This window comes from Takifugu flavidus, chromosome 14 (genome assembly GCF_003711565.1).
Source record: "Takifugu flavidus isolate HTHZ2018 chromosome 14, ASM371156v2, whole genome shotgun sequence".
In the NCBI taxonomy this organism is placed as follows: domain Eukaryota; kingdom Metazoa; phylum Chordata; class Actinopteri; order Tetraodontiformes; family Tetraodontidae; genus Takifugu; species Takifugu flavidus.
In genome coordinates this window covers 6,530,078-6,592,564 of record NC_079533.1, presented here as the reverse complement: position 1 = coordinate 6,592,564, position 62,487 = coordinate 6,530,078, and the positions used below count along the sequence as shown (strand labels likewise).

General features: G+C 49.7%; 9 protein-coding genes across 29 annotated transcripts; 4 read left to right on the top strand and 5 right to left on the bottom strand.

Moving 5' to 3' along the window:
* Positions 1-1,941: 1,941 nt before the first annotated feature.
* Positions 1,942-4,199, bottom strand: sod1 (superoxide dismutase 1, soluble). The gene is made up of 5 exons (XM_057054200.1): positions 4,041-4,199; positions 3,186-3,282; positions 3,038-3,107; positions 2,373-2,490; positions 1,942-2,293 (listed from the first exon to the last, which is right to left on the bottom strand). Exons 1-5 carry the CDS (start codon positions 4,110-4,112, stop codon positions 2,186-2,188), a joined length of 465 nt encoding a protein of 154 aa, XP_056910180.1. The 5' UTR covers positions 4,113-4,199; the 3' UTR covers positions 1,942-2,185.
* A 381-nt stretch (positions 4,200-4,580) lies between these two features.
* scaf4a (SR-related CTD-associated factor 4a) lies at positions 4,581-13,167 on the bottom strand. Of its 3 annotated transcripts, none has more exons than XM_057054197.1 (19): positions 13,003-13,167; positions 11,967-12,050; positions 11,772-11,816; positions 11,516-11,677; positions 11,263-11,395; positions 11,010-11,146; positions 10,770-10,943; positions 10,613-10,698; positions 10,449-10,524; positions 10,213-10,377; positions 10,063-10,136; positions 9,768-9,958; positions 9,588-9,688; positions 9,369-9,482; positions 9,127-9,283; positions 8,923-9,041; positions 8,671-8,824; positions 8,353-8,502; positions 4,581-7,880 (listed from the first exon to the last, which is right to left on the bottom strand). In XM_057054197.1, the coding sequence occupies exons 1-19, from the start codon at positions 13,030-13,032 to the stop codon at positions 6,541-6,543; spliced, it is 3,492 nt and encodes a 1,163-aa protein (XP_056910177.1). In that variant the 5' UTR covers positions 13,033-13,167; the 3' UTR covers positions 4,581-6,540. The 3 variants fall into 3 exon arrangements, with proteins under 3 accessions (XP_056910177.1, XP_056910178.1, XP_056910179.1); XM_057054198.1 differs by having other exon boundaries at positions 10,613-10,695; XM_057054199.1 differs by having other exon boundaries at positions 10,770-10,934.
* A 1,015-nt stretch (positions 13,168-14,182) lies between these two features.
* On the top strand, positions 14,183-21,624 carry hunk (hormonally up-regulated Neu-associated kinase). Its single transcript, XM_057054969.1, has 9 exons — positions 14,183-14,745; positions 16,810-17,102; positions 17,444-17,499; positions 17,679-17,814; positions 17,900-18,027; positions 18,457-18,583; positions 18,699-18,867; positions 19,026-19,188; positions 19,541-21,624. The coding sequence occupies exons 1-9, from the start codon at positions 14,515-14,517 to the stop codon at positions 20,290-20,292; spliced, it is 2,055 nt and encodes a 684-aa protein (XP_056910949.1). The 5' UTR covers positions 14,183-14,514; the 3' UTR covers positions 20,293-21,624.
* A 3,428-nt stretch (positions 21,625-25,052) lies between these two features.
* On the bottom strand, positions 25,053-28,249 carry mis18a (MIS18 kinetochore protein A). Its single transcript, XM_057055501.1, has 5 exons — positions 27,918-28,249; positions 27,646-27,712; positions 27,394-27,516; positions 27,034-27,136; positions 25,053-25,685 (listed from the first exon to the last, which is right to left on the bottom strand). The coding sequence occupies exons 1-5, from the start codon at positions 28,147-28,149 to the stop codon at positions 25,599-25,601; spliced, it is 612 nt and encodes a 203-aa protein (XP_056911481.1). The 5' UTR covers positions 28,150-28,249; the 3' UTR covers positions 25,053-25,598.
* A 548-nt stretch (positions 28,250-28,797) lies between these two features.
* haus1 (HAUS augmin-like complex, subunit 1) lies at positions 28,798-31,183 on the top strand. The gene is made up of 9 exons (XM_057055500.1): positions 28,798-28,963; positions 29,058-29,232; positions 29,453-29,588; positions 29,660-29,794; positions 29,878-30,001; positions 30,577-30,642; positions 30,726-30,797; positions 30,919-30,966; positions 31,039-31,183. The coding sequence occupies exons 1-9, from the start codon at positions 28,943-28,945 to the stop codon at positions 31,081-31,083; spliced, it is 822 nt and encodes a 273-aa protein (XP_056911480.1). The 5' UTR covers positions 28,798-28,942; the 3' UTR covers positions 31,084-31,183.
* A 428-nt stretch (positions 31,184-31,611) lies between these two features.
* Positions 31,612-37,770, top strand: eva1c (eva-1 homolog C (C. elegans)). Its single transcript, XM_057055498.1, is given in 9 exon segments — positions 31,612-31,990; positions 32,628-32,827; positions 32,897-33,020; positions 33,100-33,252; positions 33,427-33,570; positions 33,860-33,919; positions 34,266-34,367; positions 34,434-34,627; positions 34,630-37,770. Coding segments are annotated over 9 exon segments (1,263 nt in total). The 5' UTR covers positions 31,612-31,884; the 3' UTR covers positions 34,810-37,770.
* Positions 35,309-37,204, bottom strand: cfap298 (cilia and flagella associated protein 298). The gene is made up of 7 exons (XM_057055499.1): positions 36,930-37,204; positions 36,667-36,834; positions 36,487-36,554; positions 36,097-36,250; positions 35,853-35,989; positions 35,675-35,770; positions 35,309-35,606 (listed from the first exon to the last, which is right to left on the bottom strand). Exons 1-7 carry the CDS (start codon positions 37,066-37,068, stop codon positions 35,496-35,498), a joined length of 873 nt encoding a protein of 290 aa, XP_056911479.1. The 5' UTR covers positions 37,069-37,204; the 3' UTR covers positions 35,309-35,495.
* A 2-nt stretch (positions 37,771-37,772) lies between the features above and the next one.
* Positions 37,773-54,692, bottom strand: synj1 (synaptojanin 1). 19 transcript variants are annotated; one of them, XM_057055495.1, is made up of 33 exons: positions 54,552-54,692; positions 53,590-53,744; positions 53,358-53,444; positions 52,845-53,112; positions 52,450-52,675; positions 51,960-52,043; positions 51,664-51,741; positions 50,010-50,071; positions 49,392-49,488; positions 49,086-49,261; positions 48,919-49,000; positions 48,669-48,821; positions 47,786-47,951; positions 47,331-47,354; positions 46,801-46,992; positions 46,606-46,690; positions 46,341-46,481; positions 46,065-46,257; positions 45,825-45,983; positions 45,566-45,722; positions 45,365-45,479; positions 45,031-45,243; positions 44,873-44,951; positions 44,588-44,753; positions 43,916-44,095; positions 43,361-43,489; positions 43,191-43,229; positions 42,444-42,485; positions 41,946-41,998; positions 41,669-41,858; positions 41,337-41,587; positions 41,094-41,117; positions 40,143-40,430 (listed from the first exon to the last, which is right to left on the bottom strand). In XM_057055495.1, exons 2-32 carry the CDS (start codon positions 53,711-53,713, stop codon positions 41,097-41,099), a joined length of 4,032 nt encoding a protein of 1,343 aa, XP_056911475.1. In that variant the 5' UTR covers positions 53,714-53,744; positions 54,552-54,692; the 3' UTR covers positions 40,143-40,430; positions 41,094-41,096. The 19 variants fall into 19 exon arrangements, with proteins under 19 accessions (XP_056911456.1, XP_056911462.1, XP_056911461.1 ...); XM_057055476.1 differs by lacking the exon at positions 41,094-41,117 and having other exon boundaries at positions 37,773-40,430; XM_057055482.1 differs by lacking the exon at positions 41,094-41,117 and having other exon boundaries at positions 37,773-40,430; positions 41,669-41,843.
* Positions 54,693-54,908: 216 nt separating this feature from the next.
* Positions 54,909-59,220, top strand: slc46a3 (solute carrier family 46 member 3). Its single transcript, XM_057055497.1, has 6 exons — positions 54,909-55,051; positions 55,522-55,728; positions 56,150-57,032; positions 57,488-57,571; positions 57,757-57,913; positions 58,522-59,220. Exons 2-6 carry the CDS (start codon positions 55,543-55,545, stop codon positions 58,619-58,621), a joined length of 1,410 nt encoding a protein of 469 aa, XP_056911477.1. The 5' UTR covers positions 54,909-55,051; positions 55,522-55,542; the 3' UTR covers positions 58,622-59,220.
* Positions 59,221-62,487: the final 3,267 nt, after the last annotated feature.

Here is a 62,487-nt window from a genome sequence, read left to right as displayed (position 1 = left end):
CCTATTGGACCATTTCCATCCATATTATGTAGGACTGTCACTCACGCTGATATTCATAATTAATTAGTCTGCTCTTTCTTTCAGATTGGGTCGTCTAAAAAACGTCTGGAGACAAATTGCCATTTTATGCCCAGAAAAGGTGGAAAAATCCAGACTTTTTATGCACAATGTTGAAGGAAAGAGCAGAAAGGACATAGCCCAGTTAGAATTTACCCCACGGCACTAAAGTGGAGGCATTCAAGGACTTCTCATGGTCACATGATGTGCCCGCCACCAAGCTCGGGGAGGCAAAGGTCAGGTCACAGGGATCTTGTAATTAGCCTGTCTGCCACCGCGCCGTGTCTCATAAGAGAGGCACCATTTGTGGCATCTCACCCCTGACCTGTGGCTCCTAGATTCTAAAATACCCTCACAACAGCGGTGGACCACGTACCAAGAGGGGCGCTGTCCCCACAGAGGCCCGAGGGGTCCCAGGGGAGCGAGCAGCAGGAGCGGGACGGTCTCGGTGCACAGTGAACGTCCACGCTAATGCATGCAAGTAGAACGAGCTGTCATTAACGAGCTGATTTGGTATCAGGCTGAGAAGAATGAAACTGTATCAGCTGTTGCACAAGTCAGAGCCTGTTGGGGAGTTTGAGCCAAAGAGCTTCAGCGTACATCAGACTGCTGCGGGGGGGGGGGGGGGGGGCAGCTACCTGCAGAAATGTGACCACACCTGTTCTTCTTAGCAGTCCTGAGCACAGAGGTGTGTGTGTGTGTGTGTGTGTGTGTGTTTCCAAGAACTGTTAAACACACACTCCTCCCAACTTGTATAATTTAAAAAGAAGAACCTCCACTAACGAGTCATGTTTGGGGGAACGTGGGTGGAACGGTTAGGAGCGGAACTTCCTCTTCCTTTATGTCACAACACTGACACCATCACTGTGCTGAGGAGACCCGGGAAACAGAACGGCCCAGGCTGGTGCTGGTACTGGTGTCATGTGAATCCTGCAGCCTTGGTTAATGAAAGAAGAGACAAGAGGTCACCTTTCACCTTTGAGAGGTTGCCGGGATACGGTGCCACTCGCGCGCCTGTGCACGGACGCTGTAGCCCGTCACCGCGGTCCCCGTCCTGTCAACCCTCATTTATACAGGAAAAAGTAACATTTGAGGTCAATAAAACACAGATTTATGAGAGAAACAGTTATTCAGAGAATATAGGAGCACATGAAAACATCTGCACGTTTTCCTGTCAACAGCTGGACACTTTTATATTCAAAGATGAAATTGTGATGGGATCCAAGAGGCTGGGCTCTGCTGGCAGCCTTTATTATTCATCAGCTCCCTCCGAGGCTATTTATACCGGCTCTTACGGTCAGTCCGCCCTCACGCTCCGATGGCTGCGTCCGTCTACAACAGTACAGACATTTCACGTGCACGCCGGCGGTTTGGAGCCTTAGAGAACAAGTCCTGCATAACCTTAAACAAAGAAGAATATTTCATAAGGTTTGTTGCGATGTGTAAGCTCTTTACCTGTGACGGTTCTTTTCTCCAACACTGGGAGTCAGGTGTGGGGCAACAGCGCCGCCCAGAGGCCGGTCGGCTCTACTGCAGGGCCACAGCCGTGAGAAGAAAAGTCTCCTTAAAGTGATTAACTTTAAATATTAGCGTGTCGGGCCACTCCAGCGCCCTGCTATAGTACAAATAGGAGGCGCTACTCTAAAATTCAGCAGTCAGTATTTATGTAAATTTACTCAAATACATTTTAAGGTTTAGCTTTAAATGATCCAATGAAACAACCTTGGATAAACTTGCCTCTGTACTGTTGGAACCCTTGTTCCAGGGTTCATGGGTTCAGGGTCCATGTTCTTGCCACTTTAGAGAGTTCTTTAGATATAATTCAGCTGATTGATGCATCAGTGCGTGTATGTATTAGAAAAAAGATCAATAATGGATTCAGACTTATTTGGCTGAGAACGTAACATTTATTAAGATTGTCTACATGGATGTTACTTGCGCGTTTCCAATTACTTGGGACCAAATCTAAACAGCAGCCACGGAAACCTTGGAAACACTGTCACAAACAGCAGAACCCTCCTGCACGCCCGACTGGGTCCAGGAGTGAAGCCACAAGGTTGAACAACTACTAGACTGGTCTCGTTAAGTGCTTACAAGAATAGTTGACACAGCTTTATTTACGGGCTGATTACTGAGTGATGCCGATGACCCCGCAGGCCAAACGTCCCCCGGCGTTCCCCGTTTTCAGGCTCTCCTCGTTGCCTCCTTTTCCCAGGTCGTCGGCCTTCTCGTGGATCTTAGAAACACACAAATTCACGCCGTTCACTTCAGGCCTAAATATAAAATAAATCATAAAGGAGGAAACGTTGGCTCACCACCATGGTCCTGCCAATTATAGAATAGGGGCCAGTGAGGGTCAACATGGAGTCTTTTATGTCAATCTTGGCGATGTTGTCTGCTCCTGCAGTCACATTCCCCAGGTCTCCAACATGCCTTGTTAGATTTAGAACAAACTTAGGAAGGTGTAACTCTTGAAAGTGCATTTTTCCACACTTGAAGCCAGAACTTAGAGATTTTTAAGGTACAACTAAACCCACAAATACTTTTAAAAATGACAATTGGAGGCATTTTAGTGACAGAGGGGATACAGAAGTCCTACCCAAAGCTACGATTTATATTGTTTATTGTATTGAGAGCACCACAGTGGGATGTGTAGAAGTGTGCGAGCACGCACGTGCAGAGCAGCAGGGGCACGGCTGCATGTGACACTTCTCACTCCAGCATTCAGAGCCTCCTCTGGTGCTACCTCAGAGGGCTGCAGCCCTACAGCCTCACCTTCCACGTGGATAATGAGGCTGCATCATCGTTCAGAGTGTTTCCATCTGCCACCACCAATGCCCCCACCCTCCCCCTTCAAGAGCCCAACAGCACTATTGATTATATTTTTGTTCCAGTTTAGGACTCAACTATAAAGGGGAGACACATTTGGGGCGCCCTGCATCACGCCAGGACGTTTCCTCCCAGTCCTAGTTGGACCTACCTGTCGGCATCAGTGGGCCCAGCGTGGGTCTTGTTGTGGGGGTTGTAGTGAGGACCTGCACTGATGCAACCTGAGAAAGGATTACAGAACAAATGACCATTAAAACGCTCAAAAAAGGTTCATTTAAGTGCGCAATTGGGGTTCTCACCATTCGTATTGTCTCCAAAAGCGTGGACGTGGAAGCCGTGTTCTCCGGGGGTCAGCCCTTTAATCTCCCCGGTCAGCTTCACAGGAGCAGACGCGTTCTAGGAGATGAGCAAACTAGCAGGATTAAACAGGCATTTCTGGCTCACCTAACAGCCTAAATAATGGTAAAATAATGGTTAGAAACTAAAGGTTCGAGTTGACAAGTCCCCATTCTTGAATGCAGATAGAAAATGACTAATGTTGACAGGTGTTCCATTTCTTTAATATGTCGCTTTACTGGGAAAAATTACTTTAAGACGCGATTTAAGGCGACAGATGAGGGAAGCGACCAGCGATGACTCAGCAAAAATAAGGGAATAAAACGCAACTCGGTCCGGGTTAATGCAGTTCTTTCATTCACAAGTTCGTTCCAACGACAGATATTTGGACACATACACCCGTCTGAAACATGCGTTTATTACCCAAATTACACGGACAACCTTGACATTATATACTTTATGTACACAACTGAACATGCGCAACAGGCGCGGCAGCCACCCGGTTATAGATTAACATGTTAGCATTGATCGTGCAAAGGTTATTAGTTTGAAAGTGCTTGTAGTTTTGTCAATGTCTAATGGACGTGCACGAACCCACTTTAGGATATGTTGGTAAAGGCTAATTGCCTGCAGGTGATTACACGGCGTTAACGAGCCTCCGGGGAACCGGACCAACCATATTTTGATGCTCGGCTTGGTTCCAAACAACTCAGCTAGCAACTTTAGCACCGACACGCAGAAGCTTGCACGAGGTTATCGGACAAGCGTCCGTAAATGTTAAAGAAGGAAAGCGTCTCCTGCGACGCCTGACAGCTCACCTCCTGCTCAAAATACACGGTTCCGCTGGTGTCGCCCGCGCCTTTTAACACGCACACAGCCTTCATCGCCATCGTCGCAGTTGTGCCCTGGAAAACCACTTACGCGCCAAGCATCGCGCTGGTGAGACAACCAAACCTAGGTAGGTGGGCGGGCTTAGTGGCGGGCCAGCCAATCAGAAAGAGAGAGAAACCGCGAGCTCGATTTTAAGTGGTCAGGAGCGATGACAGGTTAATTAACGTGGTCCGAGGCGGACCGGAAAGTCGTACTTATTATGCTTAAATGAATCGATAAATGAATAATTTATAGTTACTTATTCGGAGTTGTGATTTTAGTGTAGCAATAGATGATTTCACACAATCGATTTCTTACCAAATATTGGACTATATTGCGTAAATTGTGGAAACAATGACGTATCCAAGCATGGGCAACATGAACAGTGTTATGATAGAAACACAACTTTCATATCTTAATGAAAAACCTTTTGTTCGATCTTAAGTTTGGTTATTCAGTAAACATAAAATTAGCAGTCCAAAGAAAGCTTTGGTAAAAAAAATAGTTTATTAAAAACAATTTTCCTAATGCTGCCATATTGATTTCACGCCCATGTCTTTTGTATGTTTAACAAATCATAGAAACGTCTGTCGATATTCAAACCATTAGATTTAAAAATGTTAAAGCCAAGAGCCCCCTCCATTTGCTTCAAGTTGATTGGTTGCTTTGATATTGACAGATTAGAAACCATAAATCATCTCACTTTTAACCGTCAGTAATACAAGCGTATTATTTACAGCAGTGTAGCCAAACAACTTTATCACCTCAAATCTGCAACTGTGCTCAGTTTAAAATGGAAAAATCTGAGTGTTTCCTGTCTCATGTTAGACATGCTTCTATTTGACAAATAATGAAAAACAAATAAGCACCATAATACCATATTGTAGGTTTATGTGGACAATGAGGTTGATGTGAGACTAAAAAGAGAATGAGAAATTTAAAGGAAAGAATCGGCTCCTCTCACATAAAGCAAGTCTTTCTGTACAAATATTGAAAATACAGTTGAATTGGCCTTTGAAAGAAATTCTATTTTAGCATCAGACACAAAACAGCAGAAAACTAAGTACATACATTTAAATTAATGTTGAATGCATGTAAGATCTGACAGAAGTTTAAATTTACACATGATCACAACCTTACCTTGATTTCATTAATTAACCAGTAATGGGTGACTTGAACCCATATTTAATGGGCCCTGACCTCACTCTGATAACTCAGCGTGGGCTCAAGGAGACGCGTTCACGAGCCAAATGAAGCCCCGGCTCTCTGATGCACGTTGGTCCGCTTGCTTTTACAGATTTTAAACCACAGCGGAGCAGCGTGAAACGTTCTTTTTTTATATGCAAACCACCAAGATCCCCACGTGGTTAATGGCCTCCAGAACTGGTGATTCTTCTACTCTATAGCTCTGATGCGCAGTCAGTCAAATATTTATCCGATTTATTCCACGATTTGGTGCCTCTGCGCAGATTTTTTAACGAAAGATTATTATGCACACAAAAATCTTTTAAGAACATTTTCTTTTCTATAAAATGACATCTGACAGAAGACTCTGAAGCACGAGAGCGATTTTCCAGACTGAATCAGGTGGAATTCATTAGATCTGGATTCTCATCAGGCCCATTAAGGATCCTCTGGAGGAACTTTGTAAACACTGAAATAAAACCACATGTACAAAAGGGGACCCGCTGACCCGCGTGCACCACAAACCCAACAATCACTGTACCGAGTGTGTGGTGGGATGGCGACAGCCCATTTTATACGACCTGGAATCGTTGGGTTTGAAACATGGAGGAAAAAAAAAAAAGCAAGTTTTTTTTGAACGGTGACTTCTTTCAGTGTAAGTTAACATCCAGGGAGACATTTCAGCTAGTTTGCAAATAAAATGACAGACATCTGAATACTGTCAAGTGTTGAGGGACCCTTTGTAGCACAGCATGGAGAAGAAATCAGACTAAAACAATTAAGAAAAAAACACAATGCCTCTATATTCAGTGTGTGACGTTTTGGCCAATCAATACAAATACAGATCGTTAAAAAAACAGGTGATTTTGTGGAGTGGCTGCAGTTACACAGATGAGGTTTTAAGTAAAAGTGATTTAATTGAAATCCTTTCCTCCAGCTGCCAAACATCACTAAAAGCATAAAAGCGAATGTCCGCTCAACCTAAGATGCGCAAAGCAAAGTTGATGCAAAACTCTTGTTAAATCTCACATCAGGATCCAGAGTCGACAGCCAGACAGACGTTGATCTGAGGAACGGAACCAAAGCCACACTTGAACGAAAAACACATCCTCACGTTTGTTTTCAAGGCTTCTGAGTGTCTAGAAATGATCAATTACCAACTGACAAAATGGAAACAACCTGCCAGGAGCCGCGGCTGGTTAGTGGAGAAGGTTAACCCTACAGTAACGGAGCAGTCACTAGCAACAGGAGCACCCAGGCAGTCTATGATGCTGCTTCCTGTTTTGATTCTACGCGCTCATTCTGAGCCGAGGCCTCAGAGGACGCCGGCGCCCCTGCAGGAGCGGCGGCGGCGTCCGAGGGAAGAGCTGTGAGTTCCGACTCGGGGGCCTTCTGAGAGGCTTCCACGCCTGGGTCGCTGCCCGTGTCGGCAGCAGGTTGCTCCGCGCTGTTAGAGGTCTGAAGTTTTTCCATGTTTTCTAGTTCTGCCAGGCGATCGTCTCTGTCCCACCGTGTGGTCCTCTCTCGCCGTTCCGACCGCCTCGGTCTGTCCCCTTCTTTTCCAGCGGCTTCGCGTCCCCTGTCTCGACTCCCTCCGTCCCCTCTTCCCCGTTCTCCTCCCTCACCCCGCCCTCGATCCCTCTCGGCAGCATCGCCTCTTCCCCGCCCCCGTTCGTTATCCTGGCTGCTTCGCCTTTCTTTCCACCCTCGTCTGTCTCTGTCCCGGTCCCGGTCTCGGTCCCTTTCGCGGTCCCGGTCCCTTTCGCGGTCCCGGTCTCTTTCACGGTCCCTTTCCCGATCCCTGTTTCTTTCCCACCCGCCACCCCGGAGATCACCTCCATCCTCCTGCCACCCTGCGAGCCTGTCTCTCCCATCTAGTCTATCACCACCTCCCCCTCCTCGACTTCCCTCACCAAAAGAACGCCTTCCACCACCAAAACCTCTGTCTCTGTCTCGATCCCAGTTCCTCTCCCTTTCTGGCTCTCGGTCCCTGAATCCGGGTCTGTCTCCCCTGAATGATCTTCCGTCTATTTCTTCTGGCCCCTCCAGAACACGAGGGCCACCGGGTCTGAAGAATGGAGGAGGCGGGCCTTGCGGAGAAAGGCTCTGAGGTGGAGGAACTTGAGGAGGTCCATGTGCAGGAGGAACTTGAGGAGGTCCATGTGCAGGAGGTGCTTGAGGAGGTCCTTGAGGAGGTCCTTGAGGAGGACCGTGAGGAGGTCCTTGAGGAGGACCGTGAGGAGGCGGGACCTGAGGGGCGGGGCCATGAGAAGGAGGGCCATGCATGTGTGAGGGAAAAGAAGGCCTCATATTATGAGGAGGGGGTGGACCAAATCCTCCTTTGGATTGCTGCGGCTCATGATGCATCAGCTGAGGGTGCGGCCCTCTAGGTAATATCTGTGGGGGGATGGGAGGCATGTTGGGGGGAGAGGGGCGCGGTCCGTGAGGCGGAGGAAAACGCTGCATGTGTGGAGGTGGGGGGACTGGAGGGCGTTGGAGTGGGATTAGACCTGGCCGTGCACCGAGCAGACCACCCGAAGGGGGCAGGAGACTTCCTGGAGGACCTCCTGGGAGAGAAGCTGCAGGTCCACCTACCTGGTTGCCTGATGGAGAAGAAAGAAAGCTGAACTTCAAGAGCACACAGGTAAATTCAACACAACCTTCACAAGTGCCCAAAGCTTTAACTTTTCTTCTTCGTCTGACTTCTGATGCAGGTTCGCACATTTTCTAACCACGACTATTTTTAGAGCTTTTTGTTTCACGAGCCATCACAAACAGCCGTTTCCCTCCTGCTTCCTCAAACTCGGTCGCTTTGTGCTTCGACCGATAATACAGCTTCCTAATATCACGCCGCCGAGTCGAGCGTTAGCAACGAGCGACTGACAGTTAAGGAGGAGCTCCTGAAGCGCGTCCAGTAACCACCAAGTGTTGGTTAACTGATTTACTCTTTAGAATTCAGGCAGGGTTCAAGGCTTGTTTCAAGATTCCTGAAGCCCTGTTCTGACCTACGACCTGGTGGATGTTGGAACTATACTACATGACTGACAGAATGGATTAAAAGAGGGACAGACTGACCTATAGGCCCCATCTGATTGTTAAAGATATTGGCAGCCTCAAGGCCTTCATCGCTCCTCCTGCTGCTCAGCCCTCCTGGGTCCAACGGTGGGTCTTCAACTTTGGAAGGAGGTGGGGGACCTAAAGTCATGGCACCTGGAGGAGGAAAACCTGGTAAAAGAAATAGGAAAAGTTACAAGTTACTGCTTTAAGGGAGTATCTAAAGAAGGTGGGCTGATGAGTACAGGGAAGTCTCAATGGCTGAAACTGGCATAAACCCTGTTATAAAGCTGTTATAAAGCCAACTGTTGATGGTAATCACACCACAGGATTTCCTACCCGGAGGCATCTGTAGGGGATTGAAAGCAGGTCTGATGAAAGGCGGAGGGGGGATGCCTGGGGGGAAGGAAGGCTGAGGCATGCCCATGGCACCGGAGAAGCCAGGAGGCTGCAGAGATCCCACGCCGACCACCGGCTGCTGCGCTGGAGGCACCTGTCAACGATCCCAACCTGGGGTTAGATGCATGACGGCAGGCAACATCCAATCACCACTGTGCTGCTACCATGAACAGCAGGACAGCGTGTCGTTACCTGGGGGACAGGAGCACCCACGGACATGACAGACATCTCCTCGGGGTGCTGTGCCTCTGAACGCCCATTATGGTTGTGCTCCTCTGGGAGTTCAAAAGCCTTCCTCGCTGCAGCCCACTCTGCAAATGTTGGACAGGGTTCGAATCCCTTCATCAACACACTGCTCTCAACACAAGTGTCGCCTCAAATGTCATGTTTTTGTACCTGGGGCTAAGGTCTCCACATCCAAAACTCCTCCTTCTTTGAGCTCTTCCAACTGAACCTCTCGGATTTTAGACCAGGGCACGTACGTGACGCCCAGCTCCACATCCCAGAACTGTTTCAGCTCCGATTTTATACCTTTGTTCAAAGCCCAAGCGATCTGGGGAGAAACAGAAACACTAAATGGTTCCATTGGACAGGGTTGTTACGTATTTAGACAGGAAGCAGCTGCATTGCTTACGGACCTTGATGGCTTTCTGGTTGACTTTATACGACCCTCTGCTGAGCTTCTGCAGGGCCCTGTAGGCATCCTGCCGATGCGTCATCACGATATAGGCACAGCCCCGGGGAGGGATCATCTGAGTCACCAGAGAACAAGCGGGAGAAAAATCTCAATTCCCTCCATTATGTGACGGCGTCCTTGTAGACGCGCGCGGGGCTTTACTGGGCAGAGCGGGACTCACATTGATGGACTCGATCTGACCGAACTCCTCCAGTAAACAGGCCACGTCCTGCTGCTGCGTCCTCTTGTCCAACTGACCCACCCACAGAGTCGTGCTGCAAACTGGCGAAACACGTGTGAGGGAGATCACATGACACAAAGGAGTTACCACCTCGTTTAACAGTCTGAGGACGAGTCTCACTGCTCAGGCTCTCGCTCTTCGGCGGGGGGAGGCCTTTCTGCCGGCGCTCGCGCTCCTTGTCCCTGTCTCGCCGCTCCTGGGAGCGAGCGTGTGGCGAGTAGTGATGGCGATCTCTTGAACGCGAGCGAGACCGCCTGTGTTTGGACATCCGGGTGCGAGAATTGGAGCGTGACCTCCTCCGCTTTGGAGACCTCGAGAGAGAGAGAGAGAAACAAACGCATGGAATCTCGCCACAAACAGGAAATCAGGACAAAACAGCAGCAAAAGCCGACAGAATCCAAACGATCGGAATTACCAGCAGTTTGAGGGCGACTGCCGAACATGTCGGTCCTCCCCCAGAGAGGACCGGTCCATTTCCATAGACATCTCCTGAAGCAACAAGGAAGGTCGGGTTAGTTCGGAGACGGCTGCGCTGTCTCGGTTTCACGCGGTGTTACGCAATCACCTGTTGCTGATGGGGGGGGAACGCCCCTGGGAAGCCTGGTGGCCCCGCAGAACCAGGCAGGAGCTGCCCGGGGAGCGCGTGGCCCATCGGTGGCATCATCGCGGGGAAGTTTTGGCCGGGTGGCAAACCAAAAGCCTGGGGCTGCCCGTTTGGATGCAGGGGGAACTGCCAACACGTGCACATGATAAATGGCGTGCACCAAAGCCAAGGTGGCGTCTGTGGGTGTGCGCCGTTACCTGTTCCTGCGTCACGTTAAGCATCTGTGGATTAAAGTGCTCCAGGTGCTGTAGGAAGGCAGGAGGCTGCTGCATACTGCCGCCACAGAACGCCCCGTTAATCTCACACACTTAATAAACACAAACGAGCCGTCGTCATGACAACAGCCGTAATCTGAGCTTACAAGGTTTGCTGCGACGCGGCTTCATCTTTCTTCGACTCTTCCGAAGCTTCCGGTTCGTCGTCGTAGTCGAATCGATCCAGCAGCTTCTGGAAACACAGGAGGACACGACAAACGTGATTCTGTCAGAAGTGGAAGGCGCCAGCGGTGCTTTCGCTACCTTGTCAAAGGCCGTCTTCTGCTGGCAGGGCTCAGCGGGCGGGGCGGGTTGGGGGGCGGCCATGTTCAGGCCGGCGCCCACGTTCGGGACGTGAGTGGGGACGATGTGAGCAGGGAGGTGACAGTTGCTTTCAGGCTTCACTGGCTGCTGAAAGGTCTGGAGCATCTGCTGAAGCTAACGGAGCCAAGAGTTACTGGGGGGTCCGGGCGAGAGCACCAACCCAGACCCTGAGCGACCTACCTGCTGACCCTGCGAGGACTGGAACAGCTGCGCCACCGCAGCAATGGCATCAGAAGTTTGGAGATGAGCAGCAGATGTGGCAGTGGAGTTTGCTGTTACCGTGGTAACTGGTTCTTTGGCTGGAGTTGGGGAAGAACCTGAACAAAGAGACGCGGCACCTGATCGAGCAGCTTCCCAACACCACGGAACTCCACACATCATGTGGTCAAGCTGTGGTCAGCTTGTCCTAAAGATCTAGATCAAAGCTAATTACCGGGCTCGTCTGTGCCTGAGTACGGTGCAGCAGCGCTGCTGCTCGCAGCCGCCATGTCCAGGAGAGGTTGAATAACTTCGATCTTGAACACACCGTTTTTCTGCCACAGGTTCAATACCCGCACGATCTTACTCTGCAAAAGACAGACGTGAGTTGAGGGGGGGGCAGCCCTGTACATCCATTTATCGCCATTTATTACTTTAACCAGTCGTATTGCGCCTGATACTCGGCTCAGCGGCACTTCGTCACCTACCCTGTCTTCCACTGGGCAAAGGCAGAGATTCTCAAAGGTTTCTGTGATGTTTTTGGTGAATCGTGGGCCAAACACATCCTTGTCTGCTCCAAACTGATGTCTGGACTGCCTGACAATGGAATCCACCACGTACAGACCCGCAACCTTGTACTCAGGCTTACACTGGAAGAAGAGATTAAATCAGAGTTAGACTTATAAAGCAGGTTTGAGGGTATTTCTACTTACAAATAAGCCATTAGAGAATGGCCCGACTTACTTTTCTGATAAATTTCTCCACAATCTGGACCACGTGCTTGTACAGCTGACAAAAAAACCAAACAGGCGAGTGAGGTTGGACTCTTCTACTGCCACGTTAAAAAAATAATAATCTGGGATGGTGTTTTGGAAAAGCAGAGACGACTCCAACTGTGAACGTTAGAAGCATTAAAAGAAGTAGCAAACCCCTTCTTACTTTCATGGCTTTGATGGCAGATTTGGTGATGGAGATCATCTTTGCTCGAGATATCGGAGGCTTGGAGTCCATCAGTGAGAAGAGCTGAAGAGAGAAGTCACAGAGGGGGGTGATTCAAGTAGAAATGACTGAGGACACGACTCCCAGCGCTAATGGAGACTAATCGACACACTAGTTACGCTAAGACAACTGTTTTATGGGAGCACGGAATCTAATTAGTGGTTAAAACAACACTTAGAAGATGAGCAGTGCGCACAGCTGTGGCAGGAAGCTCCCAGAGCAACCCACCCTCCCCATTCAACACTTCTTTCTTGAAATAATATTATGATTGGTTCTTGAACATGATGTTTTGAAAGTAGCTGTGAAAGCCTGAAGACTTGGGAAGCCCCTTCAGAATCTGCTCATATTGGTCAATCCAAACAAACGGTGAGATTTAAAAAGCTCTCTCCTTTTTCCCCAATGACAAAATGAGTTGGAATAATTGCACACGGAGAATAACAGCTGGTCAGGGATTCGAACCCTGTCCTTTTTGAGCCAGTGTTACCGGTGTAGTGTGACTGGCCACCTAAATATTCCACGGCTTGACCTGTGCAGCACCGATCAGAATACATGTGGGTGTTTCTCGGTGGTGGCGTGACATTATCCATACATTAGTGCCTTCGCTGGCAGTTGAGGTTTGTTAAAAAATGCCCAATAGCTAATAGAAGTGGTAGTGCTTCTGCAAGCTAACACAAACGTCGGTAAATGAAGTTTGTGCACGGCTACCTGAGCCACTGTGGACATGCAAATGGAGTGTATAAATGCTAGCAGGCGCAATAGAAAATAACTTTAAGAAATGTTTAGTATTAACGTCCCTCGCTTGGCAGGTACTATCACAGAAACCACCCAAACGCCTCCGAACCATTAAGGCCATTTAGACGGGCAAGTCCAGCTAGCTAGGCCCGTTGAGCGGTGCTCCACTAGCCTCGGTGCATCACAGCAACATGTCCCGCACCTCGTTGGCTTCCTTCTATTAAACAGTTCTGGGGCGACTTACCTCGAAGTTAAAAGCGTTAACAGCCTCCATGGTTGCTAAAAGCACTAAACCGCCCCCTAAATCCCGATTCCCCCCCTCACGGAGAATATTATTTAAGGAAGGCTCGGAACAACATGTCCGCTCCCGGTAGCTAGCGGCAGTTAGCGTAGCGTCGGTAGCTGTCGGGTCGCGGTGACGCAAAGCATGATGGGATTTATTGTTGTTGTGGCGTTTGGCCGCCAGGTGGCGCCAGATGTTAAAAGATTCGGGCGAAAAGAGAATCAGTTTTCAGCTGCAGGGAAATAAACGAGCATATTTGTATCCTTTGCACTTCTTGTCAGTACTAATGAGGGACTGCGTTTAAAAGTGATTTAGCCTAACGTGGTTGTCTTTTTTTTCTATGACTTCATACCTTTTTTTCAGTTTCCACCCAATATGGAGGCAAAAAACAGTTAACTTTGACAAGTCTAATGTATTTGTCTTCAGCTTCTTGTAGTATAACTTATCTCCAATAGGTGGCGTTATAACTATATGTTTGATCTCATGTTTTTGTGTTTTACGTCTAAACGTGGTCCATTGTCTGGACGTCATGTTATTCCCAGTCACTTCCCAAAGTGCCTCTAAATACATAAACACACTAATGGACTGAAACTAAGAGATATGGTTGTCTTTTGCAATGTCAAAACTTGAGGCTCTGTGAATTTATTAATGTAAATAATGGATTTCTATCTCCTCGCTGGGTTAAAATAATGATTATAGCAGGAAAAGAAATGGAATGTTGTGTTTCCTCGCTACAGGTGTTACTCTGATGATTCGATGTCTTTGTCTGATGGCTCGTTTCATCCTGGAACTTCTGCTGACGGAACTTGGTAAACGGATCAAGCTGCTCCTTTAATCAGGTTAAGGTGCCCCGATCGGCCCGCAGACCCGAACGCAGGTGTAATTTAGTGGTTATTTATCACGCGCCGCGTGATTCTGTGCACCACAGAAGCGGAGTAAACCGAACGCTGACATTTGTTCCTTCAGTCTTCAGGCTACAACCGAATTCTTTGTTCGTGCAGCGTGTTTTCACCAGAGCGCACCGTGCGCGCTGGTGCCGGGTGGAGTCGTCCCCGTTGTTCTCACACGCGCCCCGCCTCGCCCGCGCCCATTGGGCGGCCGGATGCCACCGTGCGTGAGGCTGTGAGTGTTTCTGCTGCGCTCACACGAAACGCCCACTCGGAGGAACCCCGGTAAAGTCACTCACTTCAAACTGAACAACACGCTGCGCGCACGCGTGCCGCGCACTGCTGCCTCTCCGCTCATTGTAAGGGGGCGACTTCTCCAGCATTCCTTTCATATTTCTCCCTGTCATCCAAATCTGAGCTGAGTAAAGCTCGAAGAACCTGCTGAGTGCGCGTGCTGGAGAGCTTTGGGTGAAACAGGTGGCGCACGCTCCGGGTCCTCCCTTTGTGGTCAGGAGCGACGCGCGAGCGGACCAAAGTTGACGCACTTTCTGGATGCTCAGCATTTGGTGCCTGGCTCCGAGCTGTGATGCCCGTGGTTGACAGCGACATGGTGATGGACAGCAGCCACGAGGGTCGGACCCCGAGCAGCGCCGCGGACGAGGGCGCGCTCCCCGTGTCTCTGAGCGGCCCCGCGGCCGACATCCTCAAGAACTTTTACCACACCAAGCGGGTCGGAAACTATCTGATCGGGAGGAAACTGGGAGAAGGCTCGTTCGCCAAAGTTAGAGAGGGTCTCCACGCGCTGACTGGAGAAAAGGTGAGCAGGAACCGGAACCTTCCGCGTGCTTTAATTTACTCTTTATTCGGGAAATTGAGTCGGAATGGAAAGGAATGCGACTTCGGGACGCAGCAGAACGGCGTGGCCGGTTTGGAATTCCATTTCACGGTGTCAGCTGCATGTAAACCAATCCCGCATCTGTTTATGTTGACAGTCGCATGCGTGCACGCACGCGGGGGTCGCAACGTGCCTGTTCGGGGACTTTGATCGGCCCCTTTTGCAAAGAGAAGATCTTTGTAGAGAGTTGACCCGCGGGGGGTCGAGAGCGATATTTACTGCCTGCGTGCATGTGCGAGGGGACGTTCCTCTGTCATGTGGCCCGTCGCGCGCTGCCTCACGCTTTGTTCGCTGCCGGTGATCTCACCGCCGCCGCAGCGCGCACGCTCCTGATAGGGGAGGTCGGGGACGCGCGGCGACCTATGAGAGGACGGAGCCGCTACTTGCATATGAAATGGTGTCGTTGATAAATGGGCCTGCGCCTCATCAGGATTCTGCCAGCGCAGGGGTTATTATGGGCTGGGTTATTATGGGCTGCCATTGGACCACCGGTTGCCTTTGTCTCGTTTTGCAGCCAGGGAGACAGTTGGTTCCTGTTCCGCCTGATTTCTGTCCGTGCAATAATAGAACGGATTCCAGGTAATTCCATAATTGGCATATTGAAGATTATCTCGTGCGTCTTTCCTCGTCACTCGCCTCCTGTCCTGGGGATGATGCAAACACTTGCAATCGTAAGTGCCCCCCCCACCCCCACCCCCACCCCCCCTCACTCTCGTTCATTGAGCACAACCAGCAGCAGGAGGATGTGGGTTTATTTAAGGTACAGTGAGGACGGGAAAATCCCTCTGATCCATATTTGTTTCTCAGGATCACTAGAAAGTTACTGCAGGGGTGAGAGTGTGTGTGTTGGGGGGGGGGCTCTGAAAGTGGGGAGAGGTCAGGCTTGGGGTGGTCATGTGCATGTGTTTTTGATGTCTGTAACCCACTTTCCCCAGCATGCCCCCCTCAGTCTGAGGCAGTGATAAACAACTGAATCCCCCCAGAAGCCCCCCCCCTCTGGCTGGGTGCAACCCTCCCCCCACCTTACCCGCCCTCTGTCCCCCATATACATACGAACCTACTGTAAGTACAGTCCCCCATCCCCCCTCATGACCAGCACCTCCTGCCTTTTATTTGCTCTGGTGTAAAACGAGTCCTATATTATCATGACCCCCCCCCACCCCAACACACACACACACACACACTGAGCCAGGTTTAATTAGCAAACCTAGGAAAGATTTCAGAGGTGCATCAAAGATGAAGGGGGGGGGGGGGGTGGGTAAAGAGAGCCTGAAGGGCAGACGTGGACTCACACACTGAAGCTCTCGTCACCCTTTCATTAATGGATCTGGTGATTAGTGGTCACGCCTTTCATGTTCTCCTTGGGATGATTTGCCGTGTGTGGGGGCCGCGCTCTTGAACCCAGTCTGGATGTGACGCGAGGAGACGCGCTCAGAGCATTAAATATTGCCGACGGGTGCGTTTGTGAATGTAATTAGCCGCTAAATGTTTGTCATAAAGGTAAAGGACACGTCCTGGGGCTTTTTATGAGACTGAGTGAGTCAACAAGGACAAAGAGAGAGGATGATGGGATGAGTAACGGGAATGGGAATTTATCCCGTCTCATCTCCGCCGGTGTCGTCGCACCACGTGTGAGTTCAGCTGTGGCGTGGGGCAAATGGGGGAACCTTAAATGCCCATTTGTCCCCAGAAAGGGTAACATTTGCTTGTCCCTGTAGTTTATGGTGGTGCACTAACCCCCTCCAACACACAGCCCCCCCCCGCAGCCCCAGGGCCCCACGATGCCGGCGTTGCCCCACATTGGGAGCAGCTGTGTGGGAGAGGCCAGTGTCGAGTTATGCTGCCGTGGCGAGCGAGAAGCACGACACCTGTTACACCCCAACTCTCAGACATCCATCCCAAGGCACTCCTGTTGGGAATTATTAGGAACCGCAAACCCTTGCCGAAATCTTTCATTGCTCTTCCTAAAATGGCCGATTTCTCCAGGTGGCGGTGAAGGTGATCGACAAGCGGAAGGCCAAGAAGGATTCTTACGTGACCAAGAACCTGCGGCGGGAGGGCCACATCCAGCAGATGATCCGCCACCCCAACATCACTCAGCTGCTGGACATCCTGGAGACGGAGAACAGCTACTACCTGGTGATGGAGCTGTGCCCCGGCGGGAACCTCATGAACCGCATCTATGACAAGAAGCGCCTGGATGAAAGGGAGACCCAGAAGTACATCCGACAGTTGGTGCTGGCTGTGGAACACCTGCACAGAGCGGGCGTGGTGCACAGGTGTGTGACGCAAGCTCAAAACCCCAATGGTTTTCCCGGGTTTTCCCGGGAACCTCGAGTTTTTACTGAGAGCCTAGGAACTGGATTCCAGTCATGCTGGGATTGCCTTCGTAGATAATTGTTGGACAGGATTTCTAAAAGTGGAGGATTTGAGGAGCACAATAGATCCTGAAGGGTCGGCCAGCATGACACACACTGGGGGGGCTGCCTGTCTGTGTCAGAGCAACACTGAGGGCTCCTCCTCCTCCTCCATTTTTCCCATTGTGTGATCTGGATAAGCTATCTAATGTAAATACTGATGGCGTCTGGCCATTGACAGCTTTTGCTCTTTTGTCCTTCAGGGATCTAAAGATCGAAAACCTCCTTTTGGACGAGCAGGACAACATAAAGCTCATAGGTAACACAAGAGATCCTTTGTGTCTTTGTGATAGAAGACATTTTCCTGTACATTTCCTGAATATTTTCCATTTTCACGGAGGGTGTTTCTGTGCCTAATGTGACAATTAGCCGCAGCATCAAAGCATTTGCTAGCGACTGCTATAAAGACAGAACCTTCCCGTCTCGACTGTCCTTCAGATTTTGGCCTCAGCAACTGTGCTGGCATCTTGGGATACTCAGACCCTTTTAGCACGCAGTGTGGAAGTCCAGCCTACGCCGCCCCAGAGCTGCTCTCCCGGAAGAAATATGGGCCCAAAGTGGACGTCTGGTCCATGTGAGTGTATTACCTTTTTACTACATGACTATTACACATTTTATGCACGCAAGACTCATAATTTGTGTCTGTTCTGATCTTCCAGTGGCGTGAACATGTATGCCATGTTGACCGGGACGCTTCCCTTCACCGTGGAGCCCTTCAGCCTCCGAGCTCTGCACCAGAAGATGGTGGACAAGGAGATGAACCCTCTACCTCCCTCACTGTCCACAGGTAAAGACTAAATGTGTCTCCACAAGCGGCATTCCTTTGTGGTTAACAAAGCAGATAATCCATCTTCAGAGCGATTATATTGACTGTCATTTAAAACTAATTGACGACAGAAGCTGTCACATGTCCCAAATAAACAGGCTGTGCTGTGTACATTTGGATCAGGCTGTGATAAATGTTCCCCATCGTCACTCGCTAATATGTCGGTTGCGTAAGTAGCTGTTACGGTAGCTCATGACCTGCAGTATATGTGTCATCTTATCTACATTATGCAACAATAAAGCAGCTGAAGATGAGGGTTAAGACCTGGTTGTACGCTCCTCGGCTCATCCTTCTTAGCTGCAACAGCACCAGGGTGCATTTCACGTTCATTTGTACCCGTTAAAAATGGGATGAGGTGGCTCTGAATGTCCCTTTTTCTCCCTCCATCAGCCGCCATCTGTCTCCTGAAGAAGCTGCTTGAGCCGGATCCCAACAAGCGTCCCAATATTCACCAGGTGATGGCGGATTCGTGGCTTCAGCTGGCCAACAAGAACACAGGAGCTCCCTACCTAAACAGGTCGGTGGACCTCAGCTCCTCAACACACCCCTGGCCTCGTTCTGTCCCAAAGTTTATCTCCGTTTGGGAATCTGTGGAATGCATTAACCCCCCTTCCCCCACCTACTCTGTTCAGGATCCACATCGAGGAGATCAACCAAACAGTGTTGATGCACATGACAGAGAAGATGAACTACAAGCACAGCGAGGTTCTCAGTGCCGTCCTCACCAACCGCGCATGTCACACTCTGGCCGTCTACTTCCTCCTCAACAAGAAAATGAAGAGACTTTCCAAAGAATACAGAGTAAGCCCATTATCAAACACACTCCTCGGGATGTTTGTCTTGACATTGGACTCGGTGTGCTCAAACACCTGAGAGTCAAATGCCTAAATGATGACACGCAGCTTAATGAGCACTGTTGCATAACAGGGCTTGGTTGGGGTTGGTTTTTATGTGTTTAGGAGATGCAGTTCCAGGAAAAAAAGAAGGGAGAAAAACAAAAAAGTGAGTATTTCCAGACCCAGTGGAGGAAGCATGTGGACAAGCTCACCATCCCCCCCAAACAGACACCCGTCTACCTGGCCGTCAGCAAGGGGCCCAGCAAGGAAAAGAAACACCGAACAGGTGAGCCGTCGTCGTCCACAGCAGCGAAAACACATCCTGACTCGACAAATATACAAAAGAGTATATTTGTTCCTCTTTGTCTCTTATAGGGTAGGTTGACTGAGCATGTGTGTTCTTGTGCAACGTCTGTAGTTTCCCACTCACTGGTCAAGCCACCCTCCCTCTCATCTGTCCATCATTTGTCTGTCCATCCATCTACCCAACCACCCATCCATCCGTTCATCTGAGAAGGAAACTACAGTTGGAACTAAGGACTCTTGTACCTCCTTGTTGTACTGTAGGATAGTTTAGTGTGCGTACGACTACCAGTGAATCCGTTTTCCTGAACTCTCTTGTCTCCTTTCGTCTTCAGGGCTCTTACGTGCTATAACTGGTGGCCATCGTAACTCGCCTCTGGCACCGCCCGGCACTGTTGCCTCTTCCTCCATGGAGTATCTAGAGATCCAGCCCCTCTTTAACAACACTCCTCAGCAACGGCGGCGCCTGGCTACCCTGCCGCAAGTCAACACCAGCCCAGAACACAACATCCCGGCCCCTCCAGCGCCATCACCCATCGGCATGCATTCGTTTGGATCTCTGTCCAAAGCGGACCAGATTGAAGACACTCCCTGCTCCCCTTGGTACAAGCTCACCAACGGAACCCTGTCCCCCCCCCGCCATGTCTCAGCCTTCCAGCCTGACTCCTCTTATTTGAAGAAGGCCACCATTCCCAGTCCTCCCGTTCTGATTGTCAACCCACAGCCTAAAAAGAGCACCTCCTCAGAGTGGTGCGGTTCGTCCGATACTAGCGGAAGCCCCCCAAGCACAATAGGAAGCCCTCCAGGAAGCTCCGCCTTCAGCCCCCCAAAGTCTGCCTTTAGTCCCCTCAACCCCGCGTCCGCCTTCAGCCCTCCGTCCAACAGCAGCGGCAGCAACGACCCCGACAGCCCGACTCACCGCAGCAAGTTCCCCTGCATGGGGATGGGGCAGATCCTGAAGAAAAAGGTCCAGCTGCAGCCGTTCACATTCCGACCAGAACAGGTGGTTGAAGAAGTGGTGTCACCGCCCCCCTACCCCATGCAGACCCTCCTCTGTGCTTCGGGTGCACTCAAGACTCTCTGCTGAGGGGGCGGGGGCGGCGACAGACAGACAGACTGAAGTCAAGACCTCACCGGCAAGTCAAGGGGGTCTTTCAGAGCGGCCTTCCGAACGTGACCCGTCCCTTTATCGCAACTGAGCCACTTTTGTTGATGGACGGGGGGGGGGGCAAGGGCAGAAGGGGGCAAAAGAAAAAATAACTTTTGTGACTGCTGTCAGTGAGTAATAAGAAGTGGTGACACTGAAAAGATGAGATTTTGGACTGATCCCCAAGGGAAGACTCAACCTCGCTATGTCCCGGATTCAGCTGGATATTGTGTAATATGAGTCGTACACCTGTGCACACACCCGACCACTGTATTATACACCGAATCAAGAGATATTCTCTTTTGTAATGTTGCTGTAACTTCTTACTAACTAAACCACAAACTGATTCACACCAGCTAATAGACCCCGACCCTCACCCTAACTACATGTATACGTGTTTTGTGTCTGTGGAACTGTAATATACACGCGTACTTCCAGACGGCCGGCACTGTTATCCTCAATGCTGACTGGAAGGAGAGAAAGCTCAGTGCACTATTCTTAAAAACCAAAACCTCTACGACGGTGAACCACCTTTACCTCCCTGCATTAGTCGCTCAACAGGTGTAGCATTAGTGCCATTAAACGTGGTCGATACTTTACCAATAAACCTTCCTCCTAATGATAATAGGTGTCTCAGTATTGCATTGTACACACAGGAAATTGCAACTCTAAATCTTTCACCTGTCAATACTTTAGTTTAACAAATGAATTAAAGATGGAACGATAATGAGTTCAAAGCCTTATAAAACTTGTGAAACGAGCTAAAAGGTTGAGTATTTGAAGATGGAGAGAATTCTAACAGCCATGAAAGTGATTTGCGTCCTTTTTCACGTCTAAACGTTGTAGTTTTGTGCAATAGTCTTAAGTGTTGGCTACGATGACGAGTATTTGCCAAGAGCTCCGAGAGTAACGTGAACCTTGTAAATAACCGTCCGACTCTGGAGTTCCTGTACGGAGGGGTTCCGAACGTTTGAATCTTTTCACGCCCGTGGCTTCAGCGACAGTGCGGCTCTACTACTGAGGCTTCCACAGGTGCACGACGCTCCTCACTGTCCACATACAGTTGCATGCAATGTTTTTGAACTGTAACCTTCGCATTTGAATAACTTCTTTGTATCTTGTTTCCCTGGGTGGTACCTTTTTTCCTGGTTGATACTGAGATTGTTACAGTGGGGGGTGTATTTTGTAAGATTTTGTAACCGATGGTTTTTGCTTGAGTGTCAAGAGATTTCTATGCTGTATAAAGTATTTTAAATATTTATAATGAAGCTATTCCGAGTCTGTGTGGTGGTTTTTCAGTTGCTAGCTTTGCTTACGGAGCTTCTCACCTGTGGCGGTAAAACTAAGTGCACCCTTGCAACAGCTGAAGTATCCTTCCCTTCCGTGTGACGACCCCCCCCCCCTTCACGCCCTGAGCACTAATCCACTCAGCTGTGGGTCCCCATCATAAACCTCTTTGGGTGACACTGCCCCGACGAGACAAAGAGGTGGGGGGGGGGGGGTCACCAGAGCGCGAGACAAACAGGACAACACAAACACGGGCTTCTGATTAAACCGGCATGGCTAAGCTGATAAAAGCCGAGGGGGTAACAGTGACTCTCAAATGCTTTAGAACCTTTTGTTTGTCAAAAGAAGGGTGGGCAAGGACTCAAATACCCCCAGGCGGTGTGAATAAAAGAAAACACTGGGTTTAAATATGGAGGGGAGAGGGTGTGGACAGGTACGCTTCCGCACTCTAAGACTCAAACAAGCAAGTTTGTGTAACAGCTGTTTGGATCTGGGAACGTGCGGAGGCAGAAGTTATTAATTTATTGTTGTCTCAGAAGAATCCAAAAAGCACTGATGAGATTAACACAATTTTCTTTGACGCGTGGATTATTCCAACATTAATCTGCATTTAAACAGGTCGCCTGCCACCATGAGTCTGTGACAAACAAACGTCCCCCCCGGCGCCGCAGCGGGGGACGAACATAAGAAGATATTTTTCATCATAATCACATTAGCGCAATATCAAAAATGGTCCTCACATGTGGCTCAAATAAACAATAGAACCAAAGGAGCCCCGAACCCAGAACAACAACACATTTGGTACCAACATCTGAACATCACCAAGGACCCTGGACAGGACAGGACAGGACAGGACAGGACAGGACAGGGCAGGACAGGACGGGTCAGGGCAGGGCAGGGCAGGACAGGCAGGGCAGGGCAGGACAGGGCAGGACCGTCGAGGCAGGGTGGAACATGAAGCGGTCTAACCCAGAAGTGAACCCGGGTCCCTGCTGTGAGGGGCCACAGGACGCCGCGGGCCTTAAATGACCCTGAAATGACCGTGAATGTGGACTAATGGTGGAAGCCTCTGTGTCTGACCGCGCCCACACAGGTGGAACACACCCTCATAGCCAGGTTTCTGGATCACTGAAGGATCCGCAGATCTGGAGCAACGAACCTGTTGGGTGGATCTCTGCAGGGGCCGAATCCAAGTAATAAGAGAAGTGACGTCATGGCTGGTTTGGAATGTTTTAATGTCGATACGACTACTTACTGTCGTGGGACTGTGTCAGTCTGCTCGGGCTCATGATGACACTAATCCTGGTTCAGCCCCCCCCCCTCCCCTCCCCCCGCCCCCGCCCACGCCGGGCGTCACTGGCAACGGGACAAGCCTTTGTGTCTGAGAAAAACAGGCGATTAACCTGGAGCAGGAGTGACGAGCGCCGTGCGTGCGCACCGTTTGGATCAGTCCTGCCGCCTCAGCAGTTCTCACACGCGGTGGCGCCGAGAGGAGTAAACAAACAGATGTTTGTGATGAAGGAGGCTTTGGGCACTCAAAGGGGATTTGGGTTCCAGCATGAGACCCGGATCTGACCGACAGGCTAACGAGTATCACGAGGGCGATTACTGCACTGAGGAGCTCGTGGCCCCTTAACGAGTCGCTCTTGGGCCCCCGAGACGTGAGGAGTTTCGCAGGAATCATCTTAACCTTTGACCCCTGAGATGTAACCGACCCGATAAGGTTTCATTTCATAGACACTGAGGATACAGGAGTGAGGCAAAAAGATGATATTGTTTTTGCCCGTTTGTTCCGAAATAAGAGACGATTTGGACATAATTAGCGAAGTGTCCCTCTAATGTCCATACTGAAATAAAATGTTCCAGAAATGACGGAGAGAGCGGCGCTGGCTGGTGGCAGTGGTGCGGTGAAAGCAGATTTTGGGGAGCAACGGGAGGGGTGTGGTGCTCCTGGGGGGGGGGGGGGGGGGGGGGAGGCAGAAGGCTGCAGTCGTGTTTTTAAAAATGCTCCGCAAAACAGATTTTTCCTGTTTCTACTTGATTTTTTTATATTACTCACTCACACAATTAAATGCAGTTTATGTGTTAAAGAGATTAAATTCACACTAAAATGAAACTGCTCCGTTCCCATAAAGTAATTATCTCCCTTTCCTGGGAAAAACTAAGTATATTTACTACGGGGGCGCACAGGTGGCGAGCATCAAGCTATTTTTTTTTCCCCCTCACAAAAACAAGATCAGAAATCCAATCAAAGAGCGGCTGCAGCCAATCGGATTTCAGGTTCTGTGGCAACAGCAGCGTCAGATTGAGCCGCCATTGGTGGCGCGCGTCACTGAGGGAGCCTCTGATTGGCCGACGGCGTCTCGAGGCTTCATTGCCTCCATGGCAACATTGCTTCCTTATTGCTTAGGAAGGTGAAAGGAGGGGAAGAGGGGAGGACTTTCACTCAGACGCTACCTCTGTATTATTCATCCTTTGTCCCCGGAGCGCGCGGGGAGACGCACCGACTGTTGTGCGCTGCTTCGGACGGCGTGATTGGTGGAGAGCGGGGGGGCGACTGAGGTGAAACCGCTGCAATCGTTGCATCCAGCCGTGCAACGCACCGGGCAACACAGCCCAGCGGGTCCGGCCGCTCAAACGGTTGTGGGTTCAGATGGCGGGGGGAGCCCCCACGGGCTGGGCAGAGAAGCTGGACGCCTCCTAATGGAGACAACAACAACAACAACAACAACAACAACAACAGCAGCAGATCCACGAGGCTTGTTGTTGTTGTTGTTTTGAGTTTTGTTTTCCCACCAGTGGGAGGGAGGGGAGAGAAGGGGGGGCATGGGTGGGGTTACCATGGAGAAAAACATAGATTAGGGGAGGGTGTGTGTTGTGGGGGATTCAGGACTCCTCCCCCTTGTATGTGTCTGAGCAAGAGTGGGAGGGGCTAGTGTCTGTTGGCTGGTTGTTGCTCTGAGCACGATGACAAGATGGCAACAGGCACTCAGCGTAACACGTGCTCCCAGTTGCCATCGCAACCTGCCCTTGGATACAGCGTGCTGGTTGGCCGTTTCTAACGCTTGTTGTTCTGCGAGGCTGATGAAACCTCTCGGATGAGGGAGGGCGCGTGGTGCGGCGTGCAGCCACTTTCCCGCCTTATTAGAAAGTGTTGCTGGGCACATTACAGGTCAGTTGTTAAGCAAACACTGGCACAGGAATAAAGCACCCCCCTGGCCCTCCGCCCCGAGGTCTTTAAACTGGCTGTTTAGCTGTTAAATCCAAGAGATACTTCTAATTAGAGGCAAAGCAGAGGATGAGCCGCTGATCCCGACAGTCTTAGTACACAGTCAACAGAGGAAACAATTAAAAAGATTAGCCCTGTTGCCTTATTTGGTTTCATCCTTCACGTTCCACTGATGACCAAAGCGTTAAAAGAACAGGAAAATTCTTTATTAACACAAAACAAACTGCGACATCGTCACCAGATGAAGATTTCCAAATGACTCCCATAATAATCAGTGTTCTCAGCCATCCTTTCCAGACTCCAGCGCCGAGGAAACAAAGAAAGGAAAAAGGTGTGTGGCCTCAGCTGGACTGATCAACATGACGATGTGCTGCGTGTGCAGCCCGCCTGATGACCCCCCCGGAACACCATCAGTCAGTGTGCACCCAGAGGTGCACGAGGAGGGTGCAGCGGCCCACCGCAGCCCGCTGACATCATGATTGATTACAGCCCCGGCAATCTTTGTCTCACCATCAGCCGCGAGGACAAAGCCCACGGAAGCTGTTGGTGTGTGTGTGTGTGTGTGTGTGTGGGGGGGGTTTATGATGCGTCTGAGCTCAAGGTGAGGAGAGGACAAATGATCCAGCGAGGGGCTGTGGGTGAGCAGAACTTAACGTAGATTTGGCTCCAAGGACTCAGAATATGGGCTCGATCAGTGGTTGCACCTGCCACACGTCGAAGGTGACGTGCATCACTGCCGTGGCCCCTCACAGTCGCCCTGGAGGCCCAGTTCGATCTCCTCCAACCTGATCGCCATGGACATGACCATCGTTTTCATCTGGAAACACACATCAGGCAGCAGAGATGAGGAGGGAACGGGAACATGGACGGAACAAGAGGGGAAGCGCGGACAGGTCGACAAGAGCAGCAGGAAGAAAAGAGGGGAGGAGTTCATTCAATTAGGGGGAAAAGGGGACGAGACGCAGGGGGACGAGGATGGGTGAGTGGGAGGGGTGGGGGGAGACAGGTCAGGGAGTGGAAAAGCTAACACACCCAAACAAGTGTCTGAGAGTCAGTCAGTCAGACAGACAGAATACATTAAGAATGGCGGCAGGGGTGAGAAACACCTTCACTGGACGCCACAGGACAAAGGACAGGAGGCTGGGGGCTGTACAGCCAGTGGGGGCCACCTCAAACCTTTGTTATTTGTCCTCTGATTTATCACTTTTATTCATATTTTATTGTAAACCTCTACAAAGTGTGAACCTCAGTGGCCTGCTAAATACTTCCTATTTAACAAAGTAATGAAACTATTTTTAACGGTAGGATGTTGCAAACGTGGCTGTCAACCATCAGATTAAGATTCTGCATCAGTTTTGCTAAAGTGAGTGTTGGTGAGATTTCTGCTGGAAATAAAAACCAACTGTGAAGCTGGAAAATGTTGCTAGAACGACATTTCTGTTATCAACTGCAGAAACTTCCTCTGCTGACAAAGATGCTTCATTCATGATCAAAACATGTTTTTACCAGATTCCCCAACATCCTCTCATCTATTGTCCTTAGAACCAGGCAGCCGACCTGGACACTAGCGCCCCCTACTGGCCAATTGGTAGTATTGGGGTATTTTCTTAAACAAAGGGTGATATAACTTTTTGAATCAACAATATCATTAAAAAAAGTTTGTAATCTTATAGCGATATACTTCATATAACGGGTAAACACCTGCAAGACACCATTAGCATGTATTTATTCGGATGATTTCCTTTTATTTGTTTAACCTTAAATTATACACAGGCGATTCATTGGGGAGGACGCGGAGGGATGAGCTAATGTCTGACTCCAGCTCTTGTCTGACTCCACGTCTGCCCGTCTCAGGACCAGGACTTCCCAGAACAAGGCTGATGTCATTGGAAGCACAACCTGCATAAATAATTGATGAGCTTATCCAAGGGGACGCGAGTCATGTCCTTGCTGAGCTCATCCAGGTCAAACTCCCAAGTGTTTGGAATTTTTAACAGGAAAAAAAAGAGAAATCTTAATTAAAAAGGTCAAATTGATGCCTGTTTGCAGACACGTTGACAGATCTACATTTCAACGAATTTAGGGAAAATATCTTCCCTTGGTGGGGCTCACATGTTGTTTCCCTACCTGAGAGGAGACAAAGAGAAGCAGCAGCAGTAAATTACCTCCGTCAGCTGCTGCTCAACAACACCTCTGTACTCCAGAGTCACCGGCTGCTCCGCGGCGCCCCCTGCTGCCAACATCTGCTTGGCTGAGCCCAAGACGTAACTGGCATTTAAAGAGATTTCAAACATTCTGAAGCAGGAACATTCTACACAACAGGAAACTGCTGGTTTTATAATCACCAGAGCACAAAACATCCACATCTTCAATACCTCAAGTGCGTGTGGTTTCAGTCTTAAAGTTATATTAAACAGTCAACATTTTGAACGGTATATTTTAAGTATTAAATGTTCACAATTCAGCTGCAAAGTGCGCAAACCAGTTTTTGCCACAGAAATAATGCATTTAATCTCCAAGCGTACCTGTCGATGTCTGCTACATTCAAACAGAACGTAAACCTCTTTTGGTCCATGCTCTTGGGCGTGGATGCGTAAATCATGCCGAGCACAGAGTGGCATCCGTGGCAGAACAGATCCACCACCAGGCTGCAGAGGCACCGTCGGCAAAACAGCAAAAACCAGACAAGCACTTTAAATGGACGTGCAGAAGAAGCGATGGGAAGTATCGCTGCTAGCTTTGAGAGATGAGTTCCTCAGGAGTTCCACATTTCTTACCAGGCTGATCGTTTGCCGACTTCAAACAGGCGTTTTTCCTTTCCGACATAAACGTTGTCTGTGACTCCTGTGGACAAAACACCAGAAACGTCAACAGAGTCACTTTACACACGCAAACCTTAAAATAAAGTTGTATTTCCCGACACGATGTACCGGCACCTGAACACAGCACAATCGTTGCAGAACAGCGGAAACATCAGGCTGACCGCGACTCTTCCTTCTAAAGGATTCTAAATCAAGGATTCTAAAGATGTTTCCAGATTCAGACTCACGCTTCAGCCGTATTTGGTTTTCCTCGTCTTCACTACCGTCCCAGGACATCGAGTCCCCGACAGGCAACTTGCACTTCCCACAGATGAAGACCACTGGTCCATCTTCAGCGTCACCGTTCTCGGCTGCACCAAACAACTTTTCCTCTACAGTAGTAGAGTCTATACTCGAAACTGAGAATGTTGTGTTTATATTGTTCTGTCGACTTGTGGACGCTTTTTTCCTCGTCGCCATTTTCGGCTCGTCTCTCCAAAACAAGTCTTTCAAACTTGCGCGGCAAGAACCGTGTTGTACACCGACAAGATAGTGCAGACTTTCTACTTCCGCTGTCGTCTTACCAGTTTACAGACGTCGTTTCCCTTTTTATCTTAGTTAATTTTGATGTAAAGAAATATCATATTAAATAAATCCGGGTATAGCAGCAATACAATGTTGTTTATTGAAGAAATTTTAATGTCTATGTTTTGATTGCATCAAATATTTCTCACTTCCGCCAAAGGTTGTCGCGAATCTCTAAAGCTGTATTCACTTATCATTTATCGCACCACATTCACTTTAGAATGATTCACAACTGAGATCTGCAAACTTTACATTTTATTCTTGGATGATCAAGAGCAGTTGACCTTAAAACAACGGTGACCGTTGATCAAATTTCAGATTATTATCTTGATGTGAAGATCTTTGGCGACCAACAGGAAACACGAACCGCAAAGGTATTTTTTGAAAACATATTTTACATATTTTAATATATATTATACAAACATATTTACATATATATAATTGCACCACTATATGTATTTATGTAAGTTGTCACCAATGCTAATCAAATTTTCGAACAGAATTCGGGGCTCTCAGTAGTCATGCGCAGTAATCTCTCTTCTCATTGGCTGTTAAACCGGAAGTTTAAGAAGTTTCTTTAGGAGCGCGAAAACCCTGCGAAAACTTGTAGTTTTACTTAAAGGCTGCTTAGTTAGTGACATTATTTAAGAAGTTAGTTCTCCTGTTTCTCTGCTCTGTTTTATACAGCATGTGTGAAAAGATTAACAAGGTAATGTTCACCGGTCTTCTTAGTAACACCACTTTCCGAGTGACTTTAATGGCTGCCCGTGAATGCCTGCTTCATCATTGTATCTCATCTCTAGGTTAACAGCTGGCTCTCCTCGGTGTTTGGCGACCAGCCGGTGCCACATTTCGAGGTGACCAGCAGGACAGTGGAGCTCCTGCACCAGCTGGCGCAGCTGAGCGAGGCCCGGTGCGGAGACACGGCTCTGCTGGTCGAGGACCTCAAGCAGAAAGCGTCGGAATATGAGGCTGATGGTAAGAATGGACAGAGGTTTAGTTCCTCATCAGTTCAGCACACTGACATGGACATGAGACTGGTTGATAGATTTAAGTAAGATACCTATGTTATAACAGGCTAAAAGACCGAATGCAGATAATAATATGAAAATGTTGCCGTCATAGCATGTATGAAGTTGATGACTTTGGGGTGATCGACAACACAAATATGTGACCTGGTGCTCTCTCCTCCACGAAGGTGCTCATCTACGGGATGTTCTTCTGCAGGGTGCCGGTCTGTCCTACACGGGCTTGTCCAAGCCTGCGTCTGATTACTTGTCGGCTTTAGTTGATACTGCCATGGTGCTCGGAGTCAGGGACACGTCGCTGAGCAGGTAGAAACAAACCGTGTTTGAAGACTCAGGTGTGTCCAGCATCTGCTTGATTGTGAAAATGCCTCATTCAGTTTCATGCCAGCTGTCAACAACCTCACCAATGACCTTCTGGAAGCTGAGAAGTCCCATCGCAGACTCGAGAGGGAACTCCGAGCCCTCAGAAAGAGGCTTGGTGCCACTCTGATGCTGCGGAACACGTTACAAGAGTAAGATATCTGATTGATGTGTTCACAGTTTCTGAAACTGAAAGAGACGGCGTACTTCACCGCTGCTGCTCTCTCTTCTCCAGGGATGTCAACAAAACTGTCAAATCTCAGGCAGTGGAGAGCGCGAAAGCCGAGGAGAGGCTGCTTAACATGGATTTTGTAACAGCAAAGGCCAAAGAGCTGGGGAAGAGGAGGGAGAGGGCGGAGGTATGGAGGGAGAGGGCGGAGGTATGGAGGGAGAGGGCGGAGGTATGGAGAGAGAGGGCGGAGGTATGGAGGGAGAGGGCGGGGCTATGGAGGAGAGGGTGGAGGTATGGAGAGAGAGGGTGGAGGTATGGAGGGAGAGGGTGGAGGGAGAGGGTGGAGGTATGGAGGGAGAGGGTGGAGGTATGGAGGGAGGAGGTATGGAGGGAGAGGGTGGAGGTATGGAGGGAGAGGGTGGAGGTATGGAGGGAGGAGGTATGGAGGGAGAGGGTGGAGGTATGGAGGGAGAGGGTGGAGGTATGGAGCGCTTTGGCGGACATGTAGCGGTTCTGCCACTAGAGGGCAGTAGAAACGAAGGAAAGCCACAATACCAATGTGTCACGCGAAGATGCGAATCTTTAATGCGGGGCTACAAGACCAGATCCCAAATGACTCTGAAAAGTGTATTAAGATGAGGAGAACCACGGGAGGCTGGAGGCAGTTTGGAATGATGCAGACGTGAAGCACGGACCTCCGTAAACTGGGCTCAGGTCATCGTGTGGGCGCCACCTTTACTCTCTCCTGTACCCACCCTGCAGGCTCAGCTCGTATCCAGGAACATGGACCCGTCCGTCACCCACCAGGCTATTGTGCAGCTCTCTGAGGTGATCTCCGCTCCAGCCGTAACCACACATGTAGCACGCCGTGGTTTGGGGGCTAATGTGTCATCTTATTATTCTCGCTGTAGGACGTCGCTGCACTGAAACAAGAAATAATCCCCTCAAAAAAGAAACTGGAGCCTTACATGGACCTGAGCCCGGTAAGTTGGCTGCAACAACGTTATTGGAGACAGCTTCAAACTGGCCCTGGATTATGATATCACCATGATGAAAGACCATTTTGGGGCCTAAATTTGATTTGTTTTCATATTTTGGTTCCAGAATCCATCTCTTGCTCAAGTGAAAATCGAGGAAGCGAAGCGAGAATTGGTCCGTATTTAAATGAAGACGGCTCAGATGTGCCCGCCCCTTTTGGAATATTAACTCTGTTCTTTGCTCCAGGCTGCGCTGGATTCCCAGCTGGAGCTGAACATGGATTTCAAGTGAAGAACGTGATCCCGTCTGTGGAGCTTCTGCCTCTCTCTTCATCTTCGAATGTCCAGACAAACACTCTGAACCTTGTAATAAACTAGATGTGCCTTCATCACATGGTCCTCGGTGTAACCTTCACCTCCTCTTCCTCCTTTGTGTGTGTTGGGTCGGCAGCTGTTTGACATGTAGAGTGAGCCGTTGCCATGGCTGCGAGCGCTCTGTTCTTCCTCTATAGGGGATGTATTTACTCCAGAGATCAGTCGTGGCTTTAAGATACAGAGTTCTTTCAGCATTTGAGGGCTTTTTGGGGTCTATTAAAGGATGTTTCTTCTAGTCTTGTAACGTTTGAAACTTTTTAAACAGTTTTAAACACGTTAAAAACGACCAATCCCACTTTACCAGTTTAAATGGAAGCTGTGCGAGGAAATCAAAGCATCACAGGCGCCTGACTGGATAAAAGCGTTTACCCACAATCCACAGAGCGAACACGCGCCCCACGTGGGAGCGAAAGTAAAAGTGCGTCACACGGTGGGAGCGCCCCCCCCCTCCACGCCCACTAACGCGTCCCCTCAGCTGTCGGTGGAGACGCATTTCTCGTGCCCGCGCGTGTCCGTGCGTGTTTACCGGACAGTCGGAGCGGAACGCGCCGCTGCGCGTCCTCGGAGCCGCCAGCTCGTCGCAGCCTGTTGCGCAGCTGTTTTTCCCACAGCCCTCCGGACATTACGAGACGCACGGGTGATGGACCTCGGCCCGGTTCGGCCCCGCGCGGCCTCAGCGTGACTTTCCGGATCTGTTTCAGGTGAGCCGAGGGCAGGGATGCGGGTCCTGGGCTGGACGCGTCTGATCCAGGGAGAAGACTGGAGCCTGTTCTGCCTGACCTTCCTGCTGTGGACCAGCATGAGCGGACTGGCCGACTTTTCCAGTAAGATGCATAGAATATATAAGAAACAGGACATCTATATGTATAATATCCAGTGTTGCGCAATGGCTGGGAAGTTACTTTTATTCCCAGTTTGTTCCAGCGGTTGGAAGACTGTCCCCACCACCCCGCACTGACGGGACGTCAGGTCCAATCTTCTCGCTCCATAGCTCAGTTGTCCATTATATATTATATACTATTGCTTCCTGAATCTGTCCTTGTTTCCTTAATGCAAACATGCTGCAGACAGCAGGGTTTTCATCTCGTTCGGTGGAATGCCAGTTGGCAGTCGGGCCGGAGGGAAAGAGAACCTGCGTTCAGAACCGGTGACAGGTCTGTGTTTAACAGTAACATGAGACCCAATAACAAAGCTCCAAAGAGCAACCGAACTAAGACCAAAGCTGAAGATTAAAGAGAAATATGGCAACTATTTTTATTATCATTAAAAGCTTCAGTTTGTCTGCTCTGAACTAAAACACTGGATTTAGTGGATCAGGAGGATTTCCAGGTGACTCGGGTCCTGGTTCACCGCGTTTGAGGACGTTGGGCGGTTCTGTGGGGCGGTTCTGTGGGGCGGTTCTGTGGGGCGGTTCTGTGGGGCGGTTCTGTCGGGCCTAACCGCTGCGTTGGTGTGTGACAGCCTACCTGTCCGGGACGGTCACCGGTCGCTCCGCCCACGCCTGCGACGGCCACCCCCTGCGGCTCCGCTGCCCTCGCCACGCCACCATCTCCATCCAGTCCGCCTTCTACGGCAGCGGCGCAGCCGGGCTGTGTGCGGCAGAACCTGGGGCCCGGGCCCGGGCCCGGCACCGCGGCTGCTCGGCCTTCACCGCCCTGCAGGTGCTGGCCTTCGCTCCAGGTTCTGCTGGGTTAGGGTTAGGGTTGACAGAACCTGTGTCTGCTGTGCAGAAGCTGCTGTCGGAGTGTCAGAACCACAGGCGCTGTCAGCTGCCCGTCCACCACCTGCTGTTTGGGAAGGACCCCTGTCCCGGCACGGCCAAATACCTCCATGTGGACTACAAATGCCAACCAAGTGAGTCCTGACCCAGCAGACCCCCCCCCCCCATCAGAACTCCTCATGCTCTTCATCTCTCCTCGTCTCCCTGGAACAGCGGAACACAAGAGGCTGGTGGTGTGTGAGGGAGGGGCGATGGTCCTGCGCTGTAAGCCCCCCAGGGTGCTGAACATCTACGCAGCTGTCTATGGGAGGAGTCCGGCCCAGCCCGACACCTGCCCCTCACGCCTGGCAAGACCACCCCCATTTGGTGAGTGAAGGGCAGCACTGGGGAACGCACCAGGACATCCTAAAAATATCGTCTCACATATTGGGGGGGGGGGGGGGGGGGGGTACAGGGGGGCCCGAATAAAGAATGGAAACACACTCAAACTCTGGACTTCATTTGCCTTCAAAGTCCTAAAAACGGCCATTTTCCCCTCAGAGTGTCTGAACCACGAAGCCCAACGCCTCGTGTCCAAATCCTGCCACAGCAAACACAAGTGCGTTGTTGCCGTGAGCAACCAGACCTTTCAGGACCCCTGCGCTCCGGGAACCAGGAAGTACCTGAGTGTGGCCTATTCTTGCGGTAAGTCGCCAGCTTCCTCAGGCACGAGGCGGGCCCTGGCCTCACGTTTGTTTCAGCCCGTTTATCCGCTGATCTCATCACCCCAGACAGCACCGGGAGGGGGGGGTGATAACGGGCCGAGCCCTGATTGGCACGCTAACACCAACATCCTGTTAAACTTCCTACGATTGGCACAAAGGGCGCTGAGGTCATGGCGGTTCCATTTCTTCACCACGCTGGGCTCCATCACCCAGACAACAATGGCTGCTCGCCTCCCCCATGAGACTCACAGCTCCTGTCTTTCTTCCAGGAGACCCGAGGGAGCAGGACCCCCCCCCCACTCCGTCTCCTCCTGTGGACACCGAGAAAGGTTCCTGCTTCCTCTCAGCCTTTCTGTTCTCCTGATGTCTTTTAATCCAACTTACTGGCCAAAGTCTCCGAGGGTTGCTGGGGTACAACACAAAAATGAACTCTGCAAGTTTATGTGACCACATCTGGGATCTTCTGGATCCTGATGTGTGGACGATTGTCTCTGACTCTTACGCAACTGTTTGTGCAGATGTGGGTGAAAACTCGCATGTTTAGCTACATCCTGAGGAGGAACTGATCAAAATTCCCAGATTCAGGATCAGAATGTGGAATAAGATCCATTTACACTCAAGATCATTCAGAAATGTGCAGATTATTTCAGACTTTTAACTGCATTTTCCCATCAGCCCCTCCTGCAGTCACCGAGGAGCCCTGGTCCAAAGAGTCCAGAAGAGCCGATCCCTCGGGAGCGATGAGCAGCTCTCTGCTGGCGTACGCCTACGTCACAGGTAAAACCTCCCCTCCGCCCTCCGTAGCGCATGAATCTGGGCTCTGAACCCTCCCTGCGTCCCCAGAGCACGGAGAAATGGCCGCCCTGCTCTTCACCTCCAGCGTGTGCCTGGGGCTGCTGCTCACGCTGCTGGCCGTGTCTGTCCGGGTGACCTGCAGGGGGCGCCGGCGCGGAGCTCGGAACGCTGGTCCCAGGACCGGCAGATGCCACCGGCAGAAGGAAGACGAGGGTAAAGGCCAGGGCGGCCAGGGCGGCCAGGCGGCGAGGGGGCGGACAGCCGTTTACTCTCCGCAGCAGACAGGAAGGACTTGTGCAGCCGGGAGGAAGTGACGTACACGAGCGAAGCCGCCGAGCGCGCCGAGAGGATCGAGCGCAGGGACATGATCCTGCAGGAGATCTGGATGGACGCCTATCTGAACAGCAGCTCCGGTAAACTCTGAGTCCTGGCTGCGTGATGGTCCTTGAACGCCTCTCATTCCCGCCCTCCCAGGGGTCGAGGGTCACGTCGCCACTGAGGTTTATATTTTGACGACACACATTAGCGTTGAGAGCAGCCTCACCGTTCCTCACCAAGCCGCCACGTTGCCGCACGTCTCCCCTTTAGGCCGCCGTCAGGAGCTCGTGAGCGTGTTGGTTTGGGAGTGAACTGATCACACGTGATTCCACTCACACGCCTGCTCGTTCCCCTCGGAGCAGAAACACACGTTTTTAAAAGGAGCACGTTTCTCTCCGCTGCTCAACACTCGGATCAGTGAAACAAAGGGCGGAAAGGTGCGGCGTCCTGGTCCTCGCTCCCGCAGCAGTGTGGGAAAAAAGGAAAAGCACAATTAAATCCGTCTTCTGGATCCACGCCCTCCCACGGTTGCTACCACCGTGGTCATTTTTTACTTCCTGAGGTTTAATACTCGGGCGGAACTGTGAAAGAATAAAAGACCTTAATTACGATGCTCAAACGTAACCAGGAAGCTTTTATGAAAACATTTGTTTCTTTGCTACATTTTAAACAAGCTTGAAACTTAAAGTCCTTGGGGTCAAACGCTTGTTGAACGTCTGTATCTGGCGGCTGGCGACCGTCCCGTGTCAGTGGCGTGTGTCACACCTGCAGCAGCACGAGGGCCCCTGAGCTTCACCTGGGCCCCCACTTAATGTTGCTGAGCCCTTGGAACTGTTTCTTCAGCGACTGTCTGTCTGCCCACGCCGAGTCCAAGTGGGAATCGTCATTCGCCTCCTCAAGTTTCTGAGAACATTCCCAGGCAGACGTCAGGGCGATGATTTTAAAGGTGCGTGAGTTCACCCTTCCCTCACCTTCAGCTCCTCCTGCCTGCGGTAGTGCTGCAGCATCATCTGTTTCTGCTGGTCGTCGGTGATCAGCGGCTCCCTCGCTGGCGCCCCCTGCCCCTTCTGAACAAAAGCACAAACGGATTTAGCGGCGTTGTTCCCGACACCTTCCACCAGTCGCCACCTAAGCTAAGATGGTCGCCACCTTTTGGATTTTGACGACAAGCTTTGTCTTTTCATTTTTGCCGATGTAGTCCTGCAGCTTTTTGCCCCTCTGCAGTTGTTGGCCGGCCCACCAAAGCTGGCACTCGTCCTCTGTGATCACCTCCAGAGACGCCTGAGGTCACGGGAAAAAGGGCGGGTTTAAAAGAGGCGTCTCACTGTCGCAAAAACTAGCTTAAACAACTTGAAAACTGAATCATGGATGCGGCTTCTGCCCTTTACCTGAGTGCCTGACAGGTCTTCTCGATGCTCAAATTCCATCTTGATGGGGTCATGAGGAGGCAAACCCATGGGATACACAATCATGATGGCGCCCCTGAGCTGGTCCAGGGCTTCCTTTACCATCTCCATGGTGAGACACACGTTAGCTTCTGCTTGTTTCTGACAGTGGACACGGACGTAACAGGTCCCCAATTATTGTTACATTGGTGATAGAGTGTATACGGTGTATAAGCAGTAGTAATACAAGACTACATAACAGAGTAGGTTGTTTGGAAGGACAAAGTACCTCTGGATCTTGAATCAAATCTTTCTTGGCCCATTATTATTTCCCAAAAAGGTGATTAAAATCCGTTCATAACTTTTTGGGGTTATTTTCAATAATGTGTTCCACTCACCTTAGAGACCAGGGCCTTGGCTGCCTCCACCGTCTTCATCAATACCTCTTTCATTTTGTCGTTAGGAGCTGGGGACCGATTGGACCGTGAGATTAACAAAAGCTTTTCATCTTTTATATATATGTTTAACTAGTTCTGTGCATTTTGGATCCTCCTGAGCCGACAGTCAGCAGGTCTTACCGTGGCCGTTCCTCCTTCCCATCTCATCCTTCTTCAACACTGGTCCTCCGCTGGGAACGCACTTCTCTTCCCATTCATCTCTCAGCTTCAGCTCCATAATCTGCTCTTCTGTCAGGCCTTGCATGTTGGGCGGCAGCGCGATTCCGTGTTCGGACAACTCCGTGATCTCTGCACATTCATGAAGGTTTAAAGACAAAACCGATGCACGAAGCGCTACTCCTGCACGGAAGACAGACAACACGGGGTTAAAGTGGGATATTTACCTGAAGAGATGCGTCCCACCCGGAGTCTGCCATTATAAATCTCCGTGATCTGCTGGATGAGCGCGTCCACGGAGGTGTCCCCGCAGGTGCGCACAAGAAACTGACTTTCGTCCCCTCGCTTCACATGCAGCTGCACCATGTTGCCAACAAATCCACCCGTTTGTGGCAGGAATGTGAGGAAACGAACCTCTTGGTGTCTTTACGGAAACACAAACGCGCAACTGTAACGGTCGAAAAGAACCCCGTAACTATAGCAACCGTTTGTACACTGACTGTGGATGGTTCCAGAAAACACTGAACCCGCTTTGAAGTGTTAGCTCCTTGAGCTAGCCCCTTGCTCACGCTCAAATGTCGCGCACGGAACGGTGGCACAGATAATTTACACTCTTCAGCCCGAGCGTGATGTTGTTGCGTGAGGTTAAAACGCTAAAGGAGACGAAGGAAGCGCAACAGCACCGGAAGAGCTCCACGACTTCTTCGCGTGAACGTTGCAGACGGCGTTACTGTTAGCGCTGTAGTGCTGCTGCCCCCTGGCGGTGGCGGGACGCAGCACACCGAGGATTACTGGGCGAGGAGGCGGATTATGGAGGTTCCAGTCAATCCGATTGACAGGATCCGGTTGGGCAATCGGTCAGAAAACGTTAACAAGCCATTTGTTTTATTCACAACTCTATGCGGATCCATTAATCAACATGTTGCCATATGATCCCACCTCTGCGCGAGGCCACAGGTGCACTATAGCCAATTCATTTCAAAACAGTTTCAACTGGAATAATATCCCACTGCAAATTCAAGTGAAAATATTGCTGTTAATAAAATTAAAGGCTGTAATAAAAAACAAGATGGAGGTAAACACATTTATTTCTTGCACACACACAACATAAACGGTGTCATACATAAATGTGCAATCAGCTGTGCACTTTAATATCAACAATATCAACACAAATCTGTTTTCTCTTTAATACATACAGAATATGTTCAACAACACAGACTTATTTACTATGGATTATAGTCGTATGAACAGACACCAACCTCACAAAAAGGAGCAATTTCAACCAAATATTTTCTTTAACGTGACACAAAGCGCTGGCTAGTCCCCTAAATTACTGCACACACACGGATAACAGCGTTATCTAAGCAAAAGGTGTCTTGATACACCTGCTTACAGTGCAGTGAAGGTTGTCATGTATAATACAGTGTTTGATCAAAGCGCCAAGTGTTAGCTGGTACTTTAGTTTCTTTTGACATGAACCATCAAAATAATTCATCCGGTTCAATAACACGGGGACACGAGACTGGATTAGACTGATGCAACTAGCATATTAGCAACGATCAGGGCTGCTATTACTGAGAAAGCTCTAAAACTGAAGAGGGGAAGAAGGTGCTGATGGATAATTACTGGTGAATACACGCACCTAAACAAATGAATGTCAACTGGAAGAAAGAGATCTTAGCAGATCTGTAAATGGGAAGAAAAGTTGATCACATTTCAATCTGGAATGGAGGCCGAGAGGTGGAATGACCATGGAATAATGCGGCGATGCATTTTGGTCCAGAAAGACGTTCCTATGCAGCGCTGTCCCCTTCCTGTGTGCCACAAACACGCTCACAGCCAAACGAATACAGCGCTGTTGGGTTGAAAGCGCAAAGAAAATTCACCTTCCTAAAGGAAAAGCTCCGGCATTCCTCATGACACACACGCTCACTTCCAAACACAAACACGATACACACCTCAAACACGACACTTTACGTCTCAGCAGGGCGTCAACGGGAAAATCCTGACTGGATAAATACAAGAACATAAAAGCCCTCTTATGTTCATCACATCCTCGCACATTAAAGCGCGCACACACGCACACACACACACACACACTCTGAATTTACAACAGCATTGTTAAATGCTTTTGGGATCCAAACCCAGCAGAAGCCAACGGGACAACGGGACAACGGGACCGTCTCATCCCTTCGGCGGAGCGTTCCAGTCTCACCGTCAAACGTCTGCTGCCGTGGTCACAAACATATTGAGCAACACTGAATACGGTTCTACATATTCACTATGTAACAGTGTGGATGTAGCCACGAAGTACAGGTGGTGAACTGTCCCTCCTGATTACGAAGGAATGGAAGCGAACAGAGATAAGCAGGTGAGATAAGAGCGGGCTGACTCCGGCTCTTCTTGCTGTGGATTCGAAGAGGAGCCGATGAGCAGCAAAGCAAAGGCGAACCGCTCCCGAGTCCAGTGAATCCGAGCCGAGAACAGAAGAGACGACGCCTCCGGTCTGTAACAGCGGCTGGTGAAGCCGTGCACGAGCGCGCGCACGAGCCTGGATACTGATATTGCACACGTGTGGCACCTCTGTGCGTAGAATAACTCTGGTGTATACTGTCGACACAGGCACATGTAGTCCGGCCATAAATTAAAAACAACCAACATATGTGGGCAGAAACACACAACTGTGATGTGTGTGGACACTGCTCAACGCACACACACAACATTTATCATAGCTTGGTCTACATATATGATATGGCCTTTACGTCAGGATTCTAGCTGTCTGCGCCACCTCTGCGTCCGTCTGGGAGCGTCGGGTTACCAGTTACTGTTCTCGTTGGGATGGGAGGCGGGAAATCCGGGAATACTGAAGGAGCCGCCGATAACCAGTCGGGTTCTGAGTGAAACAATGAGCCGGAGGACAGAGTGTGACTATGGGATGTTGAAGAGCTCGGGGGAAAGATCGGGGTTTTGGTTGAAGATGGGAAATCATCATCGAACGTGACCCACTGCCGAGCAGGTTTCCCCATCGCCGGGGGCGGCGGCTGGCGCCGAGGGCTGAAGGCAGGCGGGAGGGAAGAGGGGGGCGCTACAGGCAGAGCGGGGACTGGACACAGGTCCGAGGACAGAGGGAAGTGGGAAGCTGGAGCAGATTTCAGAGACATGGTCCTGTGAACCTGGGACATGGGCACCGGAGCGGGAGCGGGGGTGGAGCTCAGCGGCTGGACCAGAGCGCACGTGGTCCTCTGGAGGCTGGGCGCCGGGCACGGACGCTGGAGGCTGAAATCTGGCCCGGAACTGACGGAGCGGAGCTGCTGCGCCCCGGGGCCAGTGAAGGGATTGGTGCTGCTGGGCCGAGCAGGGAGCGCTTCGGTCGGGAGGAGCCCAGGGGAGGCCCGGAGCGTCTCCTGGGAGCGGCTGCGTGATGGGACCGGAGGAGGCGGGAGGAGCGAGGCAGCGGCGAACGGGGTAGAGAGGGAGGAGGAGGAGGAGGAGGAAGAGGAGGAGTCAAGCGTCTGCAGGTCTGACAGAGCGGAGGGCGGATGGGAGAAGGATGAGGGAAGAGTGCGTGAGGACAGCTGGGATGCAGGAACAGGACGTGCATGCAGGGACGAGCCTCTGCTCAGGGACTGCGTGGCGTGCCAGGAGGAGGGGAACAAGTCACGTGTAAGTGTGTCGAAGGGGTCGGGCTTCCATTGTGCTTCGCTCTGGAGTCCATTCAGTCCATTGGTCTGAGGAGGAACACAACAATGTCACTCGAAAAGGTTCGAATTACTGGAGCAGAGGACCATAATTATGAGTGTTATCATGGAACGTCGTTTCAGAGAGTTTAAGGATACCCTTCAGAGCTCAACCAAAGAGCAGATTCACCACTGCCTCCATCTAACCCCCCTTTCACGGAACCTGCACATTTGCAGTTTATCTTCTGCCTTTAGACGGTTCCAACACATGAAAACAGGTTCCAGGGTATCTTTAAACCATCTCAAACCTCAGCGGCTACTCCACTACTGCTAACAATATCGGACCACAAATATCAGAGGTTGAAACAAATGGAAATGACCAAATGATCAAACAGAATGTGAGGACATTTCATAGGCACTCGCTCTCAAACATGGAACTACAGTGAGCACGTATGAAAGGGCTCGTGGTGGAGAAAATGGTCCCAGACATCACATGTTCTGCTGGATTCTTCATTCATGGACCAACAAAAAGAAAACTGCTGCATTTTAGGGCCTGAAACAGATACAGAACACAAACTTGCAATGGACTAAAGGGAAAAATAATCCTGAGAGGTGGTGTGAAAGGAAAGAATATCAGTTTAATGAGGGAGGAGAACGTTACCAAGGACTGTTGAGCTATGGACAATGAGAAAAGGGTGCTTTAGTATCAAGTACCTGTCACCCTGAGGGCTTCTCCAGCTTGTGAAAGAAAGACAAATGTATCAGAGACAGAAGCAGGAAGAAGGACACACAGCTAATCTCAGCTGATGCGAGTCAAAGGAGAGTCACAGCAACTTTACTGGTCTCGGTGCAGCATAAATGAGAGGAGAACATCACAGTCACAATAATTAGCACAGCTCTAATCTGTGGAATTAGGTTGGGTTCCTTTAATAAGAAAGAAAAGGAGCTGCCGCCAACCTGTGCTGCTGGGGCTGTCTCCGGCTTGGCAGCGTCAGGTGGCAAAGCGTGGGAGGACCGGGAACGTGGCGGGGGTTTGGGAGAGGCTAGGCCCTGCGAAGGCCCAGCGGAGGCAGCAGGAGCTGCAGCCTGCTGAGGCTGGAGCGGAGCCGGAAGGGTGGGCTGGATCGGCGGGGGGAGCTGGGACTGAGCTGCAGCTTGTGGTCTCGCTGCAGGAGGTTCTGCAGGAGGCGGCCCTGAAGGGGGAGGACCTGCGGTTGAAAACAAACCCGATTAAATGACTTGAGTCGATGATCAGTAATGAGGCGGAATCATTGAGGCAATCCTCCTACCGAGAGGCAAATCAGGCGGTTTGGGCTGGGCGCTGGGCACGGGTCTTGGTGCTCCAGGATGGGTGTCAGAAGTGGGCCGAGGGGCCCCAGGGTGAACCTCTGGGATGGGTCTGGGTGCTCCGGGGTGAGAAGGTGGCACGGGACGAGATTGAGGAGGCATACTGATAACACCGGCCCGAGGAGGAATGTTCTGCATCATGGAGAAGAACTGCTAACCCAACACATTCCACCAAGACACAGGAGAAACAGCAGTGGGATGGATCCACGGATAACTCACTGGTCGCTGAGCACCTCCGGGTGCAGGCGCTCCCACAGCTGCCTGACCTCGTCCTGAACAGTGAACACACAAATCCGATAGGTTAGCAACAAAATGAGCAGTGTGTGGCAGCAGTTTCAGAGGCCGCCTTCATCATCAGGGCGACTGGTCGGTGTTGCAGCTGAAGGAGAGGCAGCCATTGGTCCCTCCACCAAGCATGCTAATACCCGTCTCTCCTTTCACTGAAGCCCTCACAGAGCCTGCAAACATGGTCCCAGGCAACATGAAGGCCTCAGCAGGGGTGTCAGAACCAGTCCTACCAACTGGGGCTCCGGTTCCATGACTTCTACCAGGCAGGACAGAAACCCTGATGGTTGAGGCCCGTGTAGGACCGGGTTAAACAGCCCTGCTGTTAGCAAACCCTGCTAGCCACAAACAGGCGCGCGCACGTGTGCACGACCAAATAAAGACATGTTCAAGCACCAATAGGTCAGGCAAACAGCGATGTGTGTAACTTACCGGCTGGAGCATCCGATTGAGGAAGAGGTGGGTTTTTTTGTCCTTTGCAGCACAAAGAAAACCAGACCGCATTACTGTTAGTGTGCTGCCACGATCGGCCCCTAAAGACCACATTCTATGAGGGCTAGGACAAGCATGTGATGTTCTCACACAGCAGAGCGGCGGAGCGGCGCGTCATCAGAGTATTTACCTGCCTGCTTTTGGGTTTGCCCACAGATCCACTGGATTAGCGTAACAAATCCGAGCTATTAACGAGATTTTCACATCTGTTTTTGAACTTCTCGGCTCCTGTCGGGGTGTTTTTATCAGTCAGATCATTTTCTAGATGCTTGTAGACGCGCGAGTCTGAATTTCCTGATAATTTTACATTTAAAGTTTCAAAAATATTTTCTACAACGACCTAGCAAATACATCTACAAACAACCCACGGGGCCAGTAACATCAACTAAAGCTAGAGACACGGACGGCCCAGCAGTTACCTTCGCTGCCCCGCCTGCCCAGCAGCGGGCTGGGACACCAGCCACAGTCTTAACACCCAGGAATGGAAAAAAGGGTTTTAAGAGTTCAGTAAATCAGGCAACAAAGCAAGCAATCGCTAACAGAAATAAAAGGCTTCCAAATGAATGCTACGTCTGTCAAGGCTGAGCTACAGGTGTGATGACAGCTAACTGAAGCAGCTCTACAGCCGTGTGTGATGTGAAGGAAGCAGTAACAGCCAGTTCTGCAGACAAACAGCCACCACTTTACCTGCAGAACCCTTTCTAACCGGCACAGGGCTCATGCCTCCTTCAGGAAGAAGGTGAAGCAGTGGAATAAAGGCACAAACGTTAATAGCTGCCTAAAACGCCTCCTCCTGCATCAGGAAGGAGGAGTCTGTGGTACGGGGGCTTTAGCTCGGGCTGCAGCCAACACTCTACCTGAGGGTGGGGGGGGGCGCTGGGGAGGCGCTGGCCTGGCAGGAGGAGCCTGAGGACGGGGAGGAGGCGGGCGCTTCGGCTCCATGCTTTGAGAGGGGGGGGCACCAGGCTGGAAATCAACAGGAGGCCCTAAACAGAAGAGAACCGGCTCATTAAGAAACAGCAAAGTTTTACATTATTTCCTTGAATTTTGATTAATTAGGCAGAAATTATTGACCAGATTTGAACGCGTCCACACACCAACACTCTAACGGTGGTAGAAGAGTTCAAACACTCACAAACACATTTCACCGACCGAGTCGCTACAACGTTTCCAAGACTTCACAAACACCAACTCTTCACACGCTACCCGATCACCATTTACCTGAAATCTCTCTCCTCAGGGACGATGGACTTAAATCTGCTTTCATGCATTATGAACACAACAAAATCAGTGTTTTAAGCAAAACTGCAGCAGATACTGTTCTGTACAAATAATCGATGTTCGGATTCAGAGTCCAAGCTCACACGAGCCTGGACACTCATTAACTTTAGCCAGGCATCATCTGTGGTCACCTTGTGATGGTCGGGAGGGCTGTCCACGACTCGGCCTGCTGGGGGCTGGAGGCTCTCCATGAGTGGGGGATGGACAGGGACTACTGCGGGGGGAGGGCAGGGGGGAGCTTCCAGGCCCGATGCCTGCACCAGGGAGAAGGTGCTGCGGAACGATCTCCTCCAAGTCTTCATCAACATCACCTGATGTGGACGACAAACCAACACGTTCAGCTGAGACGGTCACGGCACCCTCGCGAGTGTGTGTGTGTGTGTGTGTGTGTGCAGGATGGTGTGTGTGCAGCATCGTGTGTGTGCAGGATCATGTGTGTGTGTGCAGGATGGTGTGTGTGTGCAGGATCGTGCGTGTGCCGGATGGTGTGTGTGCAGCATCGTGTGTGTGCAGGATGGTGTGTGTGCAGGATCATGTGTGTGTGCAGGATGGTGTGTGTGCAGCATCGTGTGTGTGTGCAGGATCGTGTGTGTGTGCAGGATCGTGTGTGTGCAGGATCGTGTGTGTGTGCAGGATCGTGTGTGTGTGCAGGATCGTGTGTGTGTGCAGGATCGTGTGTGTGTGCAGGATGGTGTGTGTGTGCAGGATGGTGTGTGTGTGCAGGATGGTGTGTGTGCAGCATCGTGTGTGTGCAGGATGGTGTGTGTGCAGGATGGTGTGTGTGCAGGATGGTGACTCCACACCTTCCATATCATAATCGTCGTCAGCCACGTCCGTGTCCTCGGCCAGCAGAGTGGAGCTGGCTGAGGTGGGAATGCTCCCACAGATGCGCTCCACGTTCATCTCGTCCTCCAGACTTTTGATCCACCCTGGACTCTTCAGACGGATGTCAATCACTTTGCCAAGAACCTGCAACGTATCAAAGGTACGGTGGAGGCACTACTGAAGAGCAGCAGCGAACGACAGCATGTAGGAACACATCTTTATTCATTTATGGTGCAGCGACTTCATTCCTGTTGAGGACTTACAGTGGAAGCACAGAGGGACAGAGCGGCCAGAGCAGAGTAACCCTCCAGGAAAGTCACCCACATCTTCTCCTCAACAAATCTGCATTGGCAAAGACATCAGTGCAGTTAAGGAGTGTGAATGTGCATCTTTTCATCTGTGCTCAGGATTCCAGGCTCACCTAATGAGGATGACTTCTCCAAACTGTGTGAACTTCTCTAGCAGCTCATCGATGAGCGCATCATCAAAGTAGTCGTCAGGGCCGGAGGAGCACAGAGACACCATGATCGTGCCATCTGGAGGTCCCTGCAGTGCAATGACGTCTTTGTACACCTGCCGACGGGCTTCTGGGTCCACCTCCAGGATGTCCACGTCGATTACCGCCACCACAGGCCTTTGGGTAAAGAAGAAATGAGGAAAGACTTCCTGTTTCAGAGTTCACATCAACGCGTCGCAGAAATAAATGAGACTATTTCAGGTTTTGGCTCCCCAATAAATGCTGATACACACGGTACCTGTGGTCCGAGGTCTTCAGCTCAGCCCTGCCGTAGTACTGCAGGGTCCCAGGGCTCCAGGGGTTGTCCGGATCCTCCTCCTGTGCAGCGGCTCCGACCACGTTCATCTCTTCAGCTGCAAACAAGGATCACTCGCATGAGGGAAGTCTTTGATTTGGCTCACTGGATCATTTGGGCCTGTTTGAGGGTCCCTCTGTTGACCTGTTTCATCAAAGTTCCACTTCCTCCTCTTCCAGAGGATGCGGTCGGTCCAGGCCGGCGTGCGGCACTTCTCACTGGTGTCGTAATCCTCGGAGAAGAGGTCGTACTTGTAGGTCGGGGCAAAATCCAACTTTCCCTCGATAAAACTTTTGAAAACCTGTTGAACCAAACCCTGCATTAGTGGCGCGGCGTGTTTTGGTTTTAGCTTCCCTAGAAGGTGAAACTCATTAACCGGAGACACATATGGTGGCGGTCATACCAAACCAGCATTCTTCTGCTCCTGCAACTGGTCACCCGCGGTCAAAGTGTCCCAGTTCTGCTGCCTTATGTGTTCTTTCACTTCCTCATTGGGCAGGTTGATTCGATAATTGAAGTCTCCGCACCAGAAGACATAGTCATGGGAGTTGAGCAGACGGCCCTAGCACGAGCAGCATGGACGCAGCATTATTTTCCTCCTCAAAAGCGGAATTTCCAAACCCACTACGATAAGAGTCTTTACCATGGGGAAGCTGAGCCGACGTGTGATCTCACTGTAGTCGTCGTTCCTCTCCTTCACCTGGGACTGTCCTGCAGCAAAGTGGGAGCAGACGAAGCAGATGCTGGTCGTGTGGAACAGCAGGCGGATGGCCACACCCCCTTTATTGCCCGTGGCTCCGCCCATTCCCGTTTTTACTGTATCGACTGCAACATCCCTGGAAAAGGCATTGAGTGTTCATCTGTTAGCATACACGAATGTAAAGCAGCATTGTATGGTTGGAGGGTGAGCAGCCCGTACCTGATGAAGGGTGCGTGCTGGGGTCGGATAAAAACAAACAGACACACTCCCACAAGCTGCTCTGAAGCCAGCAGCACATACTTGTGATCTCTGGAAATGTTCTTCTGTAGCTCAGCAGCCCAGAGTTTCTGATTTGTTGTGCTAAGATAAGAATGAAAACAGTAAAACGGCAGTTTAAAAGATGAGCTCGACTTATTGTGGGACTCCAACCGTCCAGGACCGCGATCGGTCCAGTTATCTCCGGGGCAAAGACACACACACCCACCTGGCACTGACGATATTGCCAGCATTCAGCTCAACCATCTCCTCAAATCCGATGGCAAAGATATCTATGGGGTTGGCTTTATTGTCTGTCAAGGGAAAAACACACCAATAATAAACACAAATGCAGTGAAAGGACCTGATCCAGGTGGAAAAAACGCATGGATATTGACAGAGAGGGTTATGAGCACATCCGTACCCTGAAACTCTCGGACTCCTGCCATCTTCGGAGCGTCCAAGAGCCAGTCATTGAGCGTCTGATTGCGGAAGGCAATGCTGCGAAACTGTTTCCCGCCGTTGACGTTCCAGGTACCAACACACACTCGGATTTGCTTGGGCTTGGTGTATTTTTGGTAACTTTGACACATTCCCAGCAATACTCTTGGAGAGGCTGTGAAGCGAAAGAGTGTCAGACATTTCCTGTAATGGATCCTTAAAGGAAAAGTTTAGTGCACAGGGAAACTAAATGGCACTGACTGAAACCTATGGGACACAATCCAAACACAGGGGAAGACAGTGTTTTAAATACAGGCCACAGATGTCAATGGAAACAATAAAACACAAAACTGCCAAATGGGAAATGGTTCTCTTCTGTCTGAAGTTCCATTTCAGAGCCACAAACAGTTAAACCACGAGCAGAATTCTAAATGTATGAAAAATGAGGAGCAAAAACAAACAACTACAGCGTGAAAAGGAGTCCATCCACTACGAGTCTGTCTGTTACTATACCTGATTGTAAGACGGGCTCAGTGACTAAGATTGTGTGCAGGGGAGAGAGAGAGAGGAGAGAAGGGAGGGTTAACCAGTGCTTGGACAGATAATGCTAGCAGAGCAGCAGGCCGGGATTAATCTGACAGGGACAGAAACCTGGCACATGGAGATTACGCTTTCCACTTGACAAAGGACAGACAAACCCACTGCTGTTCAGAGCTGCTTTAGCTAGCAGGGCGATACCAAACCGAGTTACAACATGTCAAGGTATTCGACTCCCCCTTCTCAGAACATATGGAAAAAGATGCTTTTCAAATTCAGGTTTGAATTCTACAAAACACAGAAACTACAAAGCATAAGAGGAAGCAGTCTTGAGTATATAGTTCTTATCTGATCTGTCTGCTGGTGTAAAACAGAAACGTTTGCTGTGTAATATTATTCCTGCATAACGGAGAATTACTGTCCTGATTTACCGTAAAGACTCGAAGTGGTGAGTAACGCCCGAGCTTTGTCCGCCAAGTCACTGTTGAGGGTGGAGCCCAGCCTCAGGATGTCTATGGCTTCCTGTTTAGAAGTGTCAAAGAAGTTGTTCTGGATGGTCCTTGTGACAGAACGAGCTCCATCTTTCAGCTTCCCCGCCTGCAGACACACACAAACAGAATCACTCAGTTTCAGTTGGACTTCTGGAGTCTCCAAAGGGGAAAAAGGACACATGCCAGAAAGGTGATGACCAGAAAATGAGATGAATGCGTAATAATGTGACACTCTACATTCACGGCTGCATCTGGGAAGGTTCGGATTGAACCACTTCCGATCTGGGAAGGTTCTGATTGAACCACTTCCAGCACTTCTTTAGTATTTTACAAATTTCCAGGGATCAATACTTCAGCAGCAGCTGATAAAGAGTTGGAAGCAGATGATTTACCTCCACTTTGATCATCACACTTCGAAAAGATTTGAAATCAAGAATATATTCCAACACCGATCTCTTCCAACAACCACATCACCACCATCATCATCAGCACCATCATCATCATCATGCCACCATCATCATCCTCATCACCATCATCATCATCATGCCACCTGACACCTACCAAACGGGCTTGTAAACTTACCGGGCAGGTACAGGGGGGCCAGAGGACAGCAGGAAAAGACACACCAGAGTTAAGCACACAGGTAGTGATTCAACTAGAGCTCATTTCTTTACACTTCAGCCCATTTGTAAGTCAGTCTCAGTATTTTGTGAGGCCGTGGTTCCTCCCTGTTGTCAGTATTATCATGCATGTGTCATATCATCAAACTCTGCAGTGCCTCACTGTGAAGGTGAACAGCTCTGTGTAGGTCGTGTGTGTCTACCTTGGCTTTGCCATCTAAGGCTCCAGTTCCTGCATAGATCTTACTGACGGAGTCCCCATTGGCAGACCACATGGTCCGAAAAACCTCCTGAAATCTGGCCACCAGCTGGGGCTTCTCAGTCAGGCCCATCTTCTCCAACTGCCTGGGCAGCATCTGTTGTGGGGCGGGACAGAGATGGAAGCACCGTCACCAAAAATGGCAACGCGAAGCTGTTTTATACAAAATGGAATGATACTTTTCAGACTCCTACCTCAAGGGCAAAAAATGCTTGGACACTGTTGGTTCTATCGAGACAGTCCAGGCAGTTGGTCCTTATTGTCCCACCCTGAGTGCTGAACGCCCCCAAAACAGATGTTTTACAGTAGCAAAGACATCAACGGCACTTAAACGCCTTATAGTCATGCATTATTATCCAACCTTGCAATGCCGCTCTCTCCAGAGTAGAAGAAGAAGCCGCACTCTTCTAGGAACTTGCTGAGGTAGGGTTTGAGGATGCTGTGCAGTTTATCAGTCTTGCCTCCTTTCACATTCTGGTGGTAGTCAAAATTCACCATTTTTACAGTTGCTGCGTGTTCCGATGCCCTCAGGTGACTCTGGGAATATGGGAAGACAGAGAAAATCTGGTTCCATACACAGAAACTGAGACGATAGTTCTACACCGAGTAGACGCGGGTCAAACGTGCACTGGCCGTGAGACGGAGGGGGAAGAAAGGCGGCAGTCACCTGAAATGCTTTGCTGAGCATGTGCTCCCCTTCTTTACTCCCCAGGAGGTTGATGATCACCTGTTTGCCATACAACCTCCGCAGCGCTGTGAAATGTCTGGACAACAAACGCAGATAATCAGACTTATTGTCTCACGTGGGATCACGATGCATTCTTTCGGTACTTAAGAGCTTCCAGCTTAAACCATTAAGGGGTGTAATTCTCAGCTGTAACGGTACAAAGTGGAATTAGATATCAAACACCAAGGGCCAAAGCTAGCAGGTTAATATGCCAGAGTGCTGGAGGTTGCTATGACTTAAGGATCAACTGGTGATCAGCTACACTGCTGAGAGAAGCACTGCAGAAGCTGCTAAAACAATGTCAAAAGAATATATGCAAACCCTTTGTCATCCACATGCTAATTTCTTTCATTGTGCACAACACAACTAAAGCAAGTGAAATCATTTTACTTGTATTTATTAATAATACAGGAGGGGCACAGAAAGCCCAACGGTCAGCCGGAGGCTACTGCGCCCACTCCAGCAGGACGCTCCCTCCTGTCCTGGTTTGGGTCGGAACGGTACCGCGTCTACGGCGCTGGAGAAGACAGAAGGATGAGAACTGGAGAAGTGGTTTACCTTTCAAATGCTGGCGCGTTGGCCTCAAAGCCCCGAGAAAGTTTGACCCGATGGGAGCCAACCTGCAGAGCAACACAAGAACAACAAGCAGACGAGTCAAAATGGCCTTTTTTCATTTGGAGGGGAAAATGGGGGGGGGTCAACAAAAAATATTAGGATAGAATTCTGGATGAAACTGGACCGTGAAGAGCAGACACTGGCACAGGAAATCAGCAGGAAGGCACCACAGATATAAAAACAGTGGCACGAGACGCGGAGCAGCACAGAAAATTCCATCTTTCCAACGCATTCACCAAAGATTTGGTCTGATTTTCCTTCCCTCTCTGGTCGATATCTCAACAGCTCCACCCTGGCAGTGACATTCCCTCAGTGCTACAGAACTCCACAGCGCTCCGGGCCTGCACGTCTCCCCAACTGCTTAAGATAGTGGAGTTTAGGCTACGTCTTGTAAATTTACCCTCTTCCTAATCATTTTTCTGTGTTTCTGATCAATTAAAGACAGACATTCTTCCATCGGTTTGTCAGTAATCTCCTTTTGTTCTGGTCATAAATAACAGACACATTCCAACCGAGTCAATAAGGCGTTTGCAGCCTCTGAACAGAATCCTTGTCTGCCCGCTAATCGTCCCGTTTAGCTTCAACTCCTCGGCTTGGCTGTGTGTGTGTGTGGGTGTTTTGGCAGCGCCCGTGTGTGCGACAGGGCCGTGCATTTCGCTCCACACGTGTTCCACTTGGTCACACATTCCTGTCCCCTCCGAGCAGCCAGGCTGTGTAATGCATATTTTATAACATCCTGAGATGACACCTCTGACCAAGGCCTGGGGAGCAACACTGGTGAAGTCGCCATTTTATCCGAACGACAACAACGTGCACGAGCTCCATCATCACTGTTGTCTCTGACTGATGCGGTTTACTGAGACATCAATTGACACCCCTAAACATCATCATTTCCTAAGCCTGAGGGGTCTTCTAGGACTCTAATCACCTTCATAAAGGGGTCCAACAGCTGAGACATTTTTACAGCAGTAAAACTTCACAACTAATTCACTATAATTGCTATGGTGCATTCAATGGAGGAAGATTTTGTGATTACAATCATTTGCTTTTGAGCCAGGAATGAATGGATAGAGTAGAGGTGGAGGATAGCAGCCTGCAAAGCCACAGTAGGAGGACTGGAAGCTAAAACAATACTAAGCAAGCAGGAAAACTACATTTGTGTCAGAAAACAACCTAGAACAGCCACTGCGCTCTGTTGTTCTCAAAAATACGTTGGTCTTTCTTAAATGGGTCGTTGTCTCCCATATTATCATTCCCATGCGGAGCGGTTAATGGTTTGGGAAGTGGCTCTAGGGTGTTTTCAGACCAGGTTCTCACCTGCCCAAAGATGTCTGGGAGCTGAAGAAAACAGAAAAATGCCCTTTACCAACCACTGTAGCTATCACTAACCCGCCCATTTGGTTAAAAAATCACAGGTCTGTGCAATGTCAGGACGTGGGCAGGAGGGTGCAGCTTTCCTTTATACGGCACCATCACGGCTTTCATGAAGGGACCCGGATTAACGTGCCTTGCCGTGCACGTTGGCATTGCACAGAGAAACCCCCATTCTGCGGTATGAGAGCGCCAGCACCAGCAAGAAGAAATAGCGGGGTTATACCAAGTGGGGGTTCTCATCCAGGTGTTTTGGCCGCCGATTCTCATTCAGTTGCGACAAAACACCTTTGATAGAGTTTTTCTGAACACAACATGGACAAAACGTGTTAAAACTAGTGTCTACAGACACAGCAAACATTTAAAAGGAGGCTTTTCTGCCTCCTTTAGCAACAACTGCTACACTTACAACGCTCAGGGCGACCAGCTGAAGATATTGTATTAGTACTGCTCATATAATGAGGGTTTATGCATGAAATCAATGCATGCGTGACATTTTTATAAACTAATTACGTTTATTACCTGGATTCCAGGCTGTTCCCAGAAAAGGGGAATGGACCCACGGATTTGGATGAAGGACGAGACTCTGTCATCCAGGAAAATGACCTGTTCAAAACAACAGACACGTTTTCGTTACCATCCGACAAGTAGTGAAATTTGGTTGTCACGGCAACAATGCCAGCTTCAGCACGTTCGCTAGAGACGCGGTACATCAACATGGAAGTACCAACACGGAAGCAACGGATGCGCAACAGCTCCGTTTCAGTTTCTACTCGTGCTTTTGGTTCTTTTCTAGATTTGAATCGGATTTGGAACCAGCTCCAGATCTGGTTCCTCAGAAACCAGATCTGGAGCTGGTGTGATCAGGGCCTCAGAGACCTCGTGACCTGATTTAAAGGGGATTATATCCACCTTGCTGGGCCATGTGAGCCAGCATTATCGGAGGGTTCGGAATATCTTAAAAAGCACCGATTGAGTTAGTCAGGAGCAGGCACAACAAAGACCCAGTCACCTGTTCAGTCTCCACAAAGTTGGCCACCTGTCCGTCATCGTTTGTTCCTCGGACATTGAACCGCGTGCCGGCTCGCTCGGAGCTGAGGCGGGAAAAGATGCAGGCCTTGGCTTGCTTGTGTCCTGCGTAGATGGTCCTGACCTCCACGCCACCGCACATCAGCCTCAGCAGCCAGTCATCGCAGTTCACGCCGTAGTGTTTCAGATGCAGGTGGAGGGACTGGTTCCTTCGCAAGAGGAAAGAAAAGAGACAACTTTCATCACCTCTTTTGCAAATAACACTGAAATTATTACACCAGAACAAACAGCAAACCAGCATTTTGTTCACATCTAATTGAGTGAAGTCAAACACTGCTGTGGAATGACTTTATCACATAAATTGAGAATTGTTCTTACCAAAAGAATCGGTTATCTGTGGTATCCTCCAAGATCCTCCGGTGAGCATTCAGACTCAAGTCCATGCTGATCCCGCTGGAAGACCACGCGAAGTAGAAGTGCCCCGAACTGAGCAGCTTTCGGACCTCAGCGATACGTTCCTCATCTCCGGGATCGTTCTTTAACGATATAAAATCTGTCTGCGTGACCCTGAAAACCTCGGAGTCTTGGACCTTCCCCACAGAGCTGCATCCCGTCACCACCACCAGACTGTGGAGCATCGAATCACCTGAGGGAGGGTTTTACAAAAATAAAGAGGCGCGGGTATCAAATCAGATTAAAATCTACACCGAGCTTTAATCTTTGCGTCGGCTTTCTCGTGTTGTGATGACAAGAGTTGTCAAGGTCAGGTAGAGGACAAGAGAAAGCAGATTATAAATAAGCAGCAACGGGACTGGAGCTTCACACGGTGGCACAAAGGACCAAACCAGCCACGATTAGAAATAAGTACCGGAGGAGGGCAGCGTAGCTTACCGAGGTTGAGACGCAGGACGCCCAGGATTCCATAGGCGTCCACCACCTTCGTGTAGGTGTTCTTAATGGCCTCCTTCTCTGCAGAAGCTACAAAACACAATGTCAGGAAAGCCTTTGTCCTCTGTCCATCAAACCAAAGCTCGAATGTAGCCAAGTTATCGGTCAGGCTCATCAAAAGCTTCATGAAGAATAACTGAAGTGACTGTGGTGTTTAAAAACAGGAATTCCTTACACAGAACAGCTACAGCGCCGGATTCAAACATGAGGCATTCGTCCCGGGTCCGAGTCTCCACAATGACACTGTAGGGGGGGGGGTCCAGCTTGTGGTAGATGCGGTATCCCTTACTGAAGGCCATTTTTCATCCGAGAGTAAGAAGCTGCTATGACCTGAACATTAACAATGAATGACAACACATCAGATAAGGGGCCATCTATGACCTGGAGTCTGTGCACAACCACATTCTTTACTCAAAGGAAGTGACTTGAGCTCACAAGTCAAGTGGACAATAAAGCTGGCCAGTAATATTAGGGTTTGGTATTATATGTAACGGAGAAAAACCTGCGCCCACATTAACTGCAGATTACAAAATCCGGGTGTTTAACGAGTATCTGTTCAGGAAATGCGCCCAGTTTGGCAACAGCGCGGCGAAATTCCGTGATTCACATTTCCTTGCGAAATCTCAGGTCTGAAGGGGCATAGACTCTCTGCCACTATAAAATGCATTTTATTGGCCCTGGCTATCGCAAATGATTCTTATAACGAGGAGCGGGAGGACGGTGGGCCGAGAGACGGTAACATCTCCCATCCTGAGGCGGACAGTCACGACTTCACAGTGCAGCTGCAGCGGAGGAAGCTAACGCTAACCTCTATTCGCCACTTCAAATAAATCACGCTAGAATAAGTATGACAGTAAAACAATAACCACCTGTCGTTGATCTATTTACTGGTTAACAGGTAACGTTCGTCATATTAGCTAACCTCTACTCGGCAGCAGCTATGATTCGCTAGCGGACCATAATTCAGGGGCAGTACTACCTGGACCAGACCCGGATGACAATCTGACGTTAACCCAAGCGCAAACCTGTGCGTTTAACTCGTGCAGATCTCAAGAACACCCCCACACGTTTGTATTTCAGAAGCGCTTTAAAATTCAGCTTTAGTTTAAGCTAGGATGAGGAACACACCGGACTTACCGCTCCCCCCTGACCGGGTTACTGTTCCGCAACCCTGCTCGGTCACAACAAAATCCTCCCCGGTAGCAGAATGGTACAATCCGACGCAGGACACGCCCACCACACGTTACCCTAATACATAAATATTTGTGAGACACTGGCAGGAAACACAGCTGAGAAGTCCGAGTTAAAATACGCGTTCATGTTTCACATTTCATATGTCTCACTGAAAGACCCTTGAGACATTCTTAATTTAAAAAAAACAACAACAAACAAACTGTAAATGTGTTAAGAACTGTTAATACAGTCTAAGTACAGCCTGTTCACTTCCGGGTATGTGTCTGAGTGACAGCTAATAAAACCAACGAATCAAAGTTTCAACGAGAAGCGTCCAATCACAGTGGAGAGGAGGCGTGGCCAAACTGAACCCGCCCACTGCACAGCCAGGCTCCTGGCAGCTGGCTTCATAACACGATGGCTTGACACAAACAGCAGCATGGTTGCATCGCTTGTCTAAAACGGTAGGTTATGCACATGAATTGTGATCAAACAAGAATTATGATCAGCGTTTGTTAGAAATCGGGCTTCTTTATTGACGGCAGGTAAACCCGTTCTATAATGGGATTCTGGTGACGTAACAACTGTCCATTTTTCACTTAATGTTCCAAACTGTCGAGAATTGTTGGATTTTTTGTCCACTACAGAGTCTCTGAAAGGAAAAAAGCAAATAAACAAAGATTTTCTTTAGCATTTGACCAATGACAATTGCAAGATGATGAAAGAATACTTTGGTGTTGACACTGATCTTCAGTGTTTTACAGCTCAGTATTCAAGGTGGAAAGATAAAAACCAAAAAGTTGTGTAATGTTTGACATTTAATCTATGGCCAATACCCACAGTTTAAAATTTCTCTTGCGGATCCTTTACAACACTGTTGTGTTACATGAATATGAGAACTAAGCATATTTCCATGTTGTTTTTCGTCCTTTAGGCAATAATCAAGCTGTGGAAGATGAAGGGGCTTTTTCTTGTGGAGCCGGTAGTGGCCCTGTACGCTTTCTCCAGTTTTCTCATCTACCCCCTTGTGCAGCAGTACGTTTACCGGCGCTTCTGGGAGCAGCTGACCAACACCACCTATCCCACCGCTGACAACACATCCAGATGTTTGGAGAACAACAGCCAGTCCAGCTACCACGAGGTATATCGAGACAGAAAATGGTGAAACCATGTAAACCTGGGGATAGCAGGTCACCAACGTGTGCCACGTCCATCCTCCTGCTTAATGAGCAGCATATCTTAGCAAATGTCAACAATTGTGCACGTCGTCAATTTAACGACCCGGGTTTCCGTGCTGTAATGTGATATCTGTTATGTTGGGCGTCTTGTGACTCAAGTTTTATTTGCTAAATGAAAACTGCTGACTCATGTGCATTTAAAACAAAGTTTTTTGGGGGGGAAAGAACACAGTTGTTTTTGTGCGTTGTTGTAACCAGAGAGAAATGAGACTGGCATGTAAGTATTTTAAGCCAATAACCACTGCTGCACCTGCAGCCATAAAGGAAGCTTTCAGTCTGTCTGCTATTTTTATGTCGACTCATGCTCCGTCCTGGTTTTTACAGGAAGTGCAGAAACAAGCGTCTCTCTTCTCCCTGTACACCGACCTCTTCTCCACGCTGCCATCTTTGGCCGTCACCCTCCTCCTCGTAGCCTACAGCGACCGGGCGGGACGCAAGATCACAGTTGTCTTGCCTTTAATCGGCACGCTGATCTACACTTTGTCCTTTCTGACGGTTTCTTATTTTGAGCTCAACATTTACTGGCTGGTCGGCTCCTCGCTCCTCAGCTCCCTGTTCGGAGGCTTGAGTACGTTTCTGGGGGGATGTTTTGCCTATATCGCAGACCTGTGTGCCGATGGCCGTCAGAAGACGCTGCGCATGGCGGGCCTGGACATGATGATCGGGCTCCTGGCGGGGGTGGCCTCCATAACCACTGGCTATTTTGTGAGAGCGGCAGGCTTTAACTGGCCCTTCATAACCTCCGCCCTGTGCCAGTGTCTGGTCCTCCTCTACGCCGTCTTCATTCTGGAGGAAACGGTGGGAAGGGTTCCCCACGATGCCGTCGCTCTGGACGGGACTCCCCAGAGCTCAGCCCTGAGACACATGATGTCTGGGGTCTACCAGATGTTTGCCCGGGCCAGCAGCAGGAGTAGAATCAGCTTGATCCTCCTCATGACCATCTTCACCAGCTTCTCCTTCGCATATATCGGTGGGATCTCCCTGATGACGCTGTACGAGCTGAACAAGCCTCTGTGCTGGACGGAGATCTTGATCGGCTACGGCTCGGCGCTCTCCACCACGGTGTTCCTCACCAGTTTTGTGGGGGTGTCGGTGTTCACCTACTGTGGCGTTCCGCAGCTGGTTATTGTCCTGATGGGGATCGTGTCCGTCATGTCGGGCATGTTGCTGCTGGCCTTCACCAAAACTACTTTCCTGATGTTTGTAGGTGGGGAAACAGTTTTTCTTTCATACCTGTGGTTTAATTTGCAAGAGAAAAAGACTTAAATGGTGTTTAGTGACAAAAAGACCTGGTCTGGTATATTCTCTCGATTCTATATCGTATCTGTTAGCTTTTAACCCTAATGGATCAGAGATCCATCCACATTATAGTTGAGATGAAGGCTGCATAACTCTACAGCGTGGTAAGTGTACGCTGCAGTAATAAACACATACAAACCAAGATAACCGCGTTTATTGTAGTTATGAAAAGATAATACAGGTCTCTTTACCTAAATTATCCTTTTGTAGTTTGTTTTAGACAAACCTATAAAGCTTTTGTAGGTTCATTTGTAGCCATTAAATGTTAAACGTGTGTAAATGTAGCTGTAATAACTGAAAGAGGAGCCAAATGAAGCTGAACTCATCTTGCAGCGTCTGTGTTTCTTTTGGGTTTTTGAGCAGTGCGGGTGCCGATGCTCCTGTCCATCATGCCTTTCCCGGTCCTGCGCTCCATGATGTCCAAGATCATCTCAAAGTCCGAGCAGGGTGAGTGAGTCTGGGGCTTTTCAGGAGGCACAGCGCCGTGTCCTCATCTCAAGTGCTGACGGCCCAGCGATTCTGAGGGAAAAACACTTGAGTCGACGTTCGGAGCAAAGCTCACCCAGGGCTTATCTTGTTATTAATGACTTATCTCTGAAACCATGATTATCTACTTTCTCCTGTTCCTGCAGGGGCCCTGTTCGCCTGCCTCTCCTTCTTTGAGAACCTCACCAACAGTGTGTCAGTGGCTGTTTTCAACAGCGCGTATGCTGCCACGGTCGCCTGGTTCCCCGGCTTCATCTTCCTGATGTCTGCAGGACTTTGTTGCATCCCCTTGTTTGTTCTGGGGTAAGTCGTCCCCCCCCATCATGTTCAAACATCTAAACACTCACTTCTGCACTTGGGTGAGCAAAAAAGAACATTTTTTAAATGTTGCACATTTGAAGGATGTCACTTTGGGTCCAGCTTTTACTTCTGTGTGTGTCACCAAACACACTTACTTTACTTTTGACCATTTTTTAAGAGGAGAGGGGGCCTTTAACGGGCAAGAAGAGCCACTTCCTCATTTTGAGCGATTACAGCCGATACATCCTGTTCTGTGCGTTTTGTCTTCTCATTTGGGTTCTAATGTTCTTAACGTGCTGTAAAGGGGAACGAAGATGCCCAGTGGATCCATCCATGTTTGCGTTACGCTGAGTTGACAGAACGGTGCTGCTGAGTCAGTCTGAACAGCATGAATCTTATGGCACTGGCACCTTAGCTGATTTCATTCTGTTCTCTCTAAATAGGGGCGGCCTCCTTCTTAAACCATTTGAATAAATGTCAGGGTAAATTCTGCGCCTTAACCTCAAAGTCTCGGAGGAACTTTCCGTGTGTGCCAGGTGACGCTGTTGAGCCGGTGGAGGCAGCACCAGCGTGTTGATCTGCCACCTCGTGTCTGATTCTCCATGTTTCAGGGTGGTGGGTGTGATCGGAGTGGAAGCTGCAGTAAAACACAGGGAGGAAGCCCCCACAGGGGAGGACGAGCCCAGCGACAACACTCCTATCGTGAGCTGATCATCACACCTGCTCCTCCTCACCAGCGTGAGTGTGTGTGTGTGTGCGCGTGTGTGTGAACCATCGCTGTGGTTGTACAATTTGAATGATTAAAAAGACTCAGCAGGGAGTAAAATGTAAACAATATTCATACATCTTACCTGACTATAACCTTTTAAATGATTTGATGCAAAACATGTGGATATATAAGTGAATTTTAATTATGGGATGGAAATGCACACTTGTTTGGGTTACTTGTTTTGGGTGTCCTCGTCTCTGCCTTTGTATAATGACGCCATCACCACCACAGTTGTATGTAGCCTGTTTCAACTTTTACCTTTAAATCTCTGTTATTTAAATGAGAGGCTATATTTTTAAAATGCATTACAAGATTTTTAAAAATGAGTTTGTGTCGTCCAACGTCGATGTTGCTGTCACAGAAAAGCAGTTTGAACAAAACAAAGGCTGTTTGGGATGGTGCAGGTCTTCCTTTGTGCTTCCAACTTTGACCACTAGGTGGAGCCCTTGTCACGACAAACCTTTCACAGATAAACATTTGATCCTTATTGAAAGAAAAAAACAAACTAAAGGCGAATAAATGTCTTATACCACTTTACAAATGCTAGTTTGTGCTCATTACAACAGAGGCCAGAGGAATTTTGATGCTTCTCTTGTTACCATGGTAGCAGTTGTGTTTTATACTACAACGATTTTAGCTGAACAGGCTGCTACAAGAGCTTTGAAGAACTTTAGCCAATCCAAATGGGTTTTTTCATAACACAAAATGACCTCAACTTTACACTACTAAAATGTTCCATGAACCAACAAGCTGGGTTAACTTTCACCGAGATGACCTGACGGTGAACTACCTGCATTTGTCTGCAGAGATGAAACAGTTTTTCCAAAGTGAAAAAAGACAAGAAAAGGGTTTTTGTAGAAATACAATAAAGATGGAAGATAAAAGGAGCAAGCACAATAGGGAAATATAAAACCTTTGGATCAAACATTTGGAGCCATTTTGAAATTCTGGGAGAAAAGTAATGAGGAGCAGAAGGAAATGAAAGAGATGGAGGAGAAGAAGTGGAAAATGATATCAACAGAAATAAGGAACTGAAAAAAGAAAAGAAAGAGGAGACCCTGAGGAAACCAGAAAGAGGTTAAACTGGGGAAACAGAAGGAGGAGATGCTGGCAAAAAGGTGAAAAGCAGGAAGGTGGAACTAATGAAAGTGAAGAGAAGACAAAGCAAGTCCAGCTAAACCAAAGCAAGGAAGGAAGGAAGAAGGAAGGAAGGAGGAGGAGGGGAAGGAAGGAAGGAAGGAGGAGGAGGAGGAAGTGCTAAAGAAAGACACTGATGGAGAAACAGACGAGGAGATGCTGAAGAACCTGAAAAAGGATCATCTGAAGAGGCGCAAGGGTCAAAAACCAGAGAAGAAGTGATTCATCTATAAATAGGAGGGGGGCAATTTACCGTCCCTCCTGCCCTTTAACTGACTCATTGACCCTTTTGCTGGACACAAACGTGGCATTGAAACCTCCCTGACTATGACAAACCTGATTATGGGCTTTATTACGCACAGCTACAGTCGACAGAAATTAATTTTGCACAGTGTCACGGCTGATAAACATCGAGACAAGATAAACATCAAATTAGAGCTGGAAAAGTGGTGAAAAGCTGCTGCCTGCATGTGTGCGGAACCTCATTACCGCAGCGGGGGTCGGTCTGGGGGCAATGAAAAGGGCAAAAACACGGCTCCACGGACGCCAAACGGCGGATCTTCTGGATGATAGATGGACGGCGTGCAGAGATCCGATCAGACGGGTCCGAGCGAAGGGTGGAACCAGGAATCATCTGATCTGGCCTCCGGATGAAGCTTCATGCATCTAATTCAACTGCTGGAAAAACTGTTGGTTAACCAGCGGAACACGCGTGGGTGTAGTTCCCCTGTGCTCCCATCGGGGGCGCTGTTTTCCCCTTTGCCTCTTTCAGACCTCCAGTTTGCTTTGGCCTTATTCTGGGAATTCCTAATGGGTCTGATTATAATGCGCCTGCCTGATTTCCAGCCTCAGTCCTTCAGAGTTGGTGCTGCCGACCTCATTGGTTGGCCGGAGAAGCCACGAGGGATAATGGCGGCGCTTCGCCTGGCGCGAGGAATGAGGTTAACTCAGAAGGCGGAGGAGTGGCGAGGCCCCTCGCCGTCCTCCCGGGAACGCCGAGGCCCGTGGGTTGGTGGGCGTCTGCGTGGGAGCTGACGGGGCCTCTGGTTTTCCTGGTTTCTGAAGCAGCTGAGTGAGCAGTTTGATCACGTGCGACGCGCCGCAGCAGTGACGCCGCTGCCTCTGATGTCGCTCCAGCGGCTTCCCAGCAGCCTCGCTTCATCCTGACCTTCATCCTGACCTTCATCGGGATCGCTGGCGGTCGGCTGCGGTTCGGTGTGACACCAGGTTCAAACTCAGGACTCTTCCTGTCAAATCGTTTCACTCTGCTCACTAATGACACGAGATTCCAGTGTGATCCGAAGGAGCTAAATCGGCTTCAGCACCGTGTTCACCACTGTTCGGAACGCCGCCCCTCTTCCATGGCCGGCTCCTGGGATGGACGTCAGGTAGAGCAACAGGTACTCAGGTTGGAGGAGCGGCCTCACACACACACACACACACACACACACACACACACACACACACACACACACACCGCCACTGAAGGTCATTCATGTTTTCATTTGGCTTCCGACTCTTTTCCCCTCTTGAAATTGTCACGTTGCCTCCTCGGGTTTCTCCCACACTGGCAGGAGTGCCGCTCCCTCCACTGATGTGGGCTGTGTGTGTGTGTGTGTGTGTGTGTGTGTGTGTGTGTGTGTGTGTGTGTGTGTGTGTGTGTGTGTGTGTGTGTGTTTCCACCACTCCCTGCTACATTTCTATCCTTCCTTGTAACACACGAAGGCATCGCCACTGTTTGGATATTTATCTGGATGGTTTTCCTCCATCCATCTGCCCATATTCCTAAGATCATTCCCATTATTATCCCCCCCCCCCCCCCAGGCTTCTCTGCCCACATCCCTCACATTTGGTTTCCAAACTTTACTAAGATAACTTTTTAAGAACCCGCTTTAAATGTGAGTCTGTAGCTGCCAGTTGGCGCTGGGGCCCCCACCACAGATCCGTCTCCAGCCTTACGACCGACCCTCAGACTTCCATAGAGCGTTCCCAGCGAAACCTTCCCTTTCCTTCCTCTCTCCTGCTCATCCCGAACCCCATATTTCCATGGTTATTATATGATCTTTATTGGACAGTGAGAAATTCAAACTCTTCACTGAAGGGGAACACGTGGTTCTGGTCACATGTGGCGACACACGTGACCCGTGTGACCCGTTGGTCTACGAGGAGCCGTGAATGACGGAGGAGGAAAAGTTTGGACTTCTGGCCGATGAAGGGGACCGGAAAAGTTTGGACTTCTGGCCGATGAAGGGGACCGGAAAAGTTTGGACTTCTGGCCGATGAAGGGGACCGGACTTGGTGGTTTATCAAGTCACTGATTTATTGCAGAAAGTACTTTTGAAATTGCTGAAATATGCACATAATACATGACTATCTGCAAGGTCAAAGGTCAAAGGTCAACCCCTGCAGTGGGAGCATCAGAGACCAACAGGAAGTATGATGCAGATCCGGCTTTGATCACAGTCAAAATGACACTTTGGTCCTTATTGATCTTTTCTGTGAACACTCAGTGGAATCCTGCTGGGTCCTGGTGGATCCTGGTGGGTCCTGGTGGGTCCTGGTGGGTCCTGGTGGGTCCTGCTGGGTCCTGGTGGGTCCTGCTGGGTCATGTTGGGTCCTGGTGGGTCCTGGTGGGTCCTGCTGGGTCATGTTGGGTCCTGGGGGTCCTGGT

Coding starts and splice junctions, on each gene's coding strand:
- hunk (XM_057054969.1), top strand. CDS start 14,515: ATGCCCGTGGTTGACAGCGACATGGTGATGGACAGCAGCCACGAGGGT. Junction 14,746..16,809: donor ACGCGCTGACTGGAGAAAAG/GTGAGCAGGAAC, acceptor CGATTTCTCCAG/GTGGCGGTGAAGGTGATCGA. Junction 17,500..17,678: donor GGACAACATAAAGCTCATAG/GTAACACAAGAG, acceptor ACTGTCCTTCAG/ATTTTGGCCTCAGCAACTGT.
- scaf4a (XM_057054197.1), bottom strand. CDS start 13,032: ATGGAGGCTGTTAACGCTTTTAACTTCGAG. Junction 11,147..11,262: donor CTCAGGCACAGACGAGCCCG/GTAATTAGCTTT, acceptor CTCTTTGTTCAG/GTTCTTCCCCAACTCCAGCC. Junction 10,944..11,009: donor AGTCCTCGCAGGGTCAGCAG/GTAGGTCGCTCA, acceptor TGGCTCCGTTAG/CTTCAGCAGATGCTCCAGAC.
- synj1 (XM_057055476.1), bottom strand. CDS start 53,713: ATGGCCTTCAGTAAGGGATACCGCATCTACCACAAGCTGGACCCCCCC. Junction 47,952..48,668: donor CCTTAGATGGCAAAGCCAAG/GTAGACACACAC, acceptor GTGTGTCTGCAG/GCGGGGAAGCTGAAAGATGG. Junction 41,588..41,668: donor ACCGCCTGATTTGCCTCTCG/GTAGGAGGATTG, acceptor TTTCAACCGCAG/GTCCTCCCCCTTCAGGGCCG.
- mis18a (XM_057055501.1), bottom strand. CDS start 28,149: ATGGCGACGAGGAAAAAAGCGTCCACAAGTCGACAGAACAATATAAAC. Junction 27,517..27,645: donor GTCGGCAAACGATCAGCCTG/GTAAGAAATGTG, acceptor GTGCCTCTGCAG/CCTGGTGGTGGATCTGTTCT. Junction 25,686..27,033: donor TTGAGCAGCAGCTGACGGAG/GTAATTTACTGC, acceptor GTGTGTTTCCAG/ATGAAAACGATGGTCATGTC.
- cfap298 (XM_057055499.1), bottom strand. CDS start 37,068: ATGGTGCAGCTGCATGTGAAGCGAGGGGACGAAAGTCAGTTTCTTGTG. Junction 35,990..36,096: donor TCGAGAAGACCTGTCAGGCA/CTCAGGTAAAGG, acceptor TTTTCCCGTGAC/CTCAGGCGTCTCTGGAGGTG. Junction 35,771..35,852: donor TTGTCGTCAAAATCCAAAAG/GTGGCGACCATC, acceptor GCTTTTGTTCAG/AAGGGGCAGGGGGCGCCAGC.
- slc46a3 (XM_057055497.1), top strand. CDS start 55,543: ATGAAGGGGCTTTTTCTTGTGGAGCCGGTAGTGGCCCTGTACGCTTTC. Junction 55,729..56,149: donor GCCAGTCCAGCTACCACGAG/GTATATCGAGAC, acceptor TGGTTTTTACAG/GAAGTGCAGAAACAAGCGTC. Junction 57,033..57,487: donor TACTTTCCTGATGTTTGTAG/GTGGGGAAACAG, acceptor GTTTTTGAGCAG/TGCGGGTGCCGATGCTCCTG.
- sod1 (XM_057054200.1), bottom strand. CDS start 4,112: ATGGCGATGAAGGCTGTGTGCGTGTTAAAAGGCGCGGGCGACACCAGC. Junction 3,108..3,185: donor TTTTGGAGACAATACGAATG/GTGAGAACCCCA, acceptor ATCCTTTCTCAG/GTTGCATCAGTGCAGGTCCT. Junction 2,294..2,372: donor TAATTGGCAGGACCATGGTG/GTGAGCCAACGT, acceptor TGTGTTTCTAAG/ATCCACGAGAAGGCCGACGA.
- haus1 (XM_057055500.1), top strand. CDS start 28,943: ATGTGTGAAAAGATTAACAAG. Junction 30,798..30,918: donor CTTACATGGACCTGAGCCCG/GTAAGTTGGCTG, acceptor TTTTGGTTCCAG/AATCCATCTCTTGCTCAAGT. Junction 30,967..31,038: donor AGGAAGCGAAGCGAGAATTG/GTCCGTATTTAA, acceptor TCTTTGCTCCAG/GCTGCGCTGGATTCCCAGCT.